We start from the raw sequence: 72089 nt of genomic DNA on the forward strand, positions 1-72089 counted from the left end.
AATGCTTTGAGATTTTTTTATGGCCATACCACCTACTAGTGGAACACCATCATCATACAACATCCTATTTATCTTCCATAATACTTAAAATGCCTTGGGATATTTTATGGCCATACCAACTACTAGTGGAACACACCCTCTATCTACCATTGTAGATCTCATGAAAAACAGGGAACTGACATTAAAGTTCTGAAGGCATGTATGGCATGAAGAGAGAAGAAAAGAGGGAAAGGAGTTTCACCATTTACAATGCTCTTACTTATACTTCAGCATCCATAGGGCTTAATGGGCGTAATGAAACCATTCAATACTCTTCAGTTAGGTATTTTCATTGCTGAATATAATACCTAAAATCAACAGTGAGTTTGGCAGAATCACAGTGAGATATCATGGTTTTGCAAAACCTGTAGCTATAATTTCGACAAACTCACCGTGATTCCAAACATTACTTCAATCAAAACCATATAAAATAATTTCGTTAAATAAATAATAGGAATCTGAATTATAATTTTTTTCAATAAGGCACATAGAGAAACAAATCTATTCACCTTTCAGAATTTCATACCTTTTCTTGATAGATGACTCCAATATTCCACGGTAGTAGATGTGAACAAATTTCATTCTATCAAAACTAAAGCCAATTCATGAAAGTACAAATAGCAACTTGAACAGCTCATATCATTCAATCACAATCCAATTGTAAAAGCATAAAGATCCATATCCAAAACTTTTCATGATAACAAAGAGGGAGGTATTGAAATCTCAAAATTTCTTCAACATAAATCACTTTACTTCTATTCACTTTTAGGCCGAATCAATTTTACAAAATTAATTCAATTAAAATCAATTTTTTTCACCGCAAAACTTAACCAATGCTCAAACAAGCAATAAAAAGTAAAAACCTAAGTATTAAAGTTCTACACTGAATTCGTAAGCTATTGAAACTGTTTTCCTTTTCGGATTTGAGAGTTCTTAATTATGATGTGCAATCAATTTATTATAAGAAATAAATTATTGCATAATATATAAAATTCCAATGTAAATTTATTTCAGAGAAAAAAATTTCCAAATATAAATTCACTTGATTTAAATACTCTTTCAACAAAATCAATTATATAATATAAAATCATCCAAAATCAAATTTACAAAGCCGCAATCAAAGGCACAAAATCAATGGTTTATGATCTCCACAGAGCTTTTGAGCTCTTAATACTTTTATTTTTATCTAAGAACCAAAAAAAAATCAAACAGCGTAGTGATAAGATCTGGGAAGAAGCAGGAATATAATATTTCAAAATCAAAATCTGAAAGTGATAATAATAAAAGTATAATGAATTTGAAGCAGGTAGAAAAGAAGAAGGAAAAAAAAAGTATACCTTGAATTGAAGAGGTTAGAATTTGTTGTTAATGTATGGTTAGAAGAGAGAAGTGAGAGATCTTTGATGGTGAATTGCATGTTTCTTGTTGTGAGGTGGTTAGATCTATTTGTGGTGACTCGTGAGTTGTGATTTGTGTGTTTGAGGAGAGAGAAAGATGATGTCAATGCAAAGAGAAAAAGACGGGAGAGGATGAATATACACCAATAAAACTAAAGTTTTAGAAAGAGATAGTGCATAGTTGTAGGTGCGGTCAAAGTTGGATCTGATAGTGCATAGTTGTAGGTGCGGTCAAAGTTGGATCTGATAGTGCATAGTTGTAGGTGCGGTCAAAGTTGGATCTGATAGTGCATAGTTGTAGGTGCGGTCAAAGTTGGATCTGATAGTGCATAGTTGTAGGTGCGGTCAAAGTTGGATCTGATAGTGCATAGTTGTAGGTGCGGTCAAAGTTGGATCTGATAGTGCATAGTTGTAGGTGCGGTCAAAGTTGGATCTGATAGTGCATAGTTGTAGGTGCGGTCAAAGTTGGATCTTCAAATTAAAAACTCACAAGTTCAACCCGATCTTTTAAAAATTAAACCGGAGATTAAATCGATAAAACTTTTGATTTAAGATTTAATTGGTTTAACCGGTTAAATTTATAGTCGAACTATTTATTAAATAAACTAATTTTATATATATATATATATATATATATATATATATATATATATATATATATATATATATATATATATATATATATATATATATATATATGTGTGTCACATATAATTATATATTCACATATTAATAAAATAAATATTTTAAAAATCAATTACAACCTTAATACAATAATATCGATAGTACATATTGTTCATATTGTTCTGGACTAGGCTGACACTCAACCCAGATATAATGTAAGGTTCAATCCAGCGTAAGACAAAGGAAATACGCGTTTAGAATTTGCCTGAGCGTGTGTCCACTTGCCCGACAAAGTGCATGGTCACTGAAGACTCGGAACGATTAAGGTCGTGACCGTCACACAGAGCAAGACGTTGGGCAGGAACAACATGGGAGTTGTTCCACTTGCCCGTCACGAGGACCCTCCTCCTCGTAGGGTTCTTCAGCTCCCAACGCTCCTGATAACACGGAGCTTCGCTCTTTCGAAAAGACCGTGTCCTTCCTGATATTTCGGAGTAGTTGGTCCAGGACTGAGACCACGTGCTAATCTCAATTACTCACGTAAATCATGACATTCTCCACTTTGGGCTTGGGCATCCAATTTGAAGTGGAGATCTTGGCCCAGCGTCGGGATAATAAATACCCCTTTTTACTAGAGGGTCAGGTAACTTCATTCATTCTCACCTCCTATCTTGTACTTGCACTCAGATTGCTCTCTCTTCTCACTTTGGCATCGGAGTACCTTGCAGGTACACCTCCCATTCACTTGAAGTCCAGCTGTTGCAGGCCATTGACGATCCAGTCTGATCAGGTACGATCACATATAATAACACAACACAGTGATACACTTCATTTCAACCTTCATTTAATATTAATTTAAACAAATTAAAGAATTCCAATAAATTAAGTTAAACTAATTCAGACCAAAAGAAAAATAATAGAAGATAATAGTTAAAATAAAGTTCAAATAATTAAGAATACCAAACAATACAATACACTTAATTAACCAACAAAAAGCAAATTCGGGTTGAACTACAATAAATATATGATAGAGCGTGGTCGGAAAAAAAATTATAATGGGGTGACAAAACTTAAAAATTTGTATGTTTGTAACATAATTCTTTTTTATGATTGGAGAATGTATGTTAAATTTTAATATTTATATATTAAATTTTTTTAAAAAAATAAAATAACGATCAATTTGATGCATTTTGTTTAAACATAATAGTTTTATAAAATCGACTCCGGTTCTATGGTTAGATTGGTTTTGGACGATTCAATCCGGTTTTTTCAGTTCTATTCCGATTTTGACCCACTAACGGTTTTGAAAAGTTGGTCCAACTAAATTCATCTTTGATTCACAATACAATCGATTAAATCAGTTGATTCGATGCGGTTTTTAAAACATTGATTTAACCTTACCTCTCATTCAAATAAAATTGAATTATTTGATCTCATAACTAAGTTTTTATAATAAAAAAATGTATAAACATTAACTCAGGTTGAAACGCATGAACGTTTTTTAAACCCCATGTTTTAAAACGACATTTGAAAATGTCAAAATTATATTATAAACTAAATCAGTTTGTTTTTATCTATGAAGCTCTTTTTTAATTTCTTTTTTGAATAAATTTAAAAAATTTAATGGTGAGATTCTATTTTTTACTATTTGCTAAAAAAAATATTTTAAAGTTTTGTTCGTTTTTAAAATAAATCTAATAATGAAATAATGTTTTTTTACTATTAATGAGAAATTTTTAAATAAAAAAAAACTGAAAACTAAGTATTCAATTCTATGACAAACTTATAATCTTGCTGACTGGGCATGGTTTAGGAAAGCAAATAATCAAACTTGCAAAACTAGAGTTTCAAACCCAGGTTACAAGAGTTAATAGGCGCGTAACCAACCATTGAAGCAGAATGCTCAATTGTTATAATTTCCAAAGCAAATATATATATATATATATATATATATATATATATATATATATATATATATATATATATATATATATATATATATATATATATATATATATATATATATATATATATATATATATATATATATATATATATATTTCGTTTATATATTACTTTATTTATTTATTATTAATAGTTATATATTACTTTATTTATTTATTATTATTAATATTTAAATTTAATTTATTTATTAAATGGTTTATTATTAATATTTATATATTACTTTATTTATTTATTATTAATATTAATATATTAATATATTAATTAATTTATTTATTTATTATTACAAGTTATATATTACTTTATTTATTTATTATTAATATACTTTATTATTAATTTACGTTTATATATATGTTTATCATTTTATTATTAATATTTATATATTACTTTATTTATTTATTATTAATATTTATTAATATACTTTATTTATTTATTATTAATCGTTATATATTATTTTTATTTATTTATGATTAATATATGTTTATATATGTGTTTATTATTTTATTATTACTATTAATATATTACTTTATTTATTTTATTATTAATATACTTTATTACTAATATATTAATATATGTTTATATATGTGTTTATTATTACTATTTATATATTACTTTATTTATTTATTAATATACTTTATTTATTTATTATTAATAGTTAGATATTACTTTATTTATTTATTGTTATTAATATTTAAATTTAATTTATTTATTAAATGGTTTATTATTAATATTTATATATTACTTTATTTATTTACTTATTTATTATTAATAAACATATATATAAACATATATTAATAATAAAGTATATTAATAATAAATATAAAAAAATGTAATATATACATATTAATAATAAATAAATAAATAAATAAATAGATAAATAAATAAATAAATAAATAAATAATAAAGTAATATATTAATAATATAAACATATATAGTATATACAATTATTGATAAAATAAACTATAATCAATAAACTATATAATAAATAAATAAAATAATATACTAATAAAAATAGGATAATAAATGTTATGTAATAAAATTAAAATTTGTAATTGAAATAAATTATTAATAAATAAATATTAATAAATAAATAATGTATTAATAATAATAAACATATATGGTTTATATTATATTTGAAAAATGGTAGAAAATATGATACATAAATATTTCGTTTGTAACTTAGTCCAAGAAGCATGTATGGTGCAGTGGTTCAAAATGTCTACCATAACAAGCAAACAGCAGATTTTGTGCCAACTCACCACACCCAGTCAGCCAAACAAGGGATAGGGGGTGTCTGAAAACAGAATCTTGTTTTCTAAGGGGCGAAGGCTAAATTTTTTTTTAATAAGGGGGAAAACCGAATCTCGCTACTTTGGCAGGGGGTAAAATGTATTTAACCCTAAATTAAACCAAGATTAGCCAAGGAATCAACACAAAAATTGGTTTCTCTATATATGTGTTACCATAAAGTTAATCCTGATCGAGTAATCCCAGCACACTAGCCAACGAGAACGAAGTTTCCAAGACACCATTGAGCGGTTCTTAAAAGCATTCACGACAAATATACAATCCGTTTCAAGCCAAAGATTAGTGATATTCCTCCTTTTTGCCTCTTCAATAGCCAAAATTACTGCCATAAGCTCAGCAACTTCGGGAGCCTCCGAGCCTATGAAATCACATAAGCTAAAAATATGATTGGCTTGGTGATCACGACACAGCACACCACATGCAGCCAATTTATGATTTCCAGAAACCACCTCATCAATGTTGCATTTCAACCAGCCAGCTAAAGGAGGAGACCATAACACCTCCTTTGCAACAACAGGTTTCTTAGGATGAATTTGGACACCAAACTTTTTATGAAAAACAAAGTTGGTCATGGCAGAGTTGGAACCCCTGCGAGAATTATCTCCAACAATCTTGGCATGAGCATTCACCAATCCCACACGAGTTTTCCAGCTAGCAGTTTTGTCTTCAAATCTGTTTTTGTTCCTTGTAGTCCAAATTTGATGAAATATGCAAGCTATGCTGGCCTGAACCACAACCTTAGCTCGAGGACACCAAGGTTGTTCCATAATCTTCCTACAGTCCTCCAAATTATAAATCAACCTATTGTCTTTTAAGGTGCCAGCAAACCAATTCCAAATTTTCCTGACAAAGCTACACTCGAAGAACAAATGAGGTGAAGATTCACTGCAAGTGTTACAGAGACTGCATAGAGAAGGAAAAGAGAATCCCTTGATTCTCAAATTCTCATCAGTTGGCAATTTATTGTGAATGAATCTCCACACAATCATTGAATGAGCCGGGGGAGTATCAATGTCCCAAGGAAAAGATCTCAAATTAACACAAGGCCTTGGTTTAGCTATAGAATTGTAGGCTTCCTTTAGAGTTAGTTGACCATCCTTTGCATTCTTCCCAACAAAACAATCATCAACCTCTGCATCAGGAATAGATACACCAGCTATAAGAGGAAGCAGAGTTGGTAAAGCTTGAAGGATGCTATCTTTTATGGACCAGGCATCTCCAATCCACCAATCCCTCACCATTGAGTTTAGAGCAAAATGATATTTGTCATTTATGTGAAAAGTGGTAACTAAAGGCTCCCCTAACCAGTTGTCAATCTAGAAATTCACCCTCCTACCACTACCAATACTCCACATACAATTCTCCATCACTGTTTCATATGTCTCCTTAATCCCATGCCAAATCGAGGATTTGATAGCATATTTGATGATTCTCCCATTTCTCAAGACTCTAGCCTTCAGCACATGAGATCAGTTTTGAGTATCATTAAGAAACTTCCAGCAAAGATGTAAATTTGTGGCTTAGTTATAGTGCTTCAGAGAAAGAATACCCAAACCACCCTCATTTTTATTCTTGCAGCAAATTTTCCAGGCCACTGTGACTGTGTTTTTCTTTTCAGTGTTGCCACTCTAAATGAAATTCCTCATCCACCTTTCAATCATTTTCACAATGCTTCCAGGCCAGTGATAAATAATCAGGCACTGAAGGAGTATACTCAGAATTGTTGAATTCACTAATTGAACTCTTCCTGCCATAGACAGAACTTTGGCCTTCCAATTAGCGATCTTGATCCTTATGTTATCATCAATGTGTTGGAAGTAGCAAGCTTTAGGTCTTCCAACAAAGATGGGAACTCCAAGGTAAATGAAGGGAGGGACAGCTCTGGTGAATCCAATGATCCCAGCCAAGTGGATATGTCTGGCCAAACTCATCCCACCAGCATAGATCAATGATTTGGTGCAGTTGCAATATTGACCAGAGTAGCTGCCATAATCTTTTAGAAGATCAGAGATAGCCTTAATGGATTTGGAATCACCCCTGAAAAAACCATTATGTCATCAGCAAAGAGTGTGTGAGAAGGAAGCAGACAGTTTTTGTTATCTCTTATAAGATTTATTTGATGAGTATTTATAAGGTTAGTTATGCCCCGACTCAAAACATCCTCAGCTATGCAGAATAAAAGAGGAGATCGGGGATCTCCATGTCTAACACCATTAGTGCACTTGAAGTAGCATATTTGATTGCCAATGAACCCTATGGACATGCAGGCAGAGTTTAAAATAGTTATAATCCAACTACAGAATTTATCATTAAAACCAAAACAAACAAGAGTTTCAATGAGGAAGTCCCAGTTAAGGGTATCAAAGGCTTTAGCAATATCAATTTTAAGGGTTGCATTGCCACTGAAGCATTTGTTGTTGAGGATGTTGATAGCTTTAGAGGTGATACAAATACCATCCCTGATATTTCTTCCAGCCACAAAGCCTTTCTGTTCCTTAGAAATCAAAAAAGGAAGGATGGTAGCAAGTCTATCAGCTAGAATTTTAGAGATCAATTTAAACTTAAAATTAGCTAAAGCAATGGGCCTATAGTGACTGATATTATTGACATATTTACTCTTAGGAATAAGAATAAGAGTATTGGCATTATAGTTGGGAAGCAGCCATCCTTGAGAGAAGAACTGGATGACTGCAGCTATGACATCATCTTTGATGATGCTCCAATACTTGTGGAAAAAGATACCACCAAATCCATCAGGTCCAGGAGCTGAATATGCATTAAGGTTATGAACAGCTTTGTGGATCTCCTCTTCACTGGGAAGCATGGTCATTTTATAATTAATAGAGTCATTCACCAACTGAGGGATAACTTTTTTAATTAAATCATTCTCCTGCAAAACAACATTCTGATTGAACAACTTAGTAAAATGATCCACTATATGATTTTCTAGCATGTTTTGGTTAGAAATCACATTATCATTAATGACTAAAGAATTTATAAGACTTGTTTTCCTTCTAATCCTAGCATATGTGTGAAAGAATTTAGTATTCCTATCCCCATGAGTTTGCCATTTGATTCTAGATTTTTCTCTCCAAAACTCTTCTTCCATGCTTAGGGCTATTTCAAGATTATATTGAGCTTTATACTCCTCCCCCTGCCTACTGTCAGTATAACCAAAAGTAGCAATATCCTCTTGGATCTCTTTCAGATCATTTTCAGCTTGATAAACCTTAATGTTAACATCACCAAAAGTAATCTAATGGAACAATTACATCTTTCGCTATCGAAAATCCAATTGAAGAGAGAACAAAATTGTGTATGGATTGATCTAACATAGTAATTATTAACCCCAAGTAAATTTTGAACGTAATATCTTGATAGAAACACCTTATTAAATCTCAAGCGTTTGTCAATAGATCAACTTCAATCAACTCTGAGGGTAAAACGAGTAAACATAATCTTTCTAATTTATAGAAATTAGTTATTCATCAATTTATTTAATTTTGGTTGGTTTGTTTTTATTCCCAGGGGTGTGTAAAATAACCGGTTGTGATGTCCAAATCCATAACCAAACCTAAACCACTTTTAAATATCCGGATATAACTGAATGGTTATTAACCGGTTTAGTTATTAATGGTTTGGTTATCCATTCATATAATCCGGATATAATTAAATGATTATTAACCGGTTAAATTATTTTGAATTCGGTTATAATCCGGTTATTATCCAAATCCAAATATTTTATAATGCAATCAAATCAATAGGAATAACCGAATAAAAACCATTTTTATAACCAATTTTGATTAAAATGTGGTTATGGTTATAAATCCAAACTATTTAAATGATTTTAAAATGATTATGGTTTGGTTTATGAAAATAACCAACCATTCACACTCCTATTTATTCCTATTGATTTGATTGCATTATAGATCCAGCAGCTAACTTGAAATATTACCCTTCTAATTTCTAATTCTATCAATTGATACGAGCCAGTTTTTGAAATACTTGATAAAATGTGTTTCTATTAACTATTTGGTGAAAGATTTAAATATATAGGATAGATTCAACTTAACTCATAGCATATTATTATATTAAAGAATAATTCAAATATTATAGAAACGGTGTATATGGTAGAATCAGAGAAATTGTCTTCAGTAAAAGTGAGTATGAGAGGATTAATACTCTTTTTGTTGTCTAGAATTTTTAAAATTTTAATTGTCTAATGGCAGGGGCGGATCCACTTATGTGGTGTTGGGGGCACATGCCCCCACAAAAAATTTCTTTAATTAATTAGTATCAATCATTTTTCAACCTCATATATTAACTACCCCCATTAACTTATATTTATCCACCCACTACAACTTTAACTCTTCAATTTCTTTTGTAATTAATACAATTTATTTTTTTCTATTTTTTTAATCATTTTGACTTTTCAAATCTAATTATAATCTCCACCCATTTTCTCGCTTAATTTTACTTACATTTTATCTTTTACCGAATATTCAATCTTCTCTTTTAACATATTTTTTGTTTCTTCTACCACCATTATTTTTTTTCAGAGTTCAAATTCAACATTAATTTGATTTTGTGACTTTGTTTACTACCACTACCATTTGAGTCATTTACAACTAATATTTAGAGGTATATTTTTCTTAATCAATTTTATTTTTATCTTTTATTCTTATTTAATATTGTAAAATTATAGAAATAGTTTTTTTATTTGGTGTTTATCAAGAAGAACTTAACTTTGTTGACCATGAGTATTTGAATTAAGATTAATGTTCTTTTTCATTTTTGGATATAAATTTTAATTTTTTTTTAGTTTTCTAAAAATTAAGAAATATTTTAAAAGAAAATTTAAATCAGAGTCTCAAGAAGTTGTTGAAAGTAGAAAGTTACCAACACTTTTAAGGTAATTATGGATGGGAAAAAGAGATTTTTAGAAGTTGATATGAATTTTTTTTTCCAACTAATCCAGGAGAGAGGAAACAAATTTCATATTATCATCCAAATGACCAAGATAACATTCGAAGAGCTTATTTGCAAAAAGTACATTGTCAATCAAGAGATCGTGATTTTTCAAAAAGAAAAATTGGACCACTTTTTTTGGATGTTTAACACATTGGTTTTCAGATTTTGGTAAATGGTTATAATATAGTGTGTTAAAAGATGTTGTATTTTGTTTATATTGTTATCTCATGAGATCCGATGTTGTATTCATTCATTTTTCTAATTTCGGTTGGTTTGTTTTTATTCCTATTGATTTGAATGCATAATCGATCCAATAGCTAACTTGAAATGATTACCCCTCTAATTTATAATTCGATCAATCAGTACTAGTCCGTTTTTGAAATGCTTAATAAAAATGTTTTTCTACTTAACTTATCCACATAGGTCTAGGAAATTTTGTATAATTGTATCCACGATAGAAGAGATTACAATTATATAAATTAAGCGTTATTAATTAATTATCCGGAATAAAACTATTAAAAGAATAAAATTTTAAATATACTCGTAAGACTAACTGTTTTATTTATTTATTTGAGTATATAAAAGGAAATCAATTTATGAGAGCTTCGAGACAGTTTTAATTTTAAAATATTCTAAAAATGATAATAATTTGATATAAATATCCATTTTATAATTTTTAAAGGAGTATATAATACTTAAAATCAATTTTTTTTCCTTATATGCAGTCTATTATACATATAAAAATAAAGTCTCAGTTTTATTGAAAATTGTGCCATGTAACTTATGTTTTGCCACATCATACATATTTTATTCTAAATTGCAACTATTCATTCTTAATATATTTAATTTCGTTCTTGTTATTCATTCTTAATGTATTTAGCATACACTTAGGTTCTCTTTTGTTTAAAGTGCCAATTGAAGTTGATGGACAAAATAATGCACATAACAAGCAGATGGATTCTCATTTTAGATTAAACTTCTCAAACCACCAAACTTAACTCGTATATTGCATGTTCCATCATACCATTGCCCCCTTAATGCTAGATAAACTCAAGTCATTATAGACAACAACTTCTCAAATACCTCCTTAAGTGACTTATAACTTGTTTCTTTAACACTTACAATGCCAAATAAAAACCTTTCTTTTACCAAACCTTCACTGTTAACATAGCGAACAACAACAATCATTTGTTCTTTACCGACAATGTCACCAGATTTATCAATCAAAACACAAAACACATCATCCACAATATCATATATAATTTGTTGAGTTATTTCACTTGCACAAGCAACAACAAGATCCTTTTGAATCTTAGGGGCAGTCATGATCTATTAAAAGAAGTAACATGATTAGCTAATCTTTGAGAATTCTTCCTGTCATCAAACCCCTCTCCCACAAAGTGACCCCCCATATTTAGAGACATTTTTAAACAAAAAATATGGAAAATAAAATGCTAGGTCTTTACATTCACTATAATCAATCTAATCATACAAATCAAATCAATTTTAATTTGCGAAATCGACGTCTTTGTTTACCATAAATAGACCAAGGATAAACAAAATTGTAAGGAGGTTGATGAAAACCTATTTTTAAATAAGTTTTTCCTACCTTATTTTGGATTTCAGGATGATAGCTTGAAATTGGATGCTATATTCCTGAATTCATTTCCAACAATTCATAATCAACAACTTTAATACTCTCACTAGAATGTCTAGTTTTCGATGCTTCTAAATTTGAAGAAGAAGTAGCTTGTCTCTAGAAAACACATGAAAAAAAATTTCATCCTATAATATGAACGATTAAATGAAACCATTTAAAATAAAATGATTATAAAGAAAACCATTTATGAGAAATAGAGAATTTTTTTTTTAATAAATTGGGGTTTTAGGGTTCAACTAAAAAAGGAGAAAAGAATAAGTGAAAATTGAAACACTCACTTTACTTTTGAATTTCAATCACTCATACATAAATACAATCAAACCAAGTGAGGTAGTTAGAGAAAGATAGTGGTGGATTAACAAAAATGAGAGAAAGATACTAACATGGGAGACGGTGAGGTTTCAGAGGGAAAGAAAAAGTGTGTGTGTTTGTGTGTATGTGTGAGAGAGAGAGAGGTGAGTTGGTGATTTTTTTCTTTATTAATTATATAGAAAATCTAGTGTGGCTTTAGTTGCACCCTACCTCAACATAAATTCGCCCATGGTTATAACAACCCCTATTTGCTAGGCGTGAGATGCAAAGACTTGTTGGATGTATCATGGATTTAAATATTCGGTAGTCTTTTATAGAGTAATTCCCCTGCGTCGTGAACAATATAGACGAATAACAATTCTCTTTGAGTGGTCGATTGATGACAATACTACAAAAAACACATTTCAGCACGAACGCGAAATACATTTAACTTCGGCTAAAGAAGCAAGGTAACGAAGGGCGTCATGAAATGTATCAACTTTATCCCTCACTTTTTAAAACACCAAGGGGAAAATGCTTATGAACATGAGTTCGAACCCCGACTCCTGCACTTTTAATATATTCAAAACTAGTGCATCAAACCTCTCGGTTTATGAATAACATCAAGGGTAAGATTTATAGTTTTTTTAAATTCGTTATAAATTACAGAATATTTATTAATTAATTGTTTATCCATAATATTACATTGTTTACAAAAAATATTTCTGTAAATATATAAAATAGATTTTGAATCTGATTCATCGTCATCACTATTGGTGAAGATCAGATGTTGGATCCTCGTTTTATTGAAATGTTAGAGAAGATAAATGTTGGATGCAACATATTCCAGATCCCTTTCGCATTTATCTATTTCTGATGTAAAACAAGAAAAGGGTTAGTTAAATGAATGAATACATGATTATTGAAGAGCACCGTCAAAAAAATTGATTATTGAAGAACACAAACCTTAAACACACTTTATTTTCTGCTCTCGCAATCCATCGTAGAGAACTTTATTGAGTTTCTTACTCTTCAAAATTTCCATGTTATATGTTTCATTAACAATTTTGATATTCAGAATGTTTTTATAATGGATGTTTGTCAAGTTTCACGCAGATCACTAATGGAGGTGTCTAGGGTGTTGATACTCATGAAATGGACAACACAAATTTGTTTAAGGACGGTAATTAATATTCTAAATTATCACGCCAAAATAATACTCTCAGTTTCTGACAAAAATTGAGGTAAAATGAGTATAAGCTTTTTTAACATTACATTGTTTACATAGAACATTAAATTACATTACTAAACAAATGCAGTGTTATCATAGTAGTTGTTGTTCTTGGAGAACAACACATCTTTGCTCTAATTCAGATCCTGTTGAATATATTTTATTGCTCATTATTTTAAATTTCTATGGACTGCATGCAACCAACTTTTAAAGAGCTATTTGCTCAAAGTAAGAAAATACTAGTTCCAAACAATGGAAATGTTTTTTCTCCATTTCCAATCCATCATTGAGAACTTTTCCAAGCTTTTTCAAGTTTCAAAATTTCATTATCTTGAGCAAATATTATCAAGGCAAATACTTTCACAAGAAAGATATATATTGGTGGATGTAGATAGTTTGTTGTGGATTAATATCTTGACAATATCTTGAGCGTTATTCCTTTAAGAATGTAGGGTAGAGATTGTAGTTATGTAACATATTTCTCGGTTGTTAAAAAAAATTGAGGAAAAACATACTTTCTATTGTAAATAGAAAAATAAAATAAAATAAGTAAGTCCCTCGATTTTAGAATAAAACTGAGATGAATAATATCTATTTTTTAAAACATTACATTATTTACACAGAATATTAAAAAAATCAAGATTCATTATCATCGCCGTAATTCCAGATTTTGTTGCATTTATCTTTTCAAAGGTTGAACAACCTTCTTTGTTTAACCTGGAAGCATAAATGATTTTCTGCACTTGCAATGTATCATATAGAACTTTTCTAATATTCTTTAACAGAGAGTTGTTCTAAAAATACAACATCAACACTATGTGAGATAAATTGTAAGGATACACTATACCAAATTTGTCTTTTAGCAGCACCCCTACGAAAGCGCTTTTAGGAAAAAGCGCTGGTATAGGCTTTGCTAAAAACAAAATTAAAAAACACGCTAAAAAAGCGCTCTTATAGGGGGGGTACGAAAGCGCTTTCCAAAAGCGCTGGTATAGGGGGGATACGAAAGCGCTTTCTAAAAGCGCTGGTATAGGGGGGATTACGAAAGCGCTTTTCAGAAGCGCTCTTATAGGGGGGGTTATGAAAGCGCTTTCAGAAGCGCTGTTATAGGGGGTGGGCTACAAGAGCGCTTTTTCCCCAAAAAGCGCTGGTAAAGGCCTGGCTACGAAGGCGCTTTTCAGAAGCGCTGTCATAGCCTTTATCAAATTAAAATTTTTAAAAACCAATTTTTCTAACGCGCGTTTCATATTTCAGAATCCCTAATTCCTCTTTCATTCTCTGCCCAGAAAACTTAAACTTTCTACTAACATTTCAGAATCCCTCACGATTTCAAGCTCATTCCAGAAAACTCAACCACGAATTCAAAGAAGAATCCAATTTCATTCACGAAGCTGAAGCCACCGTCTTCTTCCTGCACTCCCCTCGCCGTTTCAAACCGCAGAAAAGGTGTTCAATCTTACAGACGAGGTGTTCGACGTATCTTCTCAATGTAAGTTTTCTCACAAGATTAGAGTTCTCTCATCCTATTTTAGTAGCATGAAGTTCTATTAAGGTTCTCTCATCCTGAAGTTCTATAAGTGGTGCTTTTATATTCTTGTGGAATATTCTCACTGTCCATATATTTTACAAGATAGAGATAGATATGAAATTTGAGCATGATAGAATTAAATAGAACAGTGATAAGAGTGCGCGTTGCTTTGAGATAGTCTCAATAGTGAGAAGAACTAACGTTCATGGTGTTCTGAGTAGCACCCGATTATTTTGCCTTTGGCTGGAGTTTCATTCATGGGTCGAGTCGGGTCTAATGTACATGAACCAAGATGATAGGATAGGGATAGCACCCGTTTTCTTGTGTACATGAACCAAGATGATAGGATAGAATTAATTTAATTTAATGCTTGTTTATACTGTAATCGTTATTATTAATTCATTAGGTAATTAAAACTTGGTAAAATGTGGAATCTGAATAGAGTAATATGTTTATGTTCTTTGTTAATACTTTTGGGATAAATTATTTGAATTTTTTTTATTGTTAGTGTTTCTTTCAAAATTAAAGTTTATCATTATGAGCAATTTGCAAGGCTCATAGCAAAAAGTATAATAATGTGTTTGGACTGGACAAAATTGATTTAGACATAATTAAATTTAGTAGAATTAGTTTTAATAGAATTGAGTTTAGTATAATTTAAGTAGAAGCTTTTGGGTGGAACAATTTGAACTTTTGAGATACCAGATGATCGTAGACGCTACATACTTAGTTTGGCCGGAAAAAGATATAGAGGGTGGAAAGCTTTTTTGACAAACACCTATCTTAAGGATAAAGATGGAAACTTTCTTGAAGAGGCACCGGGACGGCCAAAAAAGTATGAGATCTTCATTGATGAAAAATATTGGGTTGAGTTTGTAAATCAAAGAGATGAAGATTTTCGGAAAAGGAGTGCCACGATTAGTGCGAGAGCATCCAAACCCGCGTATCCATAGAAAAAAGGGCGTTTGGGAGATGCACGCTTAGAGGATAAAATTGTAAGTAAATAGAAATGCGTTTTAATTAATTGTCTAAATGTGTTTTATTTGACGATTTTATCATTTGTGTCAATGCATAGTTAGAGGAGACTAAAAGTGAGGAAACTTCACTTCCTGTACATGTGTTGTGGAAGGAAGCTCGTGTGGGCAAAAATCAAGCTGTCGATCCCGATGTTCAGAGAGTTTATACTGAATGTGTAAGTATAATACTGTGTCTTTAATTAAATCAAATGTTTTTTAATATATAAATGATTTTTTATCTCCACTAATAATTATTGAAATGTAAATGAATTACAGGAGACCCTATCGCAATCGGTGTCCACCGGTGAGGACCAGGATGATAGGAGCGTACTTAGTAGAGCACTAGATGCTCCTGAGTATCCCGGTCGGGTGAGGGGTAAGGGTCATGGTGTGACTCCAACCTCTTTTTACAAGCATCCTAGGAGAAGAAATCCTTCAAATGAAGAAGTGTTGCAAAAATTGCAGGAATTGCAAGCACAAGTCTCTGAATTGCAAAGAGATAAAGATATGTATATGAGAGAAAAGTGCAATACTGCATCGGTGAAAGAAACTAGTGATAAAGCTAGTTACAACTGTCAAAGAAAACTTCCCGAGGTAATTATAAATTTCTTTTCCTTACAAATTGTTCTATTTTATTAACGATAATGACTTTATATTTACTATTGGTTTAGGGCATTTCTTCTTGCCAACTATACTTATCGTCACCGTCTTATCGCCTAGTTGGCAAGGGAAAAGTGCACAACACTGTGGGAGATTTACTTCACCATAGACCGCTCCCGGATGGACACCTGAAAGTATCAGTTGATGTTGTATTAGATCATGATGCGGTGCTACCGGTACCTAACATGGTCTCAGAGACAACATTGATGCGAGATGCAATAGGGTCATTTGTTGCATGGCCCTCGGAGCTCATTATCATTGGTGATGAGGTATATTCAAAACCATTATGAATCATTTAGTTTTCGAATGTCAATTTTGCACTGTTACGTTAATTATTTTTTACATTTTAATTTTAGACTGCTCCTACAAAACCCGCAATTAAGGGCAAAGGGATTTTACAGGAGGAGGAGTCTGTTGCATCACTAAAAGAGGTACATTTAAGGTGTTAATATATAATTTGAATCTAAAACTGCATGATTTTATATTTTATCGATCGTTATTTGATTTTTAGGCATCTGCTCGGGAGTCACAACAAGTGACACAGGTCGTTCGTAGCGTACCGCCTAAGGGTCCTCCGAAGCAAGCGGCAAAAAAAGGTGGTGCTTTTTTTCCTCGATACCGGACGACGCTCGGAACACTTGTTGATATGTCCGATTTGAAGGAAGGTGCTCTCCGTCAAATCAATATGGAGGAAGGTATCTTTGGTGTTGAATTCATTTCACATATTGCAATAGATGACTTGGAAGAGATTTTTACGCAAGAACAACTAGGCGTCGCTAATATGCACTCGTACATCCGGTAATATTCACTCATCCGATATATTATTTAATTAGTCGAACAATTTATTTACACATTATGTTTATTATGTTTTTCACTCATCCGCTAATATGTTTATAATGTTTTTATTTAAGGTTGTTACATGACAGAGTGTTGCGCGGGACTGCATTGTCAAACAGATTCCGTTTCGTGTCTTCCGCCCATTGCAGCGGAATGACAATTGCTTCGGAACCGGAATCAGTTAGAGAGCGCTTAGTCGATAGATTCATGTCATCCGGCAATACAGAAAGTCTGATTCTTTGGGCGTATAATACCCGACCAGTAGGGTTAGTTTCTCATTCTTGGTTCATTTAATCTTTGTTTCTTTTGCGTAGCAAAATTTTTATATAACCTATTGTTTTAATTTATAGAGCACACTGGTTGTTGCTTGCTATCAACCCGATAAGAGAAGTTGTATATTTTCTAAATTCGGTAGATGGTGAGTGGAGCAATTATCCGGCTATGAAGGAAATTATTGATTTGTAAGTGGGATCGTTCTAAATATTCTTGTATATTTATATATTTAATTATTTGTGAGATTGATCTAAATATATGCTTTTATATTTTTGTTAGATCAATACAAGTGTTCCGAAGTCAACGAGACGCACAGGTATCCCGGACTAAATCAAACAACATTACTTGGATCAAAGTGCAGGTACATTATTTTTCACAATTTTGCTTATAATATTTATGCTACTTGATAAAACAAGACAACTATAATTTCTTATTTGTTTTTCTATGTAGTGTCCGATACAGCGGAATAGTTCAGACTGCGGATACTTTGTTTTGAGGTTTATGAAAGAAATCCTTCAAATGAATCAATTAGAGATTCCAATCACGATATGGATTTATAACTTAATTAGATAACTTCTTATAATTTATCCGGGAATTTATCGTGTCCACAGAGATTAGTGCTACTGAACTGCCGTTCGACGGATTCTTAGTTATGAGTTTGGATTAAATGGGTTTTAAGTAAAAACGGGAAAGTAAACATATGAACATAAAAAGAATAGATTCTTGATAGAGAATAACTTATCTGGTTCGAATCTAAATTACTCCTCACAAACTTAGATTTATCACTCCGTCGTACTTAATCTACAATACTCGTCAGAATCACCACATATCCCTCATATCAATGTCCATTTCTGCAACACCGACGACAGTTCAACTATATTGCTCTTTCGACGATGTCTCAATCGATCGAAAAACACAGAGACATTAAACTCATATATTAAGTGGATGTTAACCCCAATCCTATGTCTAGAATCAAAAGCTAACAGATATCCCCCTAATCAAGATTTGTGATATCTATTTCTACAACAACACAAATCCAAATCATTTAAGCAAAAAGATCAGAAAAACACCGATTAAGATTTGTAAAGCAAACTTTATACAACTAGTAGAAAGAGTAACAAACATCCATGAGTTTAGAGTAATTTACATACAAACTCACCAAAAGAGAAATACAAAGAGAAGAGAAGAAGAGGAACCAAACATTTCTTGGTTTGTCAACACCAATCGATGAGAAATTCGACCTCCGATCATCCGATTACAAGCTCCAATGGTGTTTCCAAGCTAAATCTACCCAAAAATGACCTGGGATGAGTTGGGGTTCAAAAATACCCAAAACATAACCTAAAAAAAAAAAATCTGATTTTCGCCTATTTATGCAATTTTGAGATCTGTACAGCGCGCGTCGCGCGCAGGAGCGCGCACCGCGCCCAACCTGCTGACTTGAAAAAACAACTTTTAGTAAAAATGACGTAACTTGAGAACCGTAACTCCGATTTGCGCCCGGTTCGAAGCGTTGGAAAGCTTATTCAATTTCCTATCTAACAATGAATAAATTTCAGTCAAATTAATGATTTTTATCATCCTCATTTTGATCCTTAGCCACCGAATGAATTGATTCCGTCGCTCAAAATCGCGCGTTTGAAGCCGTGTCTTCGACACTTTATTGCTCATGCTCCAAATACGCAAGAATACCTACAAAAAGAGTAGAAAACTATCAAAAAGTATAAAAGTGTATGAAAATATATCTATTCACAAAGTATACGTATTTATACACAAAATGGGGTATTATTCGAACGGTATTAACAAAAAGTATCGATAAGTGCAACAAAACATATATACAAAATAACTACATTTTGGCAATTAACAGAGACAGAGAGAGAGAGAGAGAGAGAGAGAGAGAGAGAGAGAGAGAGAGAGAGAGAGAGAGAGAGAGAGAGAGAGAGAGAGAGAGGTGAGTTGGTGATTTTTTTCTTTATTAATTATATAGAAAATCTAGTGTGGCTTTAGTTGCACCCTACCTCAACATAAATTCGTCCATGGTTATAACAACCCCTATTTGCTAGGCGTGAGATGCAAAGACTTGTTGGATGTATCATGGATTTAAATCTTCGGTAGTCTTTTATAGAGTAATTCCCCTGCGTCGTGAACAATATAGACGAATAACAATTCTCTTTGAGTGGTCGATTGATGACAATACTTCAAAAAACACATTTCAGCACGAACGCGAAATACATTTAACTTCGGCTAAAGAAGCAAGGTAACGAAGGGCGTCATGAAATGTATCAACTTTATCCCTCACTTTTTAAAACACCAAGGGGAAAATGCTTATGCACATGAGTTCGAACCCCGACTCTTGCACTTTTAATATTTTCAAAACTAGTGCATCAAACCTCTCGGTTTATGAATAACATCAAGGGGTAAGATTTATAGTTTTTTTAAATTCGTTATAAATTACAGAATATTTATTAATTAATTGTTTATCCATAATATTACATTGTTTACAAAAAATATTTCTATAAATATATATAATAGATTTTGAATCTGATTCATCGTCATCACTATTGGTGAAGATCAGATGTTGGATCCTCGTTTTATTGAAATGTTAGAGAAGATAAATGTTGGATGAAACATATTCCAGATCCCTTTCGCATTTATCTATTTCTGATGTAAAACAAGAAAAGGGTTAGTTAAATGAATGAATACATGATTATTGAAGAGCACCGTCAAAAAAATTGATTATTGAAGAACACAAACCTTAAACACACTTTATTTTCTGCTCTCGCAATCCATCGTAGAGAACTTTATTGAGTTTCTTACTCTTCAAAATTTCCATGTTATATGTTTCATTAACAATTTTGATATTCAGAATGCTTTTATAATGAATGTTTGTCAGGTTTCACGCAGATCACTAATGGAGGTGTCTAGGGTGTTGATACTCATGAAATGGACGACGCAAATTTGTTTAAGGACGGTAACTAATATTCTAAATTATCACGCCAAAATAATACTCTCAGTTTCTGACAAAAATCGAGGTAAAATGAGTATAAGTTTTTTTAACATTACATTGTTTACATAGAATATTAAATTACATTACTAAACAAATGCAGTGTTATCATAGTAGTTGTTGTTCTTGGAGAACAACATATCTTTGCTCTAATTCAGATCCTGTTGAATATATTTTATGCTCATTATTTTAAATTTCTATGGACTGCATGCAACCAACTTTTAAAGAGCTATTTGCTCAAAGTAAGAAAATACCAGTTCCAAACAATGGAAATGTTTTTTCTCCATTTCCAATCCATCATTGAGAACTTTTCCAAGCTTTTTCAAGTTTCAAAGTTTTATTATCTTGAGCAAATATTATCAAGGCAAATACTTTCACAAGAAAGATATATATTGGTGGATGTAAATAGTTTGTTGTGGATTAATATCTTGACAATATCTTAAGCGTTATTCCTTTAAGAATGTAGGGTAGAGATTGTAGTTATGTAACATATTTCTCGGTTGTTAAAAAAAATTGAGGAAAAACATACTTTCTATTTTAAATAGAAAAATAAAATAAAATAAGTAAGTCCCTCAATTTTTGAATAAAATTGAGATGAATAATATCTATTTTTTAAAACATTACATTATTTACACAGAATATTAAAAAAATCCAGATTCATTATCATCGCCGTAATTCCAAATTTTGTTACATTTATCTTTTCAAAGGTTGAACAACCTTCTTTGTTTAACCTGGAAGCATAAATGATTTTCTGCACTTGCAATGTATCATATAGAACTTTTCTAATATTCTTTAACAGAGAGTTGTTCTAAAAATACAACATCAACACTATGTGAGATAAATGGTAAGGACAGAAAAATGTTTTGTTCAAGGATAGAAGAACATTGAAGCTTTTTTTCTTTCTTGCAATTCATCCAAAAGAATGATGCGTACGAGTTTGGGGCAGCGACGCATAAATTAGGATTATGATAAAATATGTTTAACGAGTGCTTTTATAGTAAAAACTGATTATGTTATCCCTCAATTTTTAAGGAAACTGAAGGAATTATAGATCATTTAGTATTCACTTATAAACAAATAAAAACACAAACTACAATAGCTGAGATTCAAAGGGTATCCTGATTTGTTTTTTCCATCGATTTTATTAAAAACCGAGAAAACTTGTTAATTTTTATTTTTATAAATAAATAAAATATGACGCGACTTCATATAATACCTCCGTTTTTTTCTGGCTAAAGTAAAAATTCTGTCATAAAATATATTATTTATAATAGTGTAATTATTTTAGTTGGCCTGAAATATATATATATATATATATATATATATATATATATATATATATATATATATATATATATATATATATATATATATATCCCTAAAAAAAACTACTCTTCAACACATTTTAATGGAAAAACACCGACTAAGCAAGCAACTTCCTAACTACTAATAAAAAAGTAATATTATTCATCCAACAATCATGTGCAACTACCTATAGGAACAAAGTTAAACAGTCAACCCCAACCTTCAGTCTTTTCTTTACTTTACTTTGCTCCCACCCTCCACACCACCCATTCTTCACACTAGTGTACTCTTCTATACCATTGATGATTCATATTACTTGCCCTATATTAGTGCCACCTATCTATTAGTATTAGCCCCTCCTCATCTGCAAATATATTTTACTCACCAAAACCTCGCACTTGATATATATGGCCAACATGGAACAAACCTCTAAGGAAGTTCCTGCTGATTCTTCCATAGGTACGTACCTTTTTAGATCCGAATTTAGTCTAGGGTTTTATGGTTGGAAATTTATTTTGGAAGATAAATATTTTTAAATTTACCAGCAGATCAATCCAATTCCAATTCCAGTAGTATTACTCAAGTAAATTCCATGACTGAATTTTCCCAAGACGAGGAAGCTCTTATCATCAGGATGTATAAACTACTAGGAGATAGGTAATTTAGTTAGTATGTTTAATATATATTATATTATATTTCTTTTGTATAATTAAATAATACTAGTTTTGAATGTAATATATTCCTTATCAGGTGGCCATTAATTGCTGGAAGAATTCCTGGACGAACAGCTGAAGATATAAAGAATTACTGGACTTCAAGATACGCTTTCACTAGCCAATCAAGTGAATAAATATTATACTGGTGCATATCCATGTGTGAGTGTTTTCACACTTTCTGGTGTACTTGGCCATTTAAATATTGGCAGCAACTAAATAAAATGCATATGCTTACTATGCTCTCTATCTATCTGAATGTTGCTTGATGTGAGTGTGATTGTTATTGTGCCATGCATTATTCAGGACTTGGTTTCTCTTATTTATGTATTAATAATTCTTAAAAAACTCATGATATATATCTATAGAATTTCAAAAGTATTATCATATAATTTCTTCATATATCTTTGGTCACCTTGTGACACGCAAAAAAATCATTCCTGTTAAGGATGTGAATGAAGGTACATCTAAGAGAGAACCTAAACTCAAACAAGTTTATGTGCCAAAGCAGGATAATAGACAAATATCTGAGAAAGAAACTTTGAATACCACTTTGCAAGAGACCTATGTCTGTCCTTGAAGTTGACCAAGGTGAGGTCAATTGTATAGACCATATTAAAGACAATGAGAGCCTTGATGGTGACTCTAGTTTTGAAGCATTAGAATTAGTGGATGCTACTCAGTTCAATGTCACGGACAATGAGGAATTTGGCTCTCAACGTCCTCTGGTGGCCAACTCTCATGAGAGATTCCTCAAAGAATCGTGGGCTAATTTGGTAGATGTAGAAGATAACCAACCTACCAAAGTCTTGGAAGAACATGCTGTTAGAATATTAGAGAATGCATTTAGGGAATCGATGAATGCATGAAGAAGATGAGACATAAAATGGAGAAAAAACTGTTATTGCATTGATTTAGCTCAAAGTCTCAAAGAAACTAGAACCAACTATATATACAAGCTCTCTAACCAACTAGCAAACAAGTTACTTAAAATAGAAAGTTCTAACTAACTGTAACTAAATTACAAATCCAGAATTTCCCAAAGTGGCAAGTTTATTGATTGCTTGATTAACAAGTTGAATGTATCTGTTAATGCTAACACCCTTCCTCAAGCTTAATCTTCATACTTTCTAACACCCTTCCTCAAGCTCAACTCATGGTTGTCAAGATCTCGATCTAGATCTTAAAATCTTAAGATTTTACGATCTCATTCACCCCTAACGATCCCAATCTAAAGTAGAATCGCGTGTTGTAGTTAAATTGTAAAAAAATGTCCCTAATGTCTAACAATTGGCCAAATATGTCCCTAAAGTCTAACAAATTGACCATGTGGTAGTAATAACGTATAAAAACCCAGTCATACATGGCTAGAGAATATGAAAAAGAGTCATTTTCTCACAAATACAATTGTCTACTATAATATATCATGTAAAAATACTTCAAATATAGTAGGATCTTACGATTTCGGCCGCGATCTTATGTTTTACGATCTTGTCACCTGCTCTCGACCTTACAAAAATAATTGAGTAGGATCTTCCGATCTTAGCTACGATTTTATATTTTACGATCTTGTTATTCTCTACCGATCTAATGTAAGATCTCGATCTTGACAACCTTGAGCTCAGATAAATATCTATCATGCCAAGCTTGGATACAAATGATTCGGACTTTGTTGGTTGTAATGATTTTGTAAGAAAATCGGCATGCTGTTCTTGTGAGGGAATTGACAATAATCTCAACAATCCTTGTTGAACTTTCTCACGCCTCAAGTGACAATCTATCTCAAGATGTTGTCTTCTTTCGTGAGAAACTAGATTTGATGTTATGTGAAGTACACTTTGATTATCACAATACAAAACTAGAGGCTTGGAGCATGTAACATGTAAGTCTCTCAACACATATAGGAGCCAAACCAATTCAGAAGTAGCTGAGCCCGAGCTCTATACTCGACTTCACATGAGCTTCTCGATTTGTTTCTTGGCTTTCTAGGATATGAGTGATGATCCTAAGAAAAAACAATAACCTGGTGTCGATTTTCTTGTATCAATACATCTAACCCAGTCTGCATTTAAGTATCCTAGGATTTGAAGTTTGGATGATCTCGGGAACAACAAACCACATCCAGAATTCTTCTTTAAATAAGTGCAAAACTTGTGCAAACAAATAATTGCAACACATTTGATATAATTTATAAGCTTATGAAGTTGGCTTTAGTCTTGCCTATAGAAACTGCAAGCGTGAAATGTGTTTTTTTAGCAATGAAGTTTGCAAAGAGTCAGCTATGTAACAAAATAAGTTATCAATCGTTAAATTATTGTCTTGGAAAAATTAACAAAGATGTTACTTTATCTCATTTTCAAGAAATTGATAGTAGGCAATTTTCATTGTAAATGTACTTCCTTAAAAAAAAAATTTCAAAATAATTTAGTTCATACTTTCTTTCGTGTTTAGCCACACTAATATGTAATGCATGGAGATGCCCCCGATTATAATTGACATACTATATAAAGAGTACGCGCGACGAGTTCATGTACACAATTTCAAATTCAAATTGTATTCACTATTCTCCTCCACATACTTATTTAAGCATTGGAGTAATAACCTTATAGGTCGGCCTTTTTTGCTCGACATCAGAAGCTTAGACCTGTTTTTATCCTCCAAAACCACCAATTTTCAACTAGTTTTGATTCTGTAACACGCGCGCGCGCGCCCACTCATATATATATATATATATATATATATATATATATATATATATATATATATATATATATATATATATATATATATATATATATATATATATATATATATATATATATATATATATATATATATATACATATATATATTTCTAGGTCAGCCATATCTATCTCGATCCTACCATGTCTCCATGGATCCGACCACCATAAGGCGAAAACGACCCAAATTCAAATCAACTATTTACTAAACTTTTAGAATATTCTACTAACCATAGGACCATTTGATACCCGAAAATAGGAAATTTACGTCTCCAACCATTAGAGCCCATATTTTTCAGGGCTTTTTTAGTCCAGCCCTAAAAAGTCTGCTGCCCATTAGAACTAACCCGTATGGGCCGCAGGTAGTCCATTAGGGCTGCATAACTATAAATTAAAAAATATTTATTTATATTATCTCACTCCAAAACAACACATTTATTTTTGTCACCTCACTAAATTTTATCTCTATTCTATTCAATATTTCCCGTTTAAATACTATACATTAATATAATCGAATTAACATTTGGTACTTCTTTATTTTAGGTCACAATTTCCTCATATTCTATAATATCTATTAGTCTTAATGTTAAATATTTGAATATTATTATTTTATACAATTTTGATATATATTGTATTTAAGAATATATTATAATATTATTTTTTAAAAATAATATAGTACTTACAAATATATTATATTTAAAATAATACATTTTATTTATGGGATCTTCTTTTAATTTTTGTTTAAAATTAATTTTAAGAAATAGTCTGTTTAGGGTCGGGTAGCTTGGAGCTTGTTTATGGTCGAGCTCGGTAGTAATTCTTGAGTTCATATTACAATAGTGCTCTTTTGGTCCGACTCTAAAAAGTCTGAATCTCGTCAGAGCCAATCCATTTAGGATCAGGTAGCTCATTTTGACAACTCTACTTACACCAACCGCTCAAAGAGAGCGTGAGAATGAGACAATTAATCTCCTATTATTCAAGAGAGTATGATTAATTTTCCCGTGACTACATCTCTGAACCATTATGGACTTGACACCCGTCACTTGGTATGCTTATACACTTTATGCTGTTTATCCAAGACGTGAGCGACGTATTTGAGAAATGGGTGTCATATCCAGTAAACGAAAGATTTGGAAGGTGCTATGAACGTCGTTCACCTTCCACGTCACCCTTACGAATTGTTGAAACACTACAGCAAAATGAACAATATAATTTTAAAATTTACACCCGATATACTAAAAACGGGTGTAAATAAAAAACACGGTGGCACTTTTGTAAATAAAATGTAAGTTTATGATTGATCATGTGAAAATTACACCCTATTTTTTAAAAACGGGTGTAAATTGAAAATATTATTATATTTAAATATCAATTACTCCCGTTAAATTAAAAATCGGGCGTAAATTTAAATAGATTTTAAAAAAATATTTATTTTTATAACTCAAAATATTATTTTTAATAACTAGTTAAGTGAATATTGTGAATATTATCAAATTAATGAGGGAATATTAATGGGTTTAAATTTATTAGATGAATAAAATATACTAAAACTCTTTCACTAAACCCATCGTGCATGCATTTCACCAAACCCATTTTTCAACTCTGTGAATAATCTAGCACACAAAAATGGAGGAAGCATCTAAAACTATTGCACACCAAATCGAAGGTATTCAAAACGACGAAGAAGAGAGAATTAACATATCAATTTTCATTTTTCATTTTTTTTGTTAAAATAAAATCAAATTGGTTCAATCTTCGTTTTCGTTCCCAAATTTTCATTGATCTGGGAAATTCTATTCCAATTTTTAGGTTTGAGGTTGTTCGATTGAAATTCATTGCAACTTGGATGTTGTTGATTCGTGAGATTTTGAAATTCTGTTCTAGATCGTTTGTTGTTGTTCAATGGCGTCGGCTCAGGTGCTTCCGAACAACTCTGCTTCGTCTCAGAAGCAAGAGCATCTGGAAGCTGGCAAACGTCGGGTATGTGTTTGATTTTGATTTTGTTCAAGATTCTGATTATAGAATTAGGAGTAGTAGTTTTGTGATTGTATATGTTATGGTCTAAGAATTTCTTTCTTGATGCTGATTGTATGATGTTTTGGTGCTTCACTTTGTTTTGTAGCACAGTGAAATCAGCGGAGCATCAGTAATCGCTCATGCAGCCATTCAAAAGATAAGTTTTCTATTCTTTTCGGTCATGAGTATCAAGTGTTTGGATAAATGTTTTATATACATCTAAGTATATAATATCTATACACTGACCATGGTGCATACTCCCAGATTGGACATGTTTTACAAAGCATATTACTTATATCTTCATTATTGGATTGACTGACGGTTTTATATGAAGTGTTGTAAATCTTTTAAAATATTTTACAAGCCCAACAGGGATTTGACGTACCTATTGGTTTGGTCAAACATTTGCAGCCAAACATTTATGCTGAGTTTCAAGCACACTTAGGTCGAGCTGCTGTTTCTGCAGCAAAGGTAAGATCATTTGGTTTCAAAATGCTAATTAGTGTTTTTCTCAGCCATTTATTATTGCTTCATTAATCTTTGACGAATCTGAAGTCGTTGGTTTGTTGGCTTCTACCAAGAATGAAAACTTTTAGATAAGTTGCATTCATGACTGGATTAGTTTCTTTTCTATACTTTCAAAGCTTAAGATGAAAACATCACAAAATGTTAAAATTCCATGCTTCAAATTTTCAACATGGAAGTTCCATATGAGTTTTAGCAATTAGGTTTATTTATTTATATAATACATGCATAGTATTTATAATTTGTCTCTGAATTAATGAATTTATATAGTTAATTGGTTAACAGTTTATAAATAGTTATATGGTATCTTTTAGGACTTGTATTTAAGTTAGCAAAGTTATAAGCCTAGTAGAGTGTAGAGAGTATATTAAGAAAAAAGAAAAGTGTGACGAGAGGAGGTTAGTGCAGCGTGAAAGAGAAGAGGAAGAACTTCTTAATTTGGTTTCATTACTTTTGATTTGGTTTCATTCAGTCATTTGGGTGCTATTTTTTAGGTTTCTGTTTCCGTTCTACTTTGGCATATTAACAGTATCTTTGACAATTTTTTTTGAAATTGTTTGGCTTTAATTTTTATGCTTTATTGTTCTGCTCGTTGAGCATCTGGTATGGTTATATGCACTTCTTTATGCTAAACCCATGCACATGTCTTGCCTGATTTACTTTTAAATTGTAATTAAATATGAAATCTTTATTAAAATATTCTTGAGAAATTATGAGCAGTTTCCCTTTATCCTTTTCCTCTCGCATAACTTAACGTGGCTTGAATATTTTCATTCTAATCGATAGCATTTACTGATTTCTTGTTTCTTTCTGATGACTGGAGGCAGTTAACTATTACAATGCTGGGACAGTGGAGTTTATAGTTGATACGGTCTCTGGCCAGTTTTACTTTATGGAGATGAATACCCGTCTTCAGGTGCTTGGATTGATATTTACTGTCATTTCGTTCTAGAATTGTGGCTTACGAAATATAACATGGGGCATGTTAGTACAGGTTGAACATCCTGTCACATAGATGATTGTTGGTCAAGATCTTGTTGAATGGCAAATCCATGTTGCCAATGGAGACCCTCTTCCGTTGAGTCAATCACAGATTCCAATATTAGGTGATTTGGTTTTTCCTTGTCTCTTTTCTTTTGGTGGTGGGTAGGGGTTAATATCTTAGTCCCCCTCCTGTTTAATTAATATGTGGGTGAGGGACTTTTTAGGTTGACATTATTTAATTTTATATTAAACTTAATGAACTCAAATTGACAATTCTACAGATCTGTGGTTGACTTAAGTATGCTCTTCTAATTTTGGTATTAATGACTAATTGCTGGAGAAAGCCATCTTAGTGATATCCTCTGTAACCTACTTAAGAATGATATAAAAAGAACCCGTTTTCTGAAAATGAGAACATATAGAAGGTTGTATAAGTCATTGGCTAATGATTTTGAGCTTGTTAATTATTTATTATACTATTGTGAAAATGTGTGTGAAACTCTGTCTGTTATGCCTACACTTTGAAGTTGACCTATATTATAATTCTCTGTTGTGAAAGCAGATCATGCTTTTGAAGCTCGAATCTATGCTGAAAATGTTCCAAAAGGGTTTCTACCAGCAACTGGAGTATTGCACTATTATCGCATTCCGGACTCATCAGGGGGTCAGTTGTGCAAAGTTAACCTAGTAATTTTTATGGTCAATCTGAAAATTTATCCTATTTTCTACTGTGGACGAACATGAAACTCCAAGATACTTTCTTTTATACTAACCGAAAAAATTTACTATCTTGGCAGTCAGGGTGGATACTGGGGTTAGAGAAGTAGATGTTGTTAGCATGCACTATGATCCAATGATTGCTAAGCTTGTGGTGCAGGGAGAAAATCGTGTTGCAGCATTGGTCAAACTGAAGGATAGTTTGTCAAACTTTCAGGTTAGTATGCTTAATTTTCATGCTAATTTTGATATAGGAAATGTGATATAATTGTGATCATGATTGAGGTTTATTTAGTAAGTTGACTGCTTTTTCAATTATAATTTCAAGCTGCATATATCTTTTCAAAATCATGCTCCGTGTGTAAGTTTCTAACATCTTGCACAGGTTGCAGGTCTACCAACCAATGTCAACTTTCTTCAAAAGCTCGCTAATCACTGGGCATTTGATGCTAAAAAATTCAGAATCTGCCAAAGAAGCATATGAGGCTGCTAGACGCATTGCATCCCTTGTGGTTGCATGTCTCATTGAGAAAGAGCATTTCATATCGGTCAAAAAAATCCTTGGTATTGTCCTATTCTTGCTGTATAATGTTCTGAGTTGTTTTTGTACGTCAAATATTGCAAAAGAACTTGTGTGTTTTGAGATGAATGTGAAAGTGTCTTTTTTGGTTTGGTTTTTTTGTTGATGATTGCAGTTGCTAGTTTTGATTCACCGTTGTAGTATGCATGATTATGAGATTAACAAAACACATGTAGTTTTATATTAAAAACTATGTTTGGCAAAAATCGAACACAATTAGTTGAAGCACACTTGGAGTGATTTTATATTTTGTTCCGTAAATGCTTGTGGTTTGGAACTGATGAGTTGCATTATTGTTGATAGTATGCGAAGAAGGTGTTTACTTCTTGCAATGATGTGCATCAAAAGAAGCAATTTTGTTACATTATTGCACGTCATGTAAGTCCTGGATTCTGTGCTAGTGCTCTGAATGTTTCTCTGAGTGATAATAGGTGTATTGTTACACATCAGTTGTTTAACTGTGGAGTGGAGTTATGTGCTAGTCTCTCCTTAGCTTTATGTTGGCAAGTGACAAAGCTACAGGGAATCAAAGGGACTGAGAAGAAGAAGATATCACTATCAGCTTTATTGAGACTCTCTTTTGATGATTTTTGTGATGTGTGTAGGGAATTGCTTTTGTGCTCAACATAGAAATGGCTGGAAATGAAGACGACAGAGAAATGTTGCAGGATATTTTATACAATTCTAAGTTAAGTGAAGGATATCTAGCTCTTGCTCGTGATCTTGAAGTCATGGAGGCCAAGTCCCCTATGGATATATACAAGGTTTGACACTGAGAATAAATTTAGTCTCGCCTCAATGAATCCCGGTACATGTGTAGTTTTTACATCTAATGCCCTAAGATTAGAATTGTAAATAATTAAATTATGGTCCAATTTGATGAAAGGGCATGTAAATAAATCATGCTCTTTTAATTTGAGGTACAAACAACTATTAGTTTTGCTGCTTGCATATGTTTTCTTTTAAATCTACGCTTTTTTTTATTAATAGTTGCAAGTGATTGTTGAACAATTGGTTATGATTTTTTATATATGTGTTGAACTTGGTGCTCATATTTTAAAATCCAAAAAATAATCTGCAATGCAAGTATGTGTGAAGTTATTTTCAGAAATCAGAAGCTACTATTTTTAACTGCCAAAAACATTGCTTAAGCAGCTATTTTGAAGATTGACTTTTCAAACACGAGGAACACGGGAGGACTAGTGCTGTAGCATGCCTGGTATGTCTTCATTACTAGTTTATGGATCATATAAATTCCATTTGTGATACTTATATTATCCATGTAATATATCAGGGTATGATTTCACTCTGGGATGTTGACTCTGGTCTGGCACAACTTCGCAAGTGCTTTCCCATGAAAGATGTGTATGGCATGAAATAAATAAATGATTTTTTTGGTGGATATGCAGTATAAAAGTCTCTTAGAACCTGAATGTTTATCATCATTGACACTTTCGACGCTTTCCGAACTGCCCAACAAGTGGTATCAGAGTCATGGTTAGACTCGTCAAAACCGCGGTATGGTTACCATCGATACATGTGGCCCTTTCTTGTAATAACACTTTCTTGTAATAATTTCTTGTGTCTTGTTTTTTTGCATACAGAAAACAATTGCTTCTCTAGGGCGTGGTATTTTGGCCATGGATGAATTCAATGCTACATGTGGAAAGCGGTTGGATTCAATTGGATTAGAGAACACCGAAGCTAACCGTCAAGCATGGCGTAAAATTATATATGAAGAAAATGTTATGACTTTGTTAAAATATAATTTGTATGTGTATGATTTTATAATACTTGAAATATTATGACTGTACATGATTTTGTATACTTTTTGGTTAATATTAAAAATATTTTGACTTAGTTAAAATATGATTTTTATGTGTATGATTTTATAGTATTTGCAATATTATGATTGAAAATGAAATATAACTAAATGGTGTATATGAAATAGGGTGTAAATAGATATAATTGTTCATTCATAAATGGCGTATTTACACCCGATTTTTATTAAAATAGGGTGTAATTAAGAACATATCTACACCCGATTTTTATTAAAATAGGGTGTAATTAAAACATAATTATGCCCAATTACACCCGATTTTTATTAAAATAGGGTGTAATTAAAACGTAATTAAGCCCAATTACACCCGATTTTTATTAAAACAGGGCTTAATTAAAACGTAATTAAGCCCATTTACACCCGATTTTTATTAAAATAGGGTGTAGTTAAAACGTAATTACGCCCAATTACACCCATTTTTTATTAAAACAGGGTGTAATTAAAAACGTAATTACGCTCAATCACACCCGATTTTTATTAAAATAGGGTGTAATTAAAAACGTAATTACGGCCAATTACACCTGATTTTTGTTAAAAATAACGGGTGTAAATTCGTTAGACATTTCTCACCCTGTGGATATACACCCGATTTTTATTAAAAATAATGGGTGTAAATTTAATAAAAAACGGGTGTAAATTAACATTTTTATACTAGTGAAAATATACCAATGCACCAACTATTTCCCCTATTTAAAGAGGAAAACACGTCACTACACAAATATTTAAATTTTTTATGTTCAACCTCCATTTTCTCATTCTCTTACTGATTTGAACATTGAAATAATATCCTTGCAAGTTAGTCTCATGTTCACTGCATAAAAACAACAAACTGACGTAACAAACAATGAACTTGCTCTTTCCGATAATCTCTAATCTCTTTACGGAATAATATTATTATTAATTATTAACATTTCAATAAATAAATGATAAGAAAATCTACAATATAAGAAAGTTTACTGATCTGGAAAATACCATATTGTCCATCTGTTACCAAATTCTGCCACGTGGATGCCTTGACAATCTTTCTTTTCTTTTGCTTCTACTTTATGTGCCTAGGGTTGCTTCTATTTTGAAAAACAGTTCTCTCTCTTCCTCTACCTCTCTCTTCCTCTTCCTCTTTCTTTTGTCTCTCTTTCTCTGATATCGATCTTCTTATTTCTGTGCAGATGAATATGATGTTGATGATGACCATGAACACGTTTGCTGATGATATCGTGATGTTGATTTTGAACTGTTGATGGTTGTTGATGATGATGTTGGTGACGCTCAAAGTCACAACAAATCGGTGAGATCTTTCTTTGTTTTTCGTGTTTTGAGTTCTCTAATCTCTCTTCTTCTCTTAATATTTTCTGAAGGGTTTGTGTAAAAAATAGGAAGATGATGATAAAATAGGGTTTCATCAAATGTTAGTGTTGTATCTCATTTACTTAATATGAAATGCGTTCTTTTTCTTTCTTCTTATTGTTTTTGGAAAATTTGTATACATGAGGATGATGATGATGGAATTTTAGGGTTTTAGTTTTGTATTCTGCTGCAGTGAAAAAATGTGAATCAGATTCTCTTTATTGTGAACCAAAGTTTATTTGTGATTTGTAGTAAAGATTAAGCCCATGATTTGAATCATTCCCCTTAAAAATTCTGATTCCTTCACATAAACCCTAATGATGAAATCTGACAGTATGTTCATTGTTCTCGAAAATGAGAGTCTCTGTCATGGTATCCGATATTGTTTCGCTCATCAGTATTATATCAGCTTGTGCAAATGTTGCTTCTAAAAAGCAAGGTAAGGAAATTCATGGACATCTGGTAAGAAAGCTTTTCCATACTTTTTTTTGCAGCAAATTCCCTTTTTAATTTTTGCTCAAGGCCTCATTCCTCATATTCTCCGTTTGTAAGCGCTCTTTCTCACACTTTCTACAATCTCCACAATATTCTACCGCTGCATTCTTACTGTGTGGACGTTGATGTGGTGTTTCAGATATGGATTAACTGCTACTGCTCGTGATTTTGAAATCTATGATCCCGATGCTTCCTTTAAGGATCCTCTTATGCATGCACACGGGTATGTACTACTCTTTCAAACATGGTTGCTACTACTGAGATTATTGAAATTATATTTTATTTATAGATTAACTGTCTAGCTTCCTGTTTTTTTAATTTACGGAGTTCACCTATTTTAGGTAGCAATGAAAATTGCTAAAGTAGAAGTATAATTTGACTAACACAATTTAAAATAATGAAACTGCAGGGTGAAGCAGATCAAATCCGCATTCTATTCTCTTCCTAAGGTTTTTATTACCACATTTTGGTCACTATTTTGTCTCTTTCTTCATGTTGATTCAAGACGAGTCGTGAATCACTAGCTCTATTTTAAAATTAGTGTCAACTGCTATTGATTACACTAGGCGAAGAAACTGAATTTATTTATGCATGGCCAACGCAAAGTTGCACATGGTGTTCATTTTACAGGGAGATGTTTGTATGAATTTGCGCACTGTTGTTTGCTATCATTGAGTTGCAGTTGCGGAATCAAAAATATACGGGTGCTGGAACAAGTCTACCGCGTGACAATATGTGTTAAGTGTTATTGTGCCTATTTTCGTCGAAAGTGGAATTATACTGATTTTCTCTTTAAGTAATTTCCTGTCATTTTCTGTTAGATTCGCTACGTAAAACTGTTTTGCAGAGGCTCTATAGGATCGCCGGCAATTTGGTACACATCCGTACTGTGCATGAAAAGGAAGACGCGAAGCTGGGCTCAGCGATCCAAGAACTAAAAGAGGCCAACGCAAAGCTGCACATGGCGTTCATTTTAAAGGGAGATGTATGTATGAATTTGCGCCCTGTTGTTTGCTATCATTGAGTTGTAGTTGCGGAATCAGAAATATACGGCTGCTGGAACAAGTCTATTGCGTGACAGTTTCAAACAAGTTGTGTTAAGTGTTATTGTCAGCAACTTTTTAATACAGTCAAGAAGCTGAGGATGTCAGCAACTTTCAACTATATGTGTTATCTATTCAATGCTAATTTACAGTTCTTTCTAATGACTGATGATTATATAGTGGTACTCAGTAGCATTTTTGCATTACTTTTGTACTTTTTTATAGTTATTATATTTTTCCGATTTTCTTGTGCAAGTTATGTATCTGATTTAGCATCATGTGTGGCTTTAGTGTTTTGCTTGAATCAATTGTTTTCCTGATTTTATAATTCTTTTGTTTTTTCAGTTTGAAGATTTCGCAAATGATTCCAAACTGGCTCTGGCTCTGTATCTGTCATAGTCTACGGGGATTACGATAAACCAACCTTATTAGTTATTCAGATTTAGCGATAAATTGTAAGTGAGTTATCGTCGTGTTCGAACAAATAGCTTAATGAATGAAGCACTTATAGTATAAGCAGCTGTAATTGATTAATTTTGTCGAGAAATCTCTTTGCTTACTTTTGCTACTTATAATTCTACTAATGGTGAAACTTAAATCAGGTTATGCTCATCAATGGATTGGTGGCTGCACATGATATCTTGCTTGAAGATCTGAGAAGATTAAGCACCGGCATTAACATAGAGATTGATTTGACTAAAATTGTGTTTCAATCAGACGATACAAAATTGTTTGATTCGCCTCTGCCTGCACGTGTCAAAAGTGCCGAGGGTTCCTGATTCTGTCACTGTTTATTGCTATTGATGCAAGCCACTTGATTCAAGAGCTGAAAGTGTCAGAGCTGCTGCCAGTTTGGGCTGAAATGATTGCAGAGTGGCACACATGGGAGGAATCAGAAGATTTGTCAATTTTGTATGTCATTAAGGAAATCGTGAATTTAGATCGTTCATACAGGTTGAAAAACTTTCTTGTCGGTGCGCGATTTGCCGGTGGTCGGAGATTGGCGGGGTAATCCTTGGGATGATTGTGTTGATAAGTAACCTGTTAGAATGCATGTTTCTGTTTCTGTTAGTACTTAAACTTTGTAAAACAAAATTGTTAATTTTTTTCTTCTTTTTTTGGGTGGTTTGTTGTTGGTATTATAGTTGTTAATTCAATGTAACAAAAGAAACTATATTATTAATTATTGTTATTTTATATTAGTACTTGTGAGTAGTTCTCTTTCATGACAAAATTTCCTTTTGCCCAGCCACTTCTCACTCTTGCTTGGATGTGCTCTTCCTATTTGGTTGTCTTCTGGGTACAATGATCGACCTCTTGCACCTTTTGCGGGAATTTTGAGCCTAGGAATTGGAGATACTATGGTAAGTCCTCTATATGTGTGTGGAGGGAGAGTGTACCCAACTGCTGAACTTTGGGGCCACTACAAGCAATCAACTGTCCACAACATGATGCTTCTAACAGCAGAGTCTCCACAGCAGGATATGAAATGTCTTATTTAGGTTCAGGGTGGAAAATTGTTGAAGGAGCTGTCCTTGAGTCATAATTAGGTTATGTAACTTGTAATATATGTCAGGTTACACTTGAGTGTCACTCCCTTAAGTCTATCTCCACTGTATTGTATGTGCCTATTATTTTGTGCATTCTTCAAGCACTCATGTAGTCAGGCTATAAATTTAATCAAATAATTTATGGTTAGAATGTCAAGCATTTGTTAACTTGCAATTGTTGGGAAATTTGAAAATGAAAGCGAATACGAAATGATCACAAATGGAAAAGTGTATTGTGGTCACTGTTTGGAGAATTAGATAAGCAAAGTGAAAAGTTTGCAAGTATTCAAGGATATTAGACTGAGTTTACCAATCAATGTTGAAATGCTTTTTTATTTTTCCCTAAGTCTGTATCGCGTAAAACTTATCGAAGAATTTTTGTTCACTTTAATGAGAAGTGAAAACACTCAAAATATCCCAAGAGAAGATCAAATCATTACTCCTTTTGGGTGTTAGATAAGATCAAATTGAAAAAAAAAAAACCATAAAGTTTACTTTTTGACTTCATTGTACCCCAAATTTGAGGCTGAAGATCATCAACTATGGTGTATTCATAGTTTTTTTTTTTTATAGATACCAATTTGTCTTGTGCTTATTATTATATATAATATATAATTTATAATATATAATATATATATTTCAATTTTAAATGAATTTCTTCATGTATAGTGAGCAACATGAAATTCTTCATTTCAAATTGAGTCAAATCTTGCAGCACGGATCATAAGGAGGGGAAATGGTTGTGTTGATGTGAAGAAGACAAGGGTTCCACTACAAACTGGTGGATATGTGATGTATGGTGTTGCTCATCAGCATTCAGGTGGAATTGGATCCACCCTATATGGACAGGTAATTGGAAAATTTTCCATTACTGCTCTTTTGTTTATATAGTTGTTTTGTTTGTTTTGCCAAATTTGTGGATTGTCTTTTTCAAAAGAAATAAAAATAAATAAATATCTAAAAGTTTATTATTAACTTTTATTGATAAAAATAAATTATTTTTCTATATAATTTTTATCAATAAAATAATTATGTAGTATGCATATATATTTACTTTTCTATATTAGTTTTTGTATGTTTTTTTAAAATAATTCTCTATAAAAGTTTTCACAACTAATCAAAATATTTACTAATAATAGAACAACTTTACTATTGGTTAAAATACTTTTTACAATAATTTCAAAACAAAAATAATATATATATATATATATATATATATATATATATATATATATATATATATATATATATATATATATTATTGATTCAAATATTTTTATATATTGAAAGAATTATAGACACCGATTTATTATCTCTTTTAAAATAATTCTTTTATTTTATTATATCTTGAAAACAAATGTGCGTACCATATTCGTACCCGTGCGAACACACAGATATCCCGTTACTATTCAAAATATTGAATATTAAAGGGAGCACGAAGTTATTAATTAAAATATTGAATATTAACGGGAGTACGAAGTTACTGATTAAAATTTTGAATTTTATCGAAAAATTAAGTTATTGATCCAAATTTTAAATATTAACGGGAACAAATTTTGAATATTAATGGGAACACGAAGTTACTGATCAAAATAATAAATATTAACGGGAACACGGAGTTATTGAAAAAATATTGAATATTAACAAGAACACGAAATTACTGATATATTTTTTGAATATTAAAAGAAACATTAAGTTATTGATAAATTTTTGAATATTAACGGGAACACGAAGTTATTGATCAAAATAATGAATATTAACAGGAACACGGAGTTAGTGATCAAAATAATGAATATTAACGGGAACATGAAGTTACTGATCAAAATATTGAATATTAACGGGAATACAAAGTTACTGATCAAAATAATGAATATTACCGAGAACATAAAGTTACAAATCAAAATATTAAATATTAACGGGAGCATGAAGTTACCGAATAAAATATTCAATATTAACGAGAACATGAATTATTGATCAAAATATTGAATATTAACGGGAACATGAAATTACTTATCGAAATATTGAATATTAATAGGAACATGGAGTTACTGATGAAAATATTGAATAATAACGAAAACATGAATTTACTAATAACGGGAACATGGAGTTACTGATCAAAATATTTATATTAACGGAAATATGAAACTACTGCTCAAAATATTGAATAATAAACGAGAACATGAAGTTACAGATCAAAATATTGAATATTAACGAAACAAACTTGGAATATTAACGGGGACACAAAGTTATTGATCAAAATAATGAATATTAACAGGAACACGAAGTTACTGATCAAAATAAAGAATATTAACGGGAACATGAAGTTATTGATAAAAATATTGAATATTAACAGGAATAAATTTGAAATATTAACGAGAATACGAAGTTACTGATCAAAATAATGAATATTAGCGGCAACATGAAGTTACTCACCAAAATATTAAATATTAACAGAAACATGAAGTTAATAAATAAAATATTCAATATTAACGAGAACATGAATTACTTATCGATATATTGAATATTAACATGAACATGAAGTTATTGATCAAAATATTGAATATTAAAAGGAAAATGATGTTTATTGATCAAAATGTTCCAAACTTTGGCACAACCTATTGAAAAGAAATTTCTATATTTTACACATGTTTTTAGGATATTTATCTCTGCAATATTATCTATATTGAACAAAATAACACGGCCACAACGGGTACCCGTGCGGACGCACGGGTATCATACTAGTTTAAGTTTTAAAATAAAACACTTTGCATGTAAATAAGAGGATTATGCTTGTTGACCGATATTACAAAAAAAAATCTTTTTAAGTAAACATTTTCACCTTACAAAAACCATTTTTCAACGATCTCAAATTAGTAAGAACATATCCAAAGGGAAAATAATTTTGATTGTTTAAGTTATTTTTTATGGGTTTAAATGGTCGTATTACATTTAAACAATTTTTATATCATCTTTTATTTTATTTTGTTCGAAGATAATTATAATAAGCAATTTGTATTTGACACTACTAATTTATACTCGCTTTATCCTAAAATAAATGTCATATTTAAAAAAAAATTATTCTAAAATATTTGTCATTGTACATTACCAATTCAATTTTATATTAGTCTTTCAATTGTACCAATAATTAATTAGGATAATTTGGTAAAATCATCATTCTCCTTTATTTATTATTGTTTTTTAATATGTGTGAAGTAAGTCATTATGACAAATAATTTGAGACGGAGAGAATATATATATTTTTTTGAAATCAAAGCATTACTTTATATACCAAAAAACAGTGATTACAATCCGATCCGGAGATCTAGGAAACACCAAGGACTAAAAGTTAATTATACACATTAACATGTATCTTTAACTTCCTTATGCCACTACACCTAATTTTAACAATAGATATGATGTTTTCAGCAATATTTGAGCTAATACTACAACTATTAAAAATGATATTGTTTCTTAGATGCCAAATTTCATATATCATCTCAGCAAACGCCATTTTCACCATCTTCCATTGCAGCCCTTTCCTCTTGGTAACTTGAATTAGCCATTCAATTTCTTGTTCCCATCGTAAAGGCACATGTTGTAGTTTTAACCACTCAATGATGTCAGCCCAAATTTTCTTCGTTCGGCTACATTCGAAGAATAAGTGCTGTACGTCTTCATCTTTATCACAGAAGCAGCAAATCGTATCTGTTATGATTCCAAACCGTGATAGTATTGCTTTCGTTGGAAGTCTATCCATCAACGCCATCCACAAAGTGAAACATGCTTTAGGCCGAGCAAAATTGTCTAGTAAGATACGTTTCTAGCTCTTGTGACTATAACTGAGAGCTTTGTACATACCTCCAGTATTATATTTTCCTGCCAAACAAGCTTTGTTCCAGTAAGGCTTGTTGATCAAAGTCTCCTTATGTTTGATAATTTTCCGTAATATCCACGAGCTTGAAGAAGTGCACTGCCAATTCAAAACATCTTGTCCTTTGAAATAAAACATATCCAGCCATCGAATCCATAACTGGTCTGCTTTTGTATGAATATTCCATAACAATTTCCTAAGAGCAGCCTTGTTCCACTGTTGTAAACTCACGATATTCAGCCCCCCAGCATATTTTGGTTTGCAAATAGTTTCCCACGCGATCAGAGATCTTCTACTGCAGTCCGTACCGCTCCACAAAAAACTACGGCAAATATTCTCAATACGCTTCAGCACCTGGTTAGGAAGAGGCAGCACTTGCAGCCAATATGCATTAATCGCAAAGAGAACACTCCTTATTAATTGGCACCTACCGGCATAGCTAAGTAGTCGGGCAGACCAATGTCTAATACGAGCAGTGATTTTTTCAATGAGAGTCTGGCACTGAGTAATAGTTAACTTCCTGCTTGCTAACGGGACTCCAAGATACTTGAAAGGGAATTCTCAAATCTGAAATCCAGTCCCTTCCTTAATCTCCTGTTGCACAACATGATGCACTCCACCAAAATAGAGCTTGCATTTGGCAGGGTGGGCTTTAAGGCCAGTGGCTAAGGAAAATTCTTTGAATGTTCTCATCATTGTGCTAACTGATAATGAATCTCCTCTAGTGAACAAAATTAAGTCATCTGCAAAACAAATATTAGTTAGACATAATTTCTTACATCGGGGGTGAAATTTGAAGTTCGGTTCATGTTGCAGTGTGGCAAAAAATCTATGTAGGTATTCCATCACCAACACAAAAAGCAGTGGAGAGAGTGGATCTCCCTGCCTGAGGCCTCGTTTCGCTTTAAGTAAATCTGTAACATGGCCATTGATCGAGTATCTATAGGAGACCGTACTGACACATTCCATTATCCAACCAATGAACTTGACAGGGAAGTTCAACTCCTTCATTATAGTTTCCAATGCATTCCACTCGACCGTATCATACGCCTTTTGGATATCCATTTGGATAGCACAACGAGGAGAAATATGCTTACGGTTGTATCCACGAAGAAGTTCATATGCCATTAAAATATTATCATGAATATTTCTACCAGGGATAAAAGCTGACTGGCTCGAATCAATAACCTCAGATATTACTTTACTCAACCTGCTTGTGAGGATCTTGGAAAGGATTTTGTATACCGTGATGCAGCAGGCGATTGGTCGTATCTCCTTCATACTGTTAGCAGTAGGAGTTTTAGGAATTAATGTTACCAATGCACAATTGATAGCTGCATAGATCTTGCCCCAGGCACTCTTAATTTTTTTTACAATGAACCCATCAAGGCCTGGAGATTTATTATCACCAATACCAGTTAAAGCATTCCACACTTCCTTTTCAATAAAAGGCTGATGCAGAGTCTTTTTACTATCATCTTTCAGTTGTGGTCCACTCCTTAAAATCTATATGTTCACATGAAGTAGTTCTATAGATGGAGTACCAATCAAATCCTCATAAAACCGGAGTACCTCTTGCTCCATGCCTTGTTGTTCAGTGAGAATATTTCCCCCATGATCCATTAAATGCATAATTTTGTTCTGTTTTTGTCTCCCCTTAACAATAGCATGGAAATAGCTATTATTAGTATCCCCTAGCTTTATCCAAGTAGCCTTAGCTTTCTGCAACAATAGTTTCTCTTCCACATCAGTGGCAGTAATAATTTTATCAGTCCACACTTTTGTTTCCTGAATCAAATTATCATTGAAAGGGTCGTCCACAAGATTCTACTGAGCTTGTGCCAATTTTGTTCTATATTCTTGCAGCATTTTCACCTCTGTCGTGACTCATCTATTAAGTCCCCTCAATATAGGTTGCAATCGTTTCAATTTACTCCAAAGAACAAACATAGGTTGACCGTGTATCCGTTTATTCTAGCTAGCCTGAACCACGTCCAAGAAATCTGAGTGTTCAACCACACTGTTAATAAATCGAAACCTAGGCTGAATGTGATACCTCCTCCCTTGGTGGCCATGAAAACTCACTCTCAAGGGACTATGGTCAGAAATGTGAGCATGTAAAATGTCTACCTCACAATCAGGAAACTTAGCAAACCAAGCAGCATTACATATAACTCAATTTATCCGAGAATAAATGAGGTCGGTAGTGTGTTTGTTTGACCATGTAAAATGATTACCTCGAGTATCATGTTCATAAAGTTGGGCCTCCATCATCATAGCTTCCAAATATTCAAATTCAGCACCATGGACAGGATTACCACCAATCTGATTTGTACTATTTAGGACATTATTGAAATCCCCCATAACAATCCATTGATCATGAACATTGTTAGCCAAGTCCTTTATTTCCTTCCACAATTTCTTCCTTTCCATGAGTTGATTGTGAGCATAAATAAAGGTGATTAAACAAAGTTTGTGGCCATAGTTATCACTCAATTCACAGTGGATAAACTGATCACCTTTTGTTTGTATTTTCACTTTGAGCTCCTTATGCTTCCACATCACCCAAATCCTCCCATTTGGATGATAGTCATAGTTGTCAATCCAATCCCAATCATTCCCAAAAGTCTGTCTTATTCTTGCAGCATTATTCTCTTTGACTTTAGTTTCTAATAATGCCATACAAGGCACTTGTAACCTCTTGAGATGGGCTTTAATCTCAAGATGCCTTTCCTTTTTATTAAGCTCTCTTACATTCCATGTAAGGATCATGTAGCATCCACCATTTTGCCATCCTCCATCCCAAGGATGTCAAAACCGTTGCTGCAGCCAATTAACTCTTCAGTGTTCCCAACTGTTTCAATTCTGACAGCTTTACCTTTAATTGTAGCATTCCTACTATTAGAGGCAACTATTTTCCAATCGTCCTCAGCTTTATTCTGTACACTACCTTCATCTGTTGTCTTAGGCTTGCTATTGACAATTTCTCCATCTGCAGGGTGTTTCTGAACCCACTTTTGTGTCACAGGGGCCTTCTTATTACTCAGTTTCTCACAATCATGTCCAACCCTTTTGCATTTCCTACAGAAAGCCGGCTTCCACTCGTATTCAACTTGTTGTCGCATCCTATTTCCTTGAGGATCTCGAATATAGATGGCTTCTTTAAGCTCTGCAGTGATGTCAACTTCAATGAGTAAACGAGCATATGTGATGCGTAATTTCTTCGCAGTGCACTCATCAGTCATAATTGGTCTACCTATAGCGCGTGCCACTTTACCAATACTACTCTCACCCCAGAATGCAAGTGGTAATTGGGGGAAAATAACCCATAATGGCATAACTCTAATAGCATCTTTATCCAATGAAAAGTAAGGTCTCCATTCCTGCAGGAACATTGGCTGCCTAAAGATGGTATAAGGTCCTTTCCTTAGCACCACATCCTTGTCTTCTTTCGACCTCATCTTAATGATAAAGTATCATTCTTCATTGTAGAATAGTTCTGGTAATGCAGCAAAATCCTAGGTCTTCATCATGAACTTCTTCACTGCTGTCATTGTCAGATTGCCGCCTACGACATACATAATCAGAGCATTTTCCCAAAATTTTAGCTCTGAAACCAAATCCTGATCCTCGAGTATGACTTCAATTTCACCATTGAGAATAGAGGGAGGTGTATATTTATGTTCAGCCCACTTGATGAAGTTCTATTGCCTTTGATTACATCCACCCATGGTTGAACGGAGAGAATATTTGATTTCACTAGTTAGCAATAGTTTATTTTTCCTTTAATAATAGACAACACACTTTATATTGTATTACAAAACAACATTCAGTTTTAGATTGTATAACGAAACAACATACAAAAAAATTTAAGTAACAGAACTAGTACCTCCATGTATACACTAAACAACATGCATTTGGAGATGCTGTTACACAATCCTAAATACTTGAATTCTACCGACAAAATTTTTACAGATTGCAAGAATCCAGCCTAATTTATATAAAAATAAATAAAAATTCAAAAAGCCAATTTTGATAATAAAAAAGTTGAGACCGCTTAACTGGTTCTCATTGGTCGATTATAGGAGACACGGATTGCCACGTCAGTGACAGTTAGCCATAGATAAGAAATAAAGTTTCTAATCTAACGGTGGATTTGCTTTCGGAGCAATATCCTTATAATCACCGTGGAACTATAAAACATTGTCAACACCTATTCAAATTCTATCTTACAATAAACCGAATTCACAGCTCGAATCTAGTTTTTCAAATTTCAAAATGGACGCAAGCACGAAGGTGAAGAAAGGAGCAGGAGGAAGGAAAGGAGGAGGACCAAGGAAGAAGTCCGTCACAAGATCCGTCAGAGCCGGACTTCAGTTCCCCGTCGGAAGAATCGGCCGTTTCTTGAAGAAAGGTAGATACGCTCAGCGTGTTGGTACCGGTGCTCCTGTTTACCTAGCTGCCGTTCTTGAGTATCTCGCCGCTGAGGTAAATTAACTCTCCTCGGTTTCATTGTATCATTGCTACTGAGTTGGAACTTTGTGAATTGAATCTGAACCCTAATTTTGAAATTTGTTTGATGTTCAGGTTCTTGAGTTGGCTGGAAATGCAGCACGTGATAACAAGAAGAAGAGTATTAGTCCAAGGCATTTGTTGTTGGCTATTAGGAATGATGAGGAGCTTGGAAAGTTGCTTGCTGGTGTCACTATTGCTCATGGTGGTGTTCTTCCTAACATTAACCCTGTGCTTTTGCCTAAGAGGACTGAAAAGACTGCTGCTAGTACTCCCAAGTCTCCATCTAAGGCCAAGAAATCCCCAAAGAAAGCTTAGATGTTAGGTTTTAGGTTTTATTTAATCCTTTTTGTTATGTGTGGATAACGTAGATTAGGCACTTCTCAAGTGGCAGAGAATTATTCAATGTATACCAAGCAAAGTAATGCTATTGTCTTTGTAACTTTATGTGTTTCATTTGTTAATGAAATCATTTTGTTTTTAGTCATTATGCTGTTTAATATGTTGCTTTGATGTTAATGACATATTAGATTCCAACTATAGATCACATGGTGAAAAAAAAATTTAAATATCTAGGTTTCATAAAAAAAATACGAAAAAAACCATGTTTTCGGGGTATTTACCAAACTGTCTAGGTTTGGCATACCAGAACACTGAATGCGCCAAATGAAATGGCGCATAGGTGTATATTTTGGGTGCATGCGCCAAATGAAATGGCTTGCCCTAAAATTCCCATTGCATGCGCCAAATGGAATGGCTCATAAGTCTAGGGTTTTGCCCTAGAAGCCAAACCATTTGGCGCCATAGTTCTAGGGCTTTTTTTTTTATTTTTTTTTAATTCATTTTAAATTGGGAAAATGATAATTTTATTTTTTATTTTTTTATTTGTTATGATGTTTACTTAAAAAAATTAGTAGAATATTTTTTTCGGCTTTAAAATGAAATGCAGAAAACGATAATCAAAAGTGTAACATCGATTGCAATATAAATTAAAAACTAAACATCGATTACAATATTTTTTAAAAACTGAACATCGATTACAATATAATTTAAAAGCTAAACATCGGTTACAATCAAATTCAGAAACGACACAGAAGACTAATGAAAAGTACAACAAAATGATCAATGACGGCCATCACCAAGATAGCCATCCGTTCCGCAACCTGGTCTTGTAATGAGCCGTTTACCGCGATCGTTGATTCCGCCGCGAATATTGACACCGCCTCTTGCCCTAGCCCTACCCCTGCCCCTTTGTGCTTCTTGTTGGGTTTGTGTCACCGGGGCTGGTACTGGGATGTCACGTGGATCGCTGTCTATGAATTCGTCGATGCCCCCATAATTATCCGGAAAACCGCTGTTGTAAAGTCGGTTACCCATTCCCTCAAATGTGTTTAGTCGTGGCGGTGGTGTTGGTTGGGAAAAGACTTCGGGTTCATAACATCCAACAGCACTAGAACTACCTTGATTAAATCCGAATTGGTTTGAAGGCGTTGCGAAGCCGGAAGGGGCGCCACGGTAAGAGGATTCGCCATGAGGCCCATCGTCGGGACTAAGATGAAGGCTAGATGTACCAGGGGTTAGGTTTTGGCCGAATCCCCTTGATGACCCAGCAAATGTTGAAAATCCGAATGGTTGCGAGTGGGTCTGATATTGGTCAGAGGAAGGATGGCGGTCTTCATACCCTTGTAATGGTTGAGATTGGGATTGGAACATAGTTGATTGGCGGATGTTGCGTGCGGAACGGGATGGAGTACTGAAAATGTTTTGTTGTTGTTGCTGGAGTTGTTGTTGTTCCTGGAGTTGTTGTTGTCTTTGTTGTTGTAGGAGTTGTTGTTGGCGGTGTTGCAGGCTTTCTTGTTGTCGCTGCTGAAGTCGTTGTTGTTGTCGGAGTTGTTGTTGTTCATGTTGTTGTTGTTGTTGTTGTTGTGGTTCTTCTTCTGGTTGTTGTTGTTGTGGCAAGATGTAGTTTTGTGCACGGGGATCAATTAAATAGAACGGAGCTGCAAGAAACAAGTTTGGGGTTGTGGCTGTACGATACCAATTCATGTATTCAGGAGATGGTTTCATTTCATGGTCACTAACGGGGAAGTTCAGGACATACTGGCGACGGTTCTTCCACATCTGGCGATGATCGGGTGCAAAATCCTTCCAGTGTTGGTGTGTCCATTGATGGTTCACTCTTTTTAGGTGCCACACTCCCAAGTCAACAGGAGGGTCGGGTATCCGTTGACGCATCCCAAACTGAAGCATTACCCGGTCGCTGTGATGCATTTCTATTATGTTGTACCGGATTAAGCAGCACTTTGTCGTCCAGATTTCTGCATCCTGCGCTCTAGGCTCATACTCGCACTCGAGATACGGTCGCCATATGAACTGCATGCATGAGATTTATACATTACTTTGGGAAAAAATATTTACGGAAAATACTTATAAAACAGAAGAAAAGAATTAGAGATAATACCTGATGGGGACCAAGGTGATCAATTAGAGATCGGTACATTGTTATGTTTGATCGAGGATTACGTGTGAAGTCCATTTTTTTCACACAATATCTACAACAAAAATATAATGATTTAGTTAGAATGGAGTAGATTGTGTAAAGAGAAAATGGTATACTACAAACTTACCTCAAGGCATACGGAAAGTCCCAACTACCGTTGTTAACCGGGGCCAGTATGGGCATCCTCCACCACCCCCACACCTGCACCAACAGGGCGCATCCGTAGAATGTGCAGGACTCAGCAACCGCGTTTTTGCATAGTGACTGGTACAAGGTAGCCAGTACCGCAGACCCCCAGCTGTACAGACCAACTCTACTAAAATCCATTAGCAAACGAAGATACATAAAGTTAACCGTGTTACCAGTGCTATCTGGGAACAAAACGTTTCCTATAAGCAACAATACGTAACACCTAGTTTTCTGCAGTATGGTCTCTTGGGGAGACGCATCATTCAAGTGAAATTTTTTATAATAATCCTTTAACCTCTTGAGGTTAACACCTTGCCCCCTAGCACCAACGGCTCCTTCTATCAAGTCTATTCCAAGTGCCTCTTGGCATAAGCTATTCGCCTGCATAACACAACCATTAATTGCCTTACCATCAACAGGAAGGCCTAGTAGCATATGGACGTCTTCAAGGGTGATGGTGCACTCCCCTGTCGGAAGATGGAAGGTGTGTGTTTCTGGCCTCCAACGTTCTAGCAAAGCAAGAACAAACTTGTGGTCAATAGAAGACTCGGCGATCCTGCTAATCGGACCGAAACCAGCAATGTTCAGGTATGGTATAATGCGTTCGTCCGGGGCGATGGTATGTTTACTACGAGTGCGAAAGCGTTGAACGTTCTGAAAAGAGTAAGAATGCCAAAAAAAATCAGTTAGTTTATCAGTTAGCAAGGCGTGATTTTAAAGTAACACTAATACACTTACGAAGGTAGCGATGTTCTGGGGGTTCCTCTGTGTGTTTCGCCCATGGTTAGGAGAGACATGGTTGAAGGCTGAAAATTCGTAAGCTGATTGCAAAAGGATTGTTCTAAGAGTAGATGAGTTACAATGGTGATGTATCTGCAGAATTCCAAGTGCTTTATATATTGATGAGGGAAAAACGGTAACATCATGCATGCTTGACATGTCAACACAGCCATAATTGTTTGGTGTTGCTTCTGCAGGATGTGTTGGCATGCATGCAGTCAAAGTATCGGTGACAAGGCATGGTTAGATGCATGCAGCTCAGGTCTATGTGACAGCTCGGGTAGCATGCATGCAGGAGTAGGAGGAATCCTGGCAGGAATCTGATCAGGAATCTTAGCAGAAATTTTTACAGTCGCATGCTTGTTAACAGTAACTCCATGCTGGTTTACAGTAACTCCTGGAATCGTTTCAGCACATGCATGTGGGGACCAAGTGGGGCCAGGTGGTGGTCCACACCAACAAGGCATGCGCCAAATCAATTGGCATTTTTTTTAAAAAATTCTTCTAATGCGCCATTCCATTTGGCGACTTCCAGTAAAGAAAAGGCACTAATGCGCCAATTCAAATGGCGCATTAGAAGGATCATTTTTTTTTCAAAATTAGGGTTTCCGTTTATGAATTAGGGTTTTGGTACTGTTACCTACTTGGTCTTCCCAGAAGAAACCCTAATGAGAAAATTAGGCAACGGCAACACGTCTATGCCTCTATAAATTAGGGTTTCGGGCGCACTAGTACCCACACTGAAAAATGAGAACTCGAATAAGGCCAGATGGTTCGCACCGGACTTCTGAGCCTTCACCTCCTGTTAGGCGTCTGAATTATCAACCGGACGTTCGTAGAAGGAACGGCTACGTTATCTTCTCGGCAGTCAAACCTCCCATGCAAGTGATGTTCTGGAATATCCAAACCATGGAGCAGCTTAAGAGAAACATCCTCAGGTTTCTGGACGGGGAGTTCGTTCCAGGCGAACAAATCCAATCTATCAAGAGACTTCGAACAAGGGGAGGTGTTTTTCTCGAAAGGCAGCGTTGGTGGGAGACTATGGAAGACGACATCCAATGCACTCTAATGATGGAGGACAGAGAAGACATTGTTTTAACCGTTGTTATATCCTAGGCGCTACTATTTCTATATCATTTCAGTAACTTCTGTATCGTTCAATTAAATGCTCTTAGCATATCTGTACCTTTCAATTAAATGTTGTTAACATATTTCAATGAAATGATATTTTATTAAAGTTATTAATAATTAACAATAAAATTTCCCTCTGCCTTCCACCCGCTATAAATAGCAGTGTCTGTGTGGAGTTGAAGTCCCAACCCTTCTTTCAGTCATAGTGTAAACACTTAAAAATGAACTCTGTTTGGGCGGTGGTCTTCTATGAGGAAGGTAGTCACATGCGGGTTTGCCTCAACCCTCACTGGAATTTCCAGAGAGTTGTTAGAGCCATCAACACTGGGTTTCGTCAACTCGATGGTCCAACCAGAAAAGTTAAACAGCTAGAATACCGGTGTCCATACATTACGTTGACCGATAATAACCCTGAAGGCACCTACATGTATTATTGGGATCGTGTGAAAGACGATGTGGACGTGGATCTAATGTTTTGGACACACAGTGGAGAAGTTAACCGAGGCGTTGAAGATCCCCTTGTTATTGCAGTGACACTAGAGTAGTTTAGATTAACTGTTGTTTTATTTGATGCAAAGAGTACTAGTTGTTCTGTGTTCTTTTCTCTTCTTTTGTATTCTGCAACGTAACATCGTGATTTACCGATGGTTTTGTGTTGTCAACGCATGGTCATGGAATTAAAAAAAATGTGGTTGTTGTGTTAGTTGTTTTCGTCTGGACAATATTTAACCTAGTGGACGGGTACAATAATTAACATACATATAATTGATAATTTATATACGTAATTATTAACTATACTTATAATTAGTAAAATATATTATTAAAATACAAATAATTATTAATTACAAATTTATTTGTTTATTAAATAAAATATATATGAACAGACCTAGCTCAGTGTGACTGTCCTTTTTTAATCAATTCGGAATCTGGTGGCAGGCATAGATCAGTGTGTCTGTCTTTTACAGTCAATACGGAATCCTGTTGCAGACCTAGATCAGTGTGCCTGTCTTTTATAATCAATTCGGAAGATAGTGGCAGACCTATACTAGTGGGTTTGTAAGAACCACCATATATATATATCTATATTTATATATATATATATATATATATATATATATATATATATATATATATATATTAATCTATATTTATATATAATTATATATATATATATATATATATATATTTATTTATATATATATATATATATTTATTTATTTATATATATATATATATATATAATTATATATATATATATATATATATATATGTATATATTTATTTATTTATTTATTTATATATATATATATATATATATATATATATATATATATAAATATATATGTATATAATTATTGCAGAACTAGCTGCCAGATAGGGTTGCATGCATGCTCTGCCTAGGGGAATCGTTACAGGAATCTTATCAGGAATCATTTCAGACGCGTGATGGGGTACAGGACATAGATCAGCGTGTCTATGTGTTGAGATAATGCAAGGACATATGAACCTCAATTTATAAGACATCCAACATATACTGAACATTACAACTCACACCAACAATTTTACCTAATCTGACCTGAGATTACAACACCCGCACACTTTCCCCTCCAAAAATGACTTCATCAACCCAGTATCTTGTCCATGCCCATCTAAACGGTGAGACCTACTCTCATGAGATAGCTGGTTTTGTGATGAGAAACACTCAGGTTGTACCATTGTTGTTGAGCAAAAGAGCAACATTTTCGTACTTCATTCAACGACTGTACTCTAAGATTGCAATGGGTCCTATTGCAAGCGTTTTTTACCAATGTCCCAATTTCAATGAAGACAACACCGTCAAGTTTTACGAAATGGAGATTGCCAATGACGAAGACTTGCAAGATATGTTCACCACCCACGAATACTGTGGGTTGGATTCTATCGAGCTGTACGTCACTCTTCAGGCTGAGACACAAGAAACTAATGTTGTCCAGTCACAGGTTATTGACCCACCAGTCAACGAGCAAGACGAGGTTGACGTCATTGACGAGGAAGAAGACGATCTGGAAACCGAATTTGACGACATGGTCAACGAGGAATCCGACGACGAGCAGCAAACCTTGGTGCCTCCAGCTCATGCGTACGCACCTCCAGCACATATGGGTAACTTGAACCTCCAAGGTGACGAACCATCATCTGACATCTTCTTCACGCCCTACATCCAAAACGACGAAGAATTAAAGGAAGGAGACAAGTTTCCGTTTAAGGAGGCATGTCTGAGAAGAATAAAAAAATGGCACATGGCGAACAACGTTGATTTTGAAGTAGACCGTTCAAACCTGGAACGGTATGTAATCACTTGTAAAAATCCAGAGTGCGGGTTCAGACTGTTGGCCTCTTATAGGAAGAGAAGTAATGCATGGAAAATAGGGTCGATTACGCAGAAACACACGTGTGTCAACCCTAACAATTCCCAGGATCATACAAAACTCAGTGCCGATCTTATGTGCCAGGAGATCTTGCCTCTCATAAGCTCTGATCCGTCTCTGAAGGTTAAAAATATAATATCCCACATCGTCACAACCTTCAACTACACTCCATCTTACAGAAAGGCGTGGGTTGCAAAAACAAAGGCAATTGAGACAGTCTACGGCAACTGGGAGGAGTCATACAAAATTCTTCCCCGATACCTCAATGCGCTACACAGTTACGCACCTGGCACTGTTACGATTCTAGAGACACTGCCCGCGCATGCCCCGGATGGAAACCCTGTCCAGGGAAACGGAATATTCCATCGGCTTTTTTGGGCGTTCAAACCTTGCGTCCGAGGTTTTGCACACTGTAAACCCATACTTCAAATTGATGGGACATGGTTATACGGCAAATACAAAGGAACCATTCTCATGGCGGTTGCACAAGACGGTAACAGCAACATATTTCCAGTGGCATTTGCTATCGTCGAAGGTGAAACTGCAGCGGTTTGGAGTTTCTTTCTAAGGAACCTCCGGGAACATGTTGCTCCCCAGTCTGACATATGTTTAATCTCTGATAGGCACGCTTCCATAGAGAGTGCTTACAACAATCCAGCGAACGGATGGCATGACCCCCCTTCAAAACACGTATATTGTATTCGCCACATCGCCCAAAACTTCATGCGGGAGATCAAGGACAGACATCTAAGAAAGGCCCTAGTCAATGCTGGTTATGCGTTGACCCAACCCACATTCCAGCATTATCGGAGTGAGATTGTAATGACAAATCCAGAGGCAGGTACTTGGGTAGATAATCTTTCTAGGGACAAATGGACAAGGGCTTACGACAATGGCGTGCGATGGGGCCATATGACAACTAATCTCGTGGAATCCATGAATGGCGTTTTCAAAGGCATCCGTAACCTTCCAATCACAGCACTGGTGGAAGCCACATACTTTAGGATGGCTTCACTCTTCTCAACAAGAGGCAGGAGATGGGGTGATGTTAGGCAAGCTGGTCAACTATTAAGCGATAGTTGCATGAAATTTGTGCAACAGCAATCGGCAAAAGCGAACACTCATCAAGTGACTTCTTTCGACCGATTCAATCGCACGTTCAGTGTGCGCGAGACAATTGACCACAATGAGGGACTGCCAAGGCAACAATATAGGGTTCTTCTTGACGAAGATTGGTGCGACTGTGGAAGGTTTCAAGCTTTTCGTATGCCTTGCTCACACGTCATAGCTGCATGTGCGTATGCCCACCGCGACGCTATATCACTACTGTCTCCGATTTACAAGACTCAGACGTTGCTCAGAGTTTACAGTGTTGCGTTTCCTGTGGTGGCCAAGGAGGATTACTGGCCTGAGTATGATGGAGAGGTAGTTTGGCACAACGACGCAATGCGGCGAAAGAAAAAAGGGCGTCCCAATAGTACACGGATTAGGACCGAAATGGACGTCCGCGACAAAATGGAACGAAAATGCAGCATTTGCCGTCAGGTGGGGCACAACATAAAGAGATGCCCTAATCGTGGCACGACATCGTCGCAAGTTTAGTATAATCTGTATTTTTTTTAATGCAATGTATCAGTTTCGCTTACCACCTCTTGTAACCGTTCACCTCTTGTAACCGTTCATCGGTCTTTCATCAATAAATTGAGCTTTAATAAAAAACCGATATCGATAACGCATACATTACATTATTTAGGGTTAATAAGATTTTACAAACTTGATTTATTAGACGTTTTTACGAAAATAATAGACCGAAATCGAAAACGGTACGCGAAAATACCCGAAACGGGTTAATTTTGAAAAAAAAAAAGGCCCACACATAGGAGCCAATTGGTTTGGCGCCTATGTGTTAATACATGGCCACATGCGCCATTTCAAATGGCTTGCAATTTCTTGCCCTAATTTTCCTTCTTATGCGCCAAATGGTTTGGCTTGTGTGACATGCATGCGCCATTTCATTTGGCGCATTCTCTTCCAGTATGTCCCAAACCTAGACAGTTTGGTAAATACCCTGAAAAGGTGGTTTTTTTCGTATTTTTTTTATGAAACCTAGATATTTAAATTTTTTTTTCTCACATGGTCACTTGATTGAATTGAGATTTTTAGATTTGTTAGAAGTTCGTCTATTAGAACTACCATACAACAGTTTGGTTTAAATATTTTTGTTAATTTTGCCCTACAACGGGTGTTTGAAGAAGTGTTAAATGTCAATTTGATTGTGATTCTACAAAATGTTAATGTCAGCGTGTGCTTCTTCGTTGGCATATATGAGTATGATATGTCACCTCTTGCAAATGATGATTAATGAAATGCCAAATCCATATTATTTGTCATCAGGTGGTATATTAGATTTACGACAATGTATATTGTTGTCTAATAATTAAATTGAAGTTTGCTAAGAGAATTACATTGAATTTGCAGACTTGACAATAGTTTTCCAAGCCAATTAACTTCACTCGTAGCTAGGATCATGACCCTATACTCTTCTTCAGTTGATGATTTAGAAGAATAAAAATATTTGGGTAAGAGGGTTTTTGAAGGTTTGATTTTCTTCATAACACTAAAAATCTCATAAAATGGAGGAATTTAAAAATTGTATTGAAGGAGGACTTACATAAATTTTCCAAATATCTTTTAGGTTGTTATACTATTTTAAAAATTAATTTTTTTATAATGATAATGACTCTTTTATCATTCTAAACAAAATCATTTTTTCAAGAAATGTTAAATATTTTTCTATATTTTTTTTTTAAATTCGTTTTCGTAAGTTTTCCCTCTCCTTCCTTCCAAACTCCTAAATATAGCCTTAAAGTCTTTTATGCTAGTTGAACCAAGTTTTATTAAAAACCTTGTTCTATACTTTTGAGTTAATGGGCACAATTCCTAATTTAAATCACAAAAAGTAAGTAGAGTGAGATTGTTTTCTTAGAACAAACATACTTGCATCTAGAGTGGGAATAAGCCAAACCGACTAATAGGGGTCTATGGTCTAGCCTAGGTTAGGCCAGATTTTTTTTTTTTAAAAAAAGACCTAGGCTTTTTCCAAGCCTATTTAGTTAAAAAGGCTAGACCCAAGCTATAAAAAAACCTCTTAAGTCTGTCAGGCCAGCGCAAGCCTATTTAAATGAATATGAATATTTTTTTTATTATCATTATGTTATATTTTGTAATTTGAATTAAAATACATAAATAAAACTCAGTTATCTTTGAGAACATATGAAGATAAGAAGAAAACACCTTATGAACAATGTTATAAGTTATAATAATCTCACAAAATTTATGATAATAGGTAAGTTAAGATAAGTCAATGCAAACAAATATTTAGTCTCATTGGTTTTATAGTTTAGTAGTCTGTTTAAACATTATTTGAATTACATATTTACATGTCTAAGAAATAGATTTTTAAGTAGGCTAGTAGGTTAATTAGGCATTTGAAAATGTCGGACTCAGACCTAAAAATAAGTCTATAATAGACTACAAGTCAGACTTAGACTTTAATTGTTTTGGCAAGTCAGACTTAAGCTTGACAAAGCCTAGCTTGATCCAGCCTATTCTCACATCCTAATAAACTTGTGGTTACAGTATTAATTGACTAAATATAAACAAAATATGTAATCTCTTGACGTGTTATGGTAAGACAAATAATAGTACACTAATTTTTGTATCCTCTAACGGACGGACTGGTATGTTACTACTTACTAGGGGTGATCGTATCCGAACCAATTCAAAAGTAAAACCGCAAATCGAACCAATCCAAACCGAAACCGCAAAAAACCGCATTTGGTTTGGATGATTTTGGATGATTTTTGGACTAAACCGCGTGGTTCGGTTTGGTTTGCGGTTTTTATTTCACAAAACCGAACCAAACCGAACTGAACCGCATATTTAACTTAAATTTTGAATTTTAATAATTAATTTATTATCTTTCCAAATCCAATTGCACACAACCACACCTCACGTTTTGAATTTTAATAATTAATTTATTAACTTAAGTTTTGGCATAATCCACTTAGTTTTTGTATTTTATTGAGCTACATATATATGTAATTCTCTACTATCTAATATATATATATATATATATATATATATATATATATATATATATATATATATATATATATATATATATATATATATATATATTTCATTTATAATGTATTTTTAGTTCTCTACTGTTCTTGTAATATAATTTCTTTTGTATGGTATAATATCATATATTATAATGTTGAATTACTTTCTTTTTTCCTTTTATTTTGGTACATTTTTATTTTATAGTGTAAACCGCGGTCCACCAAACCGATCTAACCGCATTAGTTTGGTTTGGTTTGGTTTGGATGACTTTTTAAAAATCAATCGAACCAAACCGAACCGCATGTATTTTTATCTCGCGGTTAGGATGACTTTTATGCTCAAAACCGAACCAAACCGCACCGCGAACACCCCTACTACTTACCACATGAAATTTGCAACCATACAACTTACCGGTTTTAATTACTTGTGTTTGAGAAGATTTTAATTTATTTGTGTTTTAATTTTATTAGAAAAGACAAAAGCTGTTTTATCGTCATGTAGTAGTAGATTTCAACTTTTGATCCTATGGTCACTTGTTTGAGATGAAATTTTCGTTTTTTTTTAAAGTTCTGCTATTAGAACATGAAATTTGGCACCATACAACATGTTGGTTTTGATGTGTTAGAGAAATGTATAATAATAAATTAAATTGTCATTCAATAATAATAGTGTGATCTTATATTGATGTTATGATGATTCTATAATATGCATATTTATATAATAATATGCATGCATCATTAATTCATAAAATGATTTGGCTAGAGTTTTTGCGAAAATGTTAAGCTTGCTGTTTCTTGTTGGCGATATATATGATTGGATATATTAACTCTTAATGAGTTGCAAATGAAGATAATGAAATGACAATCCATTTCGATATGATTTGTCATCTGATTAATAAATCAAATGAGGAGAGCTTTCATGAGTTTTAGAAAAAAAATAAAAAAAAAAGAAAATTGTAGAGAAATTGAACGAACTATTTAAATTATTCAAAGAATGAAGGGATCCAAATTGAAGTATCATCATACTCATATCATACAACTCAAGTACATCCTTCGAAATGACATATTCAGTAGTTGAATGTTCCTCGGAAGATTCATTATTAAATGAAGAACCCTTTTGTTCAAGGAATGAAAGAGAAGAAGAAATTTCTTTAGTACTCGGACGAAAAAGAGGGGGTGAGACGTCAACTTCAGGGAGAAATATGAAAGAATCTTCTTTCAACAAAGAAGATGAAATATACTTAAAGACAACCTACGATGTAGACATTATTCTAAGTATCAAATCATCTTATGTTCTACAATTTAGAATGAGTGGTCAATTAGTGAAAGAAAATGATAAACTGAGAGAGAGTGTGTCTTAGGTCTTAAAGAATCAGTAAGAGATCTTAAAGAAACATATAATTCATTCAAGATAGAGATAACTAAGATAAGAAACTCTAGAGAAGAATGTAAGGTGTGACTCTCTTATAAAAGAAGTACTACTCTGACCTGATTTATAAGCAAAAAAAACAACTTTCACATTGATTAAGAAGGATAGTAAAGTGTATTTAATTTACTTGATTTCATGTAAGAGAGATAATACAATTACTAGTATACCCTTAATTAAATTGGCATCCACTTAATATAGGGATAACTTTGTTGTATGTATTCTTGTTGTTACTTCTTTTGAATCTCCGGCTCTTTATATAGAGGGAACAAAAGATACGTTAGAAGCTTGTTAGCACGAGTATCTTTGCTGAAGAAGCAATTTTCAAGAGAGAGACGTTGGAGTAGGTACAATAAGGATCTTGATCTTCTGAATAATCTCTTTATGCATTATGCTGGAGTAGACTGAAGAAATCGTGTCATACATCCTTGAGTCTTGCGCTAAAACCTCTAGTTGACTTTCTTCATAATTTTGACAGTTGATAAGATGAAGCTGCTTTTGAACATAATACGAAGAAAAAGGCATTAGACTACGTTTCCAGCTTATCAGAAGCTGAGTCAATATGGAGCTAAGGTTTCATTTGAAAATCAGATTTTGATCCACTAGAATTTGAATTTATATGCTTTTTCTTTACAAGCCATTTAATTGAGTCAGAATATGGTTAATTACTGGCTTAATGATCCTGCACATTTAAATAAATGTTAGTATAACCCTATTATTCTTTAAGTATTTTTTTATCATCAAAACCTAAAGAGTAAGAACAAATTTTGTACCAACACTATGTTAATATTTCACCCGAAAACCAAAAACTGTTGCCTAAAAGATTGTATAGGTGTCTGGGGTAAGTTTGTGGAGGATCTTCATTGGACTTGGAACATTGTAGGCAAATAAAAAAGAAAGACTAAAATTGATTCTTCCTGCCTGGGTCGATGCCCGAGCGGTTAATGGGGACGGACTGTAAATTCGTTGGCAATATGTCTACGCTGGTTCAAATCCAGCTCGGGGGCGAAACCTTTCATCTGACACTCTATCTATATCTATAGCTAGATCAATTCCTATTCTTTCTCACCCGAAGGAACTCAACTACCTTTCGAGAAGACCGAGACGAGAATCACGAGCTACCTTCCCTTCTGCCCTTTGTCCCGAGAAGCACTTAAGGAAAGAGGCCCCGGAGCTTACCAGCCCAAGCTCAGTAGGCGAAAGCTGTGGGGAGTACTGTGAGTGTCGGAATTCGCCTGTGTAGGGAACTGCCCTAGCCAATTGCAAATGTCTTTCTTCTCATTCTATGTCTTAAGCATAGTGCACGAAAGAAGAGTATGGCATCTCTGCTTTATGCTTGATAGTTCCAGTAGGTATAAGGTTAAAGTTGGTCCTTTGTTAGTTAGACTAAAAGAAAACAAGAATGCTAAATTTATACCAAATTATGACACTACACCGTATTTTATACAATTTTTAAATTTTTTTTTTAATATTATATTTTCACCTACAAATTTGTGCCTGTATTTAATTGTATCCTATTCTCCCATTATATATACGATGTAGGCTTGAGATGTAAGTTTTAAGTGTAAGTATAGCATTCCTCAAAAGAAAATGGAAGATGAAACAATAACTTAACTGTTTACAGAATCATGATAATGTGTAATAATAGTAGATGTTTTGAAATAAGTAATATGTATGTGAAATTTGAAACAAAAATGTGAGTATTGAAACTGAAAAGTTGAAATAATTAGTGAGTACTGATTCTTTAGCATTGCAAAATCATTGTAAACATGTGAGATATTGACGTGAAACACATGTACAAATCTAATACATTTATATTAACCAACTATTTCAGTCACAATAACTTCACAAATCATGATAAAAGGTGGATCCTGGATATCAAAAGTTGTTATTAATTTCATAACTCATGGAGCATAAGGTTCAAGTTCTTTTGATCAATAAACATGGAAGTATGCAGTGCATTGAAATTTAATAAAAACCAAAACCTATAGAAAATTTATCATAAAGAAAAATGCTAATAACACTCTCTCTTCAATACTGATCACATGTTTCAACTAATAAAAAAATAAAAAAAAGTAAGAGACCATTGAACTTATTAAACAACAATTAACTAAAGGCAAAACGATTTCATTAGCTAATCAAACTATTAAAAGAGAGAAGGACATTCGAATTACATTGCTTGACATACATTGAGTAATTCTTGCCACACGAGAGGTGTGCCTAACCTAAAGTATCCACACATAACAAGTAAATAAATAAACCCTAACATCTAAGCTTTCTTTGGAGATTTCCTGGCCTTTGATGGAGACTTGGGAGTACTAGCAGCTGCATTTTCATTTCTCTTAGGCAAAAGCACAGGGTTAATATTAGGAAGAACACCACCATGAGCAATAGTAACACCAGCAAGTAATTTTCCAAGCTCCTCATCATTCCTAATAGCCAACAACAAATGCCTTGGACTTATCCTATTCTTCTTGTTATCACGTGCTGCATTTCCAGCCAACTCAAGAACCTTCACACAAAACAAATTTCAAAATTAGGGCTCAGATTCAGTTCACAAAATTCCAACTCAGTAGCAATGATAAAATGAAACCGAAGAGAGTTAATTTACCTCAGCTGCAAGATATTCAAGAACGGCAGCTAGGTAAACAGGAGCGCCAGTACCAACACGCTGAGCGTATCGACCTTTCTTCAAGAAACGGCCGATTCTTCCGACGGGGAACTGAAGTCCGGCTCTGACGGATCTTGTGACGGACTTCTTCCTTGGTCCTCCTCCTTTCCTTCCTCCGGCACCTTTCTTCACCTTTGTGCTTGCGTCCATTTTGAAATTTGAATAACTAGATTCGAGCTGTGAATTCGGATTACTGTAAGAAAGTGCTGAGAAATGGAGATGGTGAGATATTTCAGGAATTGGTGTTGGCAAGGTTTTATAGTTCCACGGTGATTATAAGGATCTTGCTCTGAAAACGAATCTACGGTTAGATTAGAAACTATATTTCTTATCAATGGCTCTTTGTCAACTTACCTGGCGATCCGTGTCTTCTAAAACCGACCAATGAGAATTGACAACCAAGTTGGCGGTCTCACCTTTTTCTATTGAATTTTGCTTATGCTATTTTGTTTTTTTTTTTTAATTTGGGTGGATTCTGACGAGATAATCCATTTTTTTTTGGTTTGGATCATCTTCTTCACAATTTTTTCTCCAACTATCTCCTTCACATTTATGTCTCTTTCTCTCTCTATTATTTTCTCTCACCTATTTTATTTATCATTTTTTCTTAGTTCTTTCTATGCAATTGCATGTGTTTTGGTTGAAGGAGAGGGATGGAGGGAAGGAGAGGATCCATTGTGATTTTTTTTGGATGCAAAATTCTTTACTTTTAGGACTAATATCACTAGGGCTAATGTAAGTAATTTTCGCTCTACTCTTGTAATATTTTTTTTACGCCTTTATAACTTATTTTAATTTTTTCTAAGCGTATAAATTAAATGTCGGATAAGGGGTGAATAAAAAAAATTCAGGGGTAATTTGTGCACTTAGGAGGGATCTGACTACGAACAATTCGGGTCTGAAGACCGGAGGGATCTGATTGCAGCGTAGACTAGGTAGCGGCACACTTCACCCTAACTTCAGTGAGTATAAAAAAAGGAAAACACGGATTAAGCTATGAGGTGAACAAGTAATCCACAGGGCACAGTAAGTATAAAAAATGGTACATAAGAAAGACAAGAGCGTCACTTGATCATCTGACTTCTCTATAATGTCTTTAGTTTTTATCAAGGAAAAGGAGTCAAAAAAAGAAAGAGCTTGGATCTCGTCGGCGTTCAATTTGTCGTAGTCATAGCCAATAACGGGGACAGGGTCCTCGGTCCAATAAAGAGGAAAGCGCCGGCTCCCATCAGATGGGCATAGAACTTCTGGAAACTTCTCATCCCCATTTATCCGAGTATATCAGTTCTTAAAATCTTTATAGTTAGAGGTGAAAGCCCAGAGGAAATTCCTGCTCGCCAATTCGTTGATGCTTATCCAACCTCATTTATCAGCCCCCTTTGACTCAAACAGGGAAAAAAGATACCCAGGATTGGGTCAATGAGCAGAGCATCACATATGAATTCAAACTATATATAGTCTCGTTTATCTCTTTCATCTCTCATTTGTAAAGAACAAGGACAAAAGGAAGAACAAAATTAAAGAAGCATTAAAAAAAGGTTTTATTTATTTGATATTTTATTGTTTAATTTTTATTTTAAATAATTATATTTGTTTAAATTTTAATATTGGTGAATTTTATTCGTTTAAATTTTATTATTGGTGAATTTTATTTGTTTTATATTAGTGTGTATTGCAAAAATATTTATTATTTTATTTAAGAATAGAAGAATGTTAACTCGAAAATTTGAATCAGGATGTTCAAAATTGAAGAAAAAAAAGAATTGAATATTTAGTTGAGTCGCAAAAGAGAGCTTTAGATAAATTTATCAAAATAAACAAAAAAATTGAAAATTTAAACGATTATTCATTGAATGAACAAGTTAACAGCAATGTAGAAGCTAACATTATAGACACGCACGGAAATGAAAATGCAGATTTAGTAGAAGAACTTAACAATTTAGGTTAAGTTAACAACTTCGACAATGGTGAAAATACAAATAGTGATTTATTAATAGAAGAACTGGATAGTGTAGACATCCCTAAAAATACATGTGATCAGTGGCAGATCTACTAAGGAGCTGGCAGGTGCAGTGGCACCCCTCAATTTTTTTACAGCTTTTACGATATACAGTAGGAAGTAAGGATAGAGATAGAGTGATGGTCATTTTTGTAAGGAAAAGTCATAAAATACAGTATTGGAAGGATGAGAAATGAAGAAAGTAAGTACTGGAAGAAGAAAGTAGATCAAAGACCAGATGTAAATAACACAAATGAAATGAAGCTGCTACTGGGATTGGGAATGGGAACGAAAGAATAATTAGGGTTGGTTTTAATAATGGGCTTAAAAATATCCTCAAGGACTTATGAACTAATACCACTTAATTTTTTCAAAAAGAAAAGGTCTTGCTTTTTTATTAAACCTTATTTTCTTTAAAAAAAAATTTCTTTTTTCTTCTCTTTAATTTATGAAATCTTTTTATTCAGTAATAAATAATCTGAAGTTTTTATTGTTATTTATTTGTGTTTATTTTCTTAAAAGTATTTGTGTTAATTTTACTTGACTCTTTTTTCTTCTTTTTTAAAATATAAATGAAGAAAAAATAACACATTGTCTTTTTCTAAAAATTATTTTAGAAAATTTTGATCTAAAAATATTAACTATAAGACAATTAGTTAATGATTTATTATTTTGGATCAATCATGACATAGAGTTTTGGGCTTAGCCTCACGGTAGTAGAATAGATTGAAATTGGTCATTTGAATTAAGTTTAGTAGTGATAATTTATGTATTTTGTTATTAAAGTTGTTTAAAAAAAGTACATTTTTTTAATAATGCAATGGTTAAATATAAGAAAAATAAATTATATTATATATGATTATAAGAGAAAGATAACACTCTTTTCAAAAGTCTCTCGAAGTCTCGAACACTCATTCTTTTATTGATTATAATATTTTAGTCGGTTGAAGCCGCACCCTTAATATTTCGGTTCAAGCCGCACCCCCTAATATTTTGGGCAAGATCCGCCACTGCATGTGATCCAAGTCAGTGGACAAATATCTACTTAATATAAATGTAAAGAAGTCATGATGGCAACCCTAGCCACATGTCATCTCGGTAACAATCTTCGCCACATGTCATTATTTGCTAATAATTCTAAATACAAATCCTAATTATACAAACTCTATATTAAAATAATTAAAATAAATAATGAAATAATTATAATTATAATGATAATAAAACTAAACCATCACTATTAATAATATTAAGAATAATAATAATATAATACTCAACCACTACTATTATTAATAATAATACTACCACAACTTAATAATATTGTATTAATAATATAATAATTTTAAATACACAATCTAATGATACAAACTCTATATTAAAATAATTAAAATAAATAATAAAATAATTATAATTATAATAAAACTAAACCATCACTAATAATAATAATAATAATAATAATAATATAATATCTAACTAATATCATAATAATAATAGTAATAATATTAATATAATATTCAACCACTACTATTATTAATAATAATACTACCACAACTTAATAATATTGTATTAATAATATAATAATAATAATAAAAATAATAAATAATAATTTAATATTTAGCTAATCATAATAATAAAATAATAATAATAATAATAATAATAATATAATATCTGACACTCACTATTAAAAATAGTATGATTTATGTAAATTATAATTATTTATTTATTATTGCAATCCAGTTAAATTTAATATTAATTTCAATAAAAATAACAAGTAAAAAAATATTTAAAGCGTGAGATTACTAATACTCTTTTTGTCAAATATAAAATATCTAATAAATTTATAAGATAAATTGTATTTGCCTATAATTTTACACGTATAAGAAACCTAAATATATTTTATTTATTAAAGTAATTTTTATATTTTATATTTTTTATTTATTAAAACTATTAATTTGGGTAATTTTGTCTATTACTTTAATATTATATGTTTTTAGTTTTTTTTTTTTATATCAACATCCTTTTAACTACTATTTCATCTACTTTCTAACTATGATGATGTATTTACCCATTATATTAATGTTAATTTTAATTTATAAATTGATTTTAAATAATAATTTAAGATTATTCTTTAAATAAATATTGATATAATAAATTTGAGATAAATTAATCATTTGAAATTATTTGTAACAAACTTTTAAATTAATAAAAATTTGTAACAAATAAATTAAAAAAGTAAAGTTTAAAAGAAACGGTTATTATATTAAATATTCATTATAAACTCTTTAATTTTCATACTTTACAACTTAATAGTCTATTAATATTTTTTACATTATATACTAAAAAAATATATTTAATAGCATATAAAGAATAAAATATTGTAATAACATTGAAAATATAAGAACAAATTCTTTTAGTTTAATCCTATATATATATATATAATTTTTATTATGTAAAAAGTAACGGTTCATACACTAAAATTTCATTAAAACACTCTTAATTTTTTTTAGTTACAAAACACTCTTAAATTTCATTAAAACATTCTTAAATTTCGTACATTATTATTTTTGATGGTATCCCTTCAATTTTCTATTTTTTTCATAACCACTCAGTCTTTATAACCACGATTCAAAGATTTATTTTTCAACCCTATTCACTTTTCATTTGAACTCAGTCTTTTTCGCATCCTCCGTGAAATTAAATCAAATTGTAGATTTTATGTCAAATATCGCCTCCACCAATAACAACTTTCTGATTCACAACTCCTATTCATCGGGAAGAAATTTATTTTTATGTTTATAGTTTTTTCTCTCTTCTTATAAGTATTATAATAAAAAATAGTTTGTTTTTGTTATGCATCATTTTAATAATAACGTCTTTTTATATGAATAATAGGTATAATTTCTATTTTATTTTACACATCAATTGAATTGTATAAATTATATTATTATTATTATTATTATATTATTGTTATTAATATGATAATAATTATTAACTATCTCTATATATCCTTTTAAGTTATATAATTATTTACGGGAATTGAAATTGCAAAATTAAATTAAGTATAATGTTATAATTGATTTAGTTGTTAGTTACATAACTCTAAATATTATTTAAGAGTTACGTAATAATAGAGTATTTGATTTATTATAATATTTAAATAATATGTATTATGAATAATTTATTTATTTTATTAAATGGATGAAAAATATGATGACTTATCATAGTGACAACTAAGTATCACTATTTAATAAAAAAATTAAGATAGTTTGGCTAAAAAATTAATAACCTAAATTAATAAATTTTAGAATCATCCATACATATAAAATTGAGGAAAAAAACTCTTTAAAATTTCATTTTTATTTTCAAAATCATTTTTTTTCTTTAATTTAATTTAATTATTAATGTGAAAATAATTAATTTATTGACATGATTATATAAAAAAATTCTATTCATTACTGATAAACATTAACCCATAATAAATAATAGTTTTCTATAATAAATAGTAGTTTTTTATATCTCATGAAGTCAACAATTTATCAATCATGTCACAACATATCTCTTCCACTATAAACAAACAAAAAAAATCATGAAAATATAAAATGGAGTTACTTGATTAACATAGGAACACTGAAGAAAAAATCAATATGGTATAATATATTATAATTTTAAAAAGAATCTAGAGAATATATGATTTTTTTAAAAAAATCTAGAGAGTATATGATTTAAAACTTTTTTGGACTTGAAATTAAATAAAAAATTCTTAGTTTTTGTAAATTATAAATTAAACACTTATACATATTATAAATTTAATGATTAATCACAAATAATATATATAAACAATTTAATATAACATTTTTTAAAAATATTGCATTATTCACATAAATGTGACTTATCTTTCAAATTTAAAAAACATAATTGAATTTTTATATATATATATATATATAAATCATTAAGTATTTTCATAATGTTAAAATTTTAATTATATTTAATACAATTTTAAAACACATTCAATCATAAGATTATAATTAACTATAATTAATTAAATATATTATTTCATTTGAAAAATATTAAGGTAAAAATTCTAATAAATCCGTGCAACGCACGGGCCATATATCTAGTTACTATTAATTTAAGAGATTTATTAGTAGAAAAAGATCCTCTTAAAGTTATTAATATAGACAAATCTTCTCATCCTTCCTTTTTTTTAGTGATGCCAAACGGTGGAACATGAATCTTTCCACTCACATTCTTTCTTTAAAACCAAACATACAATTAGGGTGTGTTTGTTATTAAAGAATTTGAGAAGAGAGATGTTGGAGAGAGAAGTGAAAAAAAAATGTATTTCTCTTATTTGGAATGCACAGAAGTGGAGAAGAGATATAATGTTCATGGGTTTATTTCAGTCTTTATACAAAAAGGAACACTAGTAACTCTTACTTTATGCAATTACATTATTATCCTCGTCTATAATGGTGCACGTTGTAATCACTCTTAATTTTTTTAGACAAAACTAATAGATTTAAATTAATAATAAAAAACATTTTGATTATAATTATAATTAAAATATATTAATAATAAAAAACATTTTGATTATAATTATAATGTAATATAGAGACATATATTTGTACTTTCATAAATAACTTGCACTTTTTTTTTTTTTGCTTTATTTCTCTTTTTTTATTATATATCAAACAATACACAAAATTTACTCTTGATGTGTTTGAATTAGCGGTCAACAAAATTAATTCCATAAAAAATGAGTTTTGTAGAATTGATTTTAACAAAATTGAATTTAACACAATTGATTTATGTTTGTATATATTTATAAAAAAGTAAGTTGAACAATAAATTTCAGTGTAAAAATTACTGAAAATCAATTATGAAAATATAAGCTACAAATTCTAGCTAAGTAGAATCAATTTTGGATGCAGAATCAATTCTACTTTTTGATAAAACAAACACCTCAAAATCCGCTGAAATCAATTCTACACCTCTAAAATTAATTATGTATCTTCCAAAAATCAATATTTCTCATTTCTTTCTCTCATTTGACACTATTCTTTATTTTCTTCTCTCTTCTCATACTCTCGCCATAACCAAACACACCCTTAGTTTTTTTTACGAGTTCAATAATCATCACCGATATCGATTTTTTACAATGACATCTAACTGTTCGATGAAATGCCCCTTTGGCCGCATCTCAAAATTTTTCTATTGTTTTCATTGCAGGATCATTCGATGGCTTTCAGAAATATGTTCTGGAACGATCTTCTTCTATACGGAAAATTTGGTGGCTACTGCTTTAGGAACCGTGGCAGACTCTACGCCACCAAAATGGACTTGAGGAAACTCCGACCCATGATTCTCAAGAGAATTGAGAAATGTTCCCAACTTTACCCTGTTCGTGCCATGGTTTATGTTGCCAATGAGGTCTTACTTGCTAGAAATGTTCTTATCCATGGTGTTTCCACTCTTCTCAATTCATTGCCTCTCATGCCTTGTAAGTGCGTTTTGATTTTTAATCACACCTGTTTTAATCACATTAACTGTGACTACCTCTTCCAATCGGGATCTAAACTTTGATTCACCATGTTGCCGGAGTCTAGCTCCTTCCCTAGGCCCAGCCTTCTTTGGTTCAGCCTAATTCTCTAACCCTGTATATGATGTGTTCTGAACTTCTTATGGTGCTATATTGTAAATAATTATACTTCCAGGAATAATTTAAAAATAATTTGGTGGAAAGAGTAAGTGCCGAATTGAAAATGAATGTTACGCTCTGGAACCAAATTTTATGTTTTGGGGATTAGTTCTCTAAAATTTATCTGTTTACTCTTGCATTGGAAAGCTTTATCTGCATTGGCATTCGATAAAGTTGTAATCTTGTGATCTAGTATGCTCTGCTGGGAGTTTAGAAAGGGAGAAAGGACATAAAAAAAGGAAGGATGAAATGGAAAGAAGGAACTCTCTCCGTCCTAACATATAAGAGATAAAACAAAAATCATACTACTTATTAAGAAAAGTAAAAACATGATAATTTGACATGTGATTTTCTTGAAATAATCTACATAGAAAGAGGTAAAAACAATTTTTATTGGTTGTTGGTTACAGAAAAAATGAGCGAGTGTAAATTAAATGTAATTTACATTTAATTTTATAAGATGAAAGTTATTTCTCTCTCTTATATTTTGAGACAAAAAAAATGATTTTTTTCTCTTATATTTTAGGACGGTGGGAGTAGTGTTTTGGGATGGGAGGGTTTTGGTTTTTTTCTTCTCTCCATAATACAAAATCTCCCTAGTTTAGAGAACTTAAAGATTGTATTGGAAGAGAATCTTAGAGGGCTTAGATAAGTTCTCCAAATCTAATCTATGTTGTTATAATACTCTCATTATAACCTTTTAGTAACCGTCAATAAATATGTTATTTTACTTGGGGACAACTTCTCTACCCATCACAAAAAGTTGGGTAGTGTACATTCCACCAATCACATTGCATCATTTAATTTTATCTTATTTAATTAATTATTAAATAGTATACTTCTTGATTGTTTCCAAGATATTTTACATTGAAGGTAACTCTACCTAACTTTTTGAGTTGGGTAGATAAGAATTCACCATTTTACTTATGTTATGCAATTCCAGATTTTTTTCCGGATTTCTATATAAATATGTATTTTACTGAATTTTGGTCTACTTGGTGGTGTTAGCTCAAATTGTTGATAACTATGTTTTTTTTAGTGTTATCAAATAGTGGCGCCATGACAACTATGGTAGATATACATGGCAGTTTTTGGGCTCGCCGCAATGGTAAATATCGACCGATATTGGGGGATTTTCCGCCATAATCCGCTAAAACGGCACCGCGAAACGGCCGGTATGGCGGGATTTTGACTATCCACCATGGACCGCCATCTGCCATCGACAACACACAGTATGTTATGCAATTACAGATTTTGTCCAGGGATATATATTTCGGTGAAGAGATATGTATTGGTGAAGAGATATATATTGGTGAAGAGACATTTAGTTCCAACTTGCTGGGTTACAACCATCGTGCCAAGAACAGGGTTCATGAATGGGGTTAAAGGTGGTTTGAATGATATACTTGTGCCTGCTGAGACGTTTCATCTTAAACACATGTTCCAAAGTGTTATTAGGCATAACCAAAAGTTTGACTTTGATCGCATCCCTGCTGTTGTTGAACTATGCTGGCAAGCACGGGTTGATCCCCACGATTAAAATCTTAATTCAAGTAGTTGGAACTTAGAGGTTACTAATGGCAATGTCGATGATACTATGATGAAAGTACAAGGTTTGTCTGTTCCTGTCAATTATAAGATTTGACAGAGGCATTAGAGGATCAAACAAAAAATTGAACCATAATCGGACACTCAATCGTTTGGGGAAGAAATCTGAGATGACATTACTTTCATCTGCAGTTTCATGCATAATTTGAGATTGTCTAGGATATTTTATTATGGATCTCTGTGCCTGATCATCTGTTGGTTACATAAAGCAATCTTGTTCCCGCCCATATCTTGTATCTCTCGAAACCAAAGTATTTCTGCAGGGCAAACTAGAATCTCTAAACATATGTTTTGCTGGATTTAATGGACCGGCTCTTCAGATCTGATGAAGATAATTTAAAGTTCTATTTCTCCCGTCAAAGATTCCAGGTATTTTTACTCTTACATTATTTATGTCCTTTGAGGAATCTTAAGTCCAATAATTGGTAAAAATATCAACATGGGAGATACTACATTTTTGTCAATGTTTGTAAAAAACTCTTTGTTGCCAAAGGAATGGCGGCTTATTGCTGAAATTTCATTTTCCTTGCGATATCATGCAAATAGAAAGACTAGTTTGTTGACCAAAGAGTTTAGTTTCTATCCAATAACAACAGTTTTGTTTGCATATTTTAATCCTTTATAATATTAAAAGCATTCAAAAGGGAAAAGTGCATAGTTACAAATGTCGAATGAAAAATCAATGAAGAAAATTATGATAAAATACGCATGATAAATCACGTCAAATGTATGTTAGTACTCATAAGAGCCAGGCCCAAGTGCTTTGCTGTTTCAGTTGTTTATGGCAGAAAACACCCTGCCTTCTTTTGTTACCTATCTAGGGGAGAATTTATTAGAGGTAATGAATAGCAAATGTTTTATTGGATAGGGACTATGAAGCATGAACACCGGAAACACAACACTAATACTGACACATTGACACCAACAATAATTTGAAAAAATGAATAAATTAAATTTAATCACATGTATCGGTATTGGTTTTGGATACTGACACACCTTTTTTCAGAGGCGTCGATGCTACAAAGGATAGGGATGATATTCTTAAACAGCTTGCTTATCATTAGCAATGGATCCAAATTCCAAATCCAAATGAGTCATTCCGAGAACTAACATAGGAGAAATGTGTCTAGCAGTCGATAGCTAGGCCTAAGATTATGTATCTCTAGCTTTTTGCAAAGTATTTTTGGTGATTACATATAAATGACAAAGCAGTGTTATCAAATATCCGCAATTGCGGCGTTATGGCGGATATATATGGCGGTTTTTGGATTCGCCACAATGGTAAATAGCGGTCGATATTGCGGGTTTTTCCGGTCATAATCTGCTAAAATGGCGCCACAAAACGACTGGTATGGTGGGATTTTGACTCTCCACCATGGACCGGCGTCCGCTCTGGACAACACTATGACTAAGGTTGAAGCAGTGGCCTGCAAGTTATAATCCCTTACAATCATTTTTGCTGTTATAGATATAAGCACGTAAATCAATTTTATAATTCAATGATTGAAAGAGTAAAATTGAGGAATAACTGAAAGGCTGTATATATTTTGATTATGAAGCAGATAGTAACAGGGAGAAGTTTTGTTTGCATATTTGCTAAACTACTTGCATCAATTCTAATGTCTTTTGACCACCTATTTTGTATTCAATTGAATTGAAAATCTAAAGACATTCCCTCAAAATTGTGAATCATCTAACCTATCACTTTCAATAGAAATATTTGCTTCTAATGAATACAACTGTCATCTGATATGGTTCTTTTCTATTTTTTTGTGTGGATATTATTGATGCTATTTAAGCTATTGATAAAAATGTTACTAATAAAAATGCACAGCTACATTAATGAAATCTATAATATTTTGTTTTTATTCTATTCAATTTTGAAGAGTAATATAAATTTATACAAGCAACAGCTGATATAACATGTAGAGATATTTAAAAAATTGAAAAATTTAAACATGTTTATGAATAAATCAACAAAATTTAACGGAGAATGCTGTTCAGCTCTCCGTTTAGAATATGACAAACAATGTACAAAACAACCCATGACATAAATCCATAATTATTACGATAACTTCAATATTAGGCTTCAGGCTTACCCACTGCGACTAATCGATCCTTTGAATACGTAGAGATAGTCGCCATTTTCAACTCCATGCCACCTAAGGCTACAACTATCGCGCATAATCCTCTGCCTGTGTATAAACATATAGTCATCAACCGGCAGAACTATTCTTCCTATCAGCAACTGCTTCAAGTCATTAATAGTGCTTATATCCCTCATCTCCACTGGAATGGTGGCTGAGTCAAGCAAACTAGAAGGAGTTTGTACCACAAAGTTCACCTTCCTAGATGATGGTTCTTTGGACTGATTCGTGGCCTTGAGGAACACAATAATTTCAGAAAGTTCACAAATACCATACTCATTCAGGTTTCGAAAATCTTCTTTCAGTTCCTTCCCCAAAAAGAAAAGTGACATTCTTTTGATGGGGATGTTAGCAATGATGTGAATTTT

At 32.8% G+C, this 72089-nt stretch overlaps 8 protein-coding genes and 3 long non-coding RNA genes across 12 annotated transcripts in view; 6 read left to right on the forward strand and 5 right to left on the reverse strand.

Annotated features, from left to right (window-relative positions):
• Positions 1 to 5470: 5470 nt before the first annotated feature.
• LOC131651161 (uncharacterized) lies at positions 5471 to 6571 on the reverse strand. Its single transcript, XM_058920829.1, has one exon. The coding sequence runs from the start codon at positions 6569 to 6571 to the stop codon at positions 5471 to 5473; it is 1101 nt and encodes a 366-aa protein (XP_058776812.1).
• Positions 6572 to 16833: 10262 nt separating this feature from the next.
• LOC131648044 (uncharacterized) lies at positions 16834 to 17554 on the forward strand. Its single transcript, XM_058917843.1, has 3 exons — positions 16834 to 16956; positions 17044 to 17118; positions 17199 to 17554. Exons 1-3 carry the CDS (start codon positions 16873 to 16875, stop codon positions 17487 to 17489), a joined length of 450 nt encoding a protein of 149 aa, XP_058773826.1. The 5' UTR covers positions 16834 to 16872; the 3' UTR covers positions 17490 to 17554.
• A 4844-nt stretch (positions 17555 to 22398) lies between these two features.
• On the forward strand, positions 22399 to 23155 carry LOC131648045 (MYB-like transcription factor ETC3). Of its 2 annotated transcripts, none has more exons than XM_058917845.1 (3): positions 22399 to 22565; positions 22655 to 22763; positions 22857 to 23155. In XM_058917845.1, exons 1-3 carry the CDS (start codon positions 22514 to 22516, stop codon positions 22954 to 22956), a joined length of 261 nt encoding a protein of 86 aa, XP_058773828.1. In that variant the 5' UTR covers positions 22399 to 22513; the 3' UTR covers positions 22957 to 23155. The 2 variants fall into 2 exon arrangements, with proteins under 2 accessions (XP_058773828.1, XP_058773827.1); XM_058917844.1 differs by having other exon boundaries at positions 22402 to 22565; positions 22652 to 22763; positions 22857 to 23154.
• Positions 23156 to 28885: 5730 nt separating this feature from the next.
• Positions 28886 to 30252, forward strand: LOC131648046 (uncharacterized). The gene is made up of 4 exons (XR_009298033.1): positions 28886 to 29020; positions 29099 to 29210; positions 29651 to 30022; positions 30191 to 30252. It is a non-coding gene; the product is annotated as an uncharacterized LOC131648046 (long non-coding RNA).
• Positions 30253 to 34806: 4554 nt separating this feature from the next.
• LOC131648047 (uncharacterized) lies at positions 34807 to 36269 on the forward strand. The gene is made up of 3 exons (XR_009298034.1): positions 34807 to 35160; positions 35453 to 35562; positions 35710 to 36269. It is a non-coding gene; the product is annotated as an uncharacterized LOC131648047 (long non-coding RNA).
• Positions 36270 to 41089: 4820 nt separating this feature from the next.
• Positions 41090 to 43300, reverse strand: LOC131651162 (uncharacterized). The gene is made up of 4 exons (XM_058920830.1): positions 42766 to 43300; positions 42512 to 42654; positions 42101 to 42316; positions 41090 to 42034 (listed from the first exon to the last, which is right to left on the reverse strand). Exons 1-4 carry the CDS (start codon positions 43298 to 43300, stop codon positions 41090 to 41092), a joined length of 1839 nt encoding a protein of 612 aa, XP_058776813.1.
• Positions 43297 to 43989, reverse strand: LOC131651163 (uncharacterized). The gene has a single exon (XM_058920831.1). It carries the CDS (start codon positions 43987 to 43989, stop codon positions 43297 to 43299), a length of 693 nt encoding a protein of 230 aa, XP_058776814.1.
• Positions 43990 to 44740: 751 nt separating this feature from the next.
• Positions 44741 to 45527, forward strand: LOC131648048 (histone H2A.1-like). The gene is made up of 2 exons (XM_058917846.1): positions 44741 to 45016; positions 45116 to 45527. The coding sequence occupies exons 1-2, from the start codon at positions 44807 to 44809 to the stop codon at positions 45356 to 45358; spliced, it is 453 nt and encodes a 150-aa protein (XP_058773829.1). The 5' UTR covers positions 44741 to 44806; the 3' UTR covers positions 45359 to 45527.
• A 14185-nt stretch (positions 45528 to 59712) lies between these two features.
• LOC131648049 (histone H2A.1) lies at positions 59713 to 60514 on the reverse strand. Its single transcript, XM_058917847.1, has 2 exons — positions 60213 to 60514; positions 59713 to 60113 (listed from the first exon to the last, which is right to left on the reverse strand). The coding sequence occupies exons 1-2, from the start codon at positions 60420 to 60422 to the stop codon at positions 59871 to 59873; spliced, it is 453 nt and encodes a 150-aa protein (XP_058773830.1). The 5' UTR covers positions 60423 to 60514; the 3' UTR covers positions 59713 to 59870.
• A 6828-nt stretch (positions 60515 to 67342) lies between these two features.
• On the forward strand, positions 67343 to 71257 carry LOC131648050 (uncharacterized). Its single transcript, XR_009298035.1, has 3 exons — positions 67343 to 67768; positions 69006 to 69943; positions 70581 to 71257. It is a non-coding gene; the product is annotated as an uncharacterized LOC131648050 (long non-coding RNA).
• A 412-nt stretch (positions 71258 to 71669) lies between these two features.
• LOC131648051 (uncharacterized) overlaps positions 71670 to 72089 on the reverse strand; it is a 753-nt gene continuing 333 nt past the window's right edge. The window contains exon 1 of the mRNA XM_058917848.1: positions 71670 to 72089. This exon is cut by the window's right edge and continues 333 nt beyond it. Within this exon, the coding sequence (XP_058773831.1) occupies positions 71670 to 72089 (420 nt within the window).

This window comes from Vicia villosa, linkage group LG2, assembly GCF_029867415.1.
Source record: "Vicia villosa cultivar HV-30 ecotype Madison, WI linkage group LG2, Vvil1.0, whole genome shotgun sequence".
Taxonomy (NCBI): Eukaryota; Viridiplantae; Streptophyta; class Magnoliopsida; order Fabales; family Fabaceae; genus Vicia; species Vicia villosa.

Coding starts and splice junctions, on each gene's coding strand:
- LOC131651163 (XM_058920831.1), bottom strand. CDS start 43,989: ATGAGGTCGAAAGAAGACAAGGATGTGGTGCTAAGGAAAGGACCTTAT.
- LOC131651162 (XM_058920830.1), bottom strand. CDS start 43,300: ATGATCCTTACATGGAATGTAAGAGAGCTTAATAAAAAGGAAAGGCAT. Junction 42,317..42,511: donor ATTTCTTGGACGTGGTTCAG/GCTAGCTAGAAT, acceptor AATTTGATTCAG/GAAACAAAAGTGTGGACTGA. Junction 42,035..42,100: donor AACAAGGCATGGAGCAAGAG/GTACTCCGGTTT, acceptor GTGAACATATAG/ATTTTAAGGAGTGGACCACA.
- LOC131648049 (XM_058917847.1), bottom strand. CDS start 60,422: ATGGACGCAAGCACAAAGGTGAAGAAAGGTGCCGGAGGAAGGAAAGGA. Junction 60,114..60,212: donor TTGAATATCTTGCAGCTGAG/GTAAATTAACTC, acceptor TTTTGTGTGAAG/GTTCTTGAGTTGGCTGGAAA.
- LOC131648044 (XM_058917843.1), top strand. CDS start 16,873: ATGGTCTCAGAGACAACATTGATGCGAGATGCAATAGGGTCATTTGTT. Junction 16,957..17,043: donor TCATTATCATTGGTGATGAG/GTATATTCAAAA, acceptor TTTTAATTTTAG/ACTGCTCCTACAAAACCCGC. Junction 17,119..17,198: donor CTGTTGCATCACTAAAAGAG/GTACATTTAAGG, acceptor TTTGATTTTTAG/GCATCTGCTCGGGAGTCACA.
- LOC131648045 (XM_058917844.1), top strand. CDS start 22,514: ATGGCCAACATGGAACAAACCTCTAAGGAAGTTCCTGCTGATTCTTCC. Junction 22,566..22,651: donor TCCTGCTGATTCTTCCATAG/GTACGTACCTTT, acceptor TAAATTTACCAG/CAGATCAATCCAATTCCAAT. Junction 22,764..22,856: donor TATAAACTACTAGGAGATAG/GTAATTTAGTTA, acceptor ATTCCTTATCAG/GTGGCCATTAATTGCTGGAA.
- LOC131648048 (XM_058917846.1), top strand. CDS start 44,807: ATGGACGCAAGCACGAAGGTGAAGAAAGGAGCAGGAGGAAGGAAAGGA. Junction 45,017..45,115: donor TTGAGTATCTCGCCGCTGAG/GTAAATTAACTC, acceptor TTTGATGTTCAG/GTTCTTGAGTTGGCTGGAAA.
- LOC131651161 (XM_058920829.1), bottom strand. CDS start 6,571: ATGGTGAGGGATTGGTGGATTGGAGATGCCTGGTCCATAAAAGATAGC.